The following is a 72089-nucleotide window of genomic DNA, read 5'->3' on the forward strand; positions in this document are numbered from 1 at the left end:
AATAGCTCATGTAAATTAATAGGCCAATACTGACCTCTGGTGTATAAAGAAGAAATTGCTTACTGGGTGAACTAGTGGACGCTTGGGAAAAGTTTTATATTTAAGGTAAGAACATCTTTGTCCAAACAAAGAAATTTCCTAAGTTATAATTACAAATGTAAAATTTGGGGAATGTAAAACTATTTGAATGGAGATAATTTCTCTATTTTAGTCCCTTGTGGTAGGAAGTGAAAAGGGAAAGAGACCTGCTGAATAGAACAGCCCCACTGCATCATGTTTTTGCCCGATTTGGTCCACGTTTAAGCGGCTCTAACCATAGTGAGTGGAGAAATGATCTACACTCCCAACTTGGCTCCATACAAACTGATTTTTCTCAGAGGCCTGTGAATTTGTTTGAGTTTTCTCCTTAGATGGTTGTGTATTCCTTGTCTGCTATGCCCCCAAATGCCTGCCTACTTATTTCAGACACGAGGTTCCAAAGTCATCTTTTTCTTTTTTTTTTTTAAATTTTCTTTTAATGTTTTATTTATTTTTGATACAGAGAGAGACAGAGCATGAGAGGGGGAGAGGCAGAGAGAAAAGGAGACAGAACCGGAAGCAGGCTCCAGGCTCTGAGCTAGCTGTCAGCACAGAGCCTGACGCGGGGTTCAAACCCACGAACGTGAGATCTGACCTGAGCCGAAGCCGGAGACTTAACCGACTGAGCCACCCAGGCGCCCTCAAAGTCATCTTTTTCTATTCTTATTTGCTCTTATTCATTCTCCTGGAATTTTCCAAAGCTCTGCCATATGTCTGTGATATGCTTGGTTTGTAATTTAAAGATCTAGCATTTGTTAGAGTGGTTCTCCTTTCAGATGGCCCATTCTCCTCTCTGTTTTCTGTGTACTCTTCTTGTTCACTCCATGCTGAAGCCAAATTATGTATCCACCTCTCCCTCCTCGGTCCCTTTTTGCAGAGCCACTTGGGAGTGCAGAGCCAGGGCTGCAGGCTGAGTCAGTTACACTGCAGACAGATGTGTTGTTATGCCTAAGTTTCCAATATCACCCCAAAAGGAACCAGAGACTACCAGGAAGACCAAGTCACACATGCAAAAGCAAAGGGCTTTATTACGGGCTTAAGCTTGGACTCACAGACTCCACCAACCCACTGGCCACGGGAAGAGAGAGCCCCGAACATGGCAGTGTAGGGGCTTTTTTAGGAAAGGGGCGTTATAGGAAATGACACAGGCACAGCAATCCATTCCCTACCCCCTATCAATACTGGCAGTAGTAGGGGCCAATCACAACATTTAGAGTATCAACCAATCACAAAGTGGGCCCAGGACCCTCACGTAGGGCATGATTAAGACCCTGATGTAGGGCGGGGCGTGACTAGCCTCCATCTTTAGGCCCGCCCCTAGAAAGGTCAAAGGTGTTAGCTGGCCTCTCCTGATTGGGTGCCACAAGAGTTGTTCCTCCTTCCCTGGGCAATGTGCGCCCTTCCATTGGCCAATGATACGGAGAAGCCAGCACCTTGGCCTTTAAGTACAGGAGAAGCCTGAATCAGACCTGCATCCTTACAGTGTCAGCCCTGCAGCTTCAGACCTTACTGCCACCAGCAGCTCTTGCTGGTCTACCCTCTCTAGTAGCAGGGCCTGCAGGAGCTTAGAAACATACCTGTTGGGAGAGCATCACTGGGCCCATAGCCAGTGGACCCAGATTGCAATTTAATCCTGACCCTGCCACTGACTTGTTATGGGACCTTCTGCAATGTAGTTCATTTCCTAGACAGCTGACTTCTATTTCCTAATCCATAAAAGGGCCGGTTAGACCAGGTGACCACTAACACCCCTTGCGATGCTCTAATTCTACAGTTCTGTCCATCTGGAATTGGGAAGCCAGCTTGCAACCCAGGGCTCTTACTGCCTGCAGCTCCTTCACCTCCCTTCCCCTCCCCTCCTACTAGTTTAGGTGTTTCTACTGTGTGCATCCCATGTTTACTAAACCATTGTACTGATTACACTGCACTGGATCACTTTGTCTTTTTTCCTTCATTGGCCAAACATATGGCGGACTGTTAGTAACTACTGAGTGAATGAAAAAAGAAACAATATCTTAGGTTCATCCTGCAAATCTGTATGACCTGTCTTCCTTAGAAGCTCCTGGGCCCTGGAAGCTTTGGGATCTGCATCAACCTTTTGTCCTGATTCTACAAACCAGATAATATGCAAGAAAAATGCTTCTCAAAGACTCTCAAAGGTGATGAATAGCTATAGTTCATGCTCCAAGAAAAGTGGAGGACACCAGACTGTTAGGGGCTGAATCACACTGCATAAGAATGAGAAGTTTTAGTTCCCCTTGTCTGCCAGACTAGGAAGAAGTCGGTAAGAAGACGACTCTGGGGTAGAAGGGTAAAGTGGAGCTGATTGAAAATGATGCTGGGTGAAGACCCAGTGAATCTTTCCAGTTTGTGGGGTGGCTGTAGGACATTTTTTAAACTCAGAATTAAATTTGATTTGACTAAATTTGCTTGCTTATTCAACTCAGAGTTTAGAATCTCCAGTAAATTCTATTATGCTCGCAAATGACTTGTCTTAGTCGTTTATCTGTGGCAAGCACTGAAGAGGATGAGTGGTACCTCTGGGTCTGTGGTTCTCCACCTTCAGGCACATGAGAATCACTTCGGAAGCTTTTAAATACTAGATGCTGACACCAGACTCCAGAAGGGTGACAACAGACTCTCTGGGAGTGGGTCCAGCAGGCACGACTTTAGGTACGTGGTCAAGGTAAATACCATCAGTAACAAGACATACTGTCACTCTCATATCATCCCTGCTTTCTTGTACTGAGAAAGGAGCATCACTTCTGATTTTTCCTGCAAAAAATAAATATCCTCAATCCAATCAGGAGAGAACACCAAAAAACCCAAATGAGGAACATTCTGGAAAATAACTAATGAGTACACCTCAAAGGTGGCTAAGTTCTAGAAAACAAAGATTAAGAAACTGCCATAGACTGGAGGAGACTAACGAGACATGACAGCTATTTGCACAGTAGGATCCTACATGGAATCCTGAAATAGAGAAAGGATGTTAGTGGAAAAACAGCTGAAATTTGAATGAGGCCCCTACTTGGTTAATACTGTGGAACCAATGTCAGTGTTAGTTTCCTAGCTTTGATGATTCTCTTATGGTTATGTAAGATAAAACCATTCAGAAAGTTCTGTTTGGGAGCACCAGGGTGGCTCAGTTGGTTGAGCATTGGACTTGCCAGGTCATGATCTCAGGGTTCGTGGGTTTGAGCCCTGTGTCAGGCTCTGTTCTGACTGCTAGCTCAGAGTGAGGAGCCTGCTTCGGATTCTGTGTCTTCCTCTCTCTCTGTCCCTCCCCTGTTCACACTGTGTCTCTCTCTGACTCTCAAAAATAAATAAATGAAAAAAAAATTAAAAAAATAAATTAAAAAAAAGGAAAGTTCTGTTTGGTTATACAGAAACTTTCTAGGGTTGGGAGGGGATCAGAGCCACAGTAAAATGAGAAAGCTGACTACACACAGAGGTAGCTTACTGTGAATGTGAGGATCTTGAAAGCGGTCTGAGAATTAGATAGTAGCAATGTATGAAATGACAGTGAAAACAATGCTGATAGTTTGTTGTGGATATGTAGGAGAAATCTTTTTTGTAAGATACATAACCCAAAGTATTGGACCTATAGGTCAGCAACTTATTCTTAAATTATTCAAAGAAAGATTATTTTGTATTATACTTGCAAATTTTGTCTAAGATTGAAGTTATTTCAAAATTTAAAAAAAATTGGAAAAGCTACAACTGGATAATGAGAAAAAGAAAAAAGACTGTACCAGTAATGGGGGGGAAAATGAAGAAAAAAATTGGGACATTAATGCCCTGCTGGTAAAAGTGTAAATTAGTACAATCATTTGGAAACCTTAGCAGTGTCTTCCAAAATTCAATATTTGTATACCTTATGAACTAGCAAATTCATTCCTAAATATATACATAGAGCTATATCTATATTGCAAAATTTCACAAAGTTTGGATATTTGAAGGGAATGACATTCCATAAAGCATACGCCTATATGGTATTATTTTAAATGCTAAGACTCTGGTGCACCAAATAAGAGATGGTACAGGCAAAACCTGAGGCTCTGAAAGACATCCTACACGCAGGCTCCCCGACTCTCTTCTTATTCACACACACAGACTGTATTCTGTCCTCAGCTTAAACCACCAAGATCTTTGCCCGGCATCTTGCTTTCAGGAGGCCTCCAAGGAGAAACCTTAGTGCCTTTTAGATTCTCTTGACCTTGCAATCAGGCTAGGTTGTCAAGCAAGTTAGGCTAGTTGCAAACCATCAGTAAAAACAAGAACAAAAACAAAACAAAATATCTTGACCCTGCAGGTCACCAGTTGTTTGTCAGCTTTATGCTCTACGTTATAAACCCCATTGCTGTTATCTTGGCCAAGAGCCAAAAATCTAGATATCCAGGTTTCCCCAGAGATAGAGAGCTTCTCCTGTCCATCTGTAAATCTATATGTATTTGTAATGCCCAGAACGCAGTATCCTCAACGACCAGAGACCACCAGGGAGACCGAGGCAAGCATGCAAAGTGCAAAGGGCTTTATTATGGGCTTATAAGCTCAGGCTCACAGACTTCACCAACGCAGTGGATCCGTGCTGAGAGCCCCGAACAAGGGCTGAGCAGGGTTTTTTATGGGGTTTGGGAAGGGGGAGTTACAAGAAATTGTGACATAGGTACAGTGATCCAATCATTACCATATAGCAATATTGGCAGCAACTTTAACCATGCATTTTGTTCGAAGCGTTTGTTACTTTTGGCGGGACCCAATCACAACATTTAGGGTATCTTTGAGATTAACCAATTACAGAGTGAGTTCAGGGTCTTATTCAGTGACTATCAGGTTAACTTTAACATTAGGTAACAGGGTCCTATCTAAAGTTTCTATCTGTAGGCCTCACCTTTAGGAATGTGGGGAGAGGTAGCTGGCCTTTCCTGATTGGATACTGCAAGGTGGTCTCTCCTGCCTCGGGTAATGTGTAACCACCTAATAGTTCCAGAGAAACTGAACCTTAGACCTTCTAGTTTAGAGGGGGATCTTGAGGCCTGTCATGGAGTCTGTTAGGTTCAGACCTATGTCCTTACATATTCACTTTAAAAAAAGGACAAGAACATTTAAAACATCATATTCATAACTACCAAACCTGAAATGAACCCACATGTACATCAGGAGGAGTAAAGATAAACTGTCATCTCTTTGCATATGGGATAGTATAGAATAATGATGAAATATGCATTACCGCTATTACAGCACAGGTTATTATCACAAATAATGTCCTAAATAAAGTTAGCTGACAGAGCTGCTGGGTAAGTGTTATTTTCTGACTTGATGGATAATTAAATGTATGTAATCACTTTGTAAAAATCCATCAAGCTCAAAATTTGTCCCTATATGAACATATGTGATATTTGAATAAAAAGTATTTAAAATAAATGTTTCACATACATGTGCACAGACACATACTCAAAAGCTGTACCTGCTTTTAGTGTCTTTTCAAAAAATTTCATTTAACTTAGCACCTTATGAGTAATGACTTCACAGGATGTGATTGGTTACTCCACATTTTAAAGTTTTCTTCTATTATTTCTTTGAGTGTTTATTTTCATTTTCTCTGTTCTATTCTTTCATAACTCCTTTAGGTGGGCATTATTATTTATGGATTTAATTTCTATGTCATTTAACATTTGTTTCATATTTTTTATCTTTTTATATATTTTAAATTTATTTTGGAGTAATAACTCACTGAGATTGATCTTCTAGATTACTAATTCAATACAAAGGCATGGTAAAAAAAATACAAAGGCATTATATATTCATGCATAGAATACTAAGTGGGTATTTTTTTGTAATAAGACAGATATTGGTCCTATAGTATACAGATGCTATAGTGTATAGGGATGTCATTTTGCCCTTTTAAATAAAAAATAGTACAATTGATATAGTATGATGCTTTAAGTTTTAAAAATCTCTTTAGTTAAAAAAATATGGTCTGTGTTTCTTGGTATATTGCTAGAAATAATGCTGTTGGGTGCATTGGTTGCACATAAAAGAAGAGTCACTAACAGTGACTTAAGCAATATCGTAACTCAGTTTTCCTGAAAATTCCAGCTACCAGATTTTCCACAGCAGTTCAACAATGCCATTAAGCACCCAGCTTTTCTATGGCTTTCTGCTACCTTTATCATATGTGGTTTTCATCCTGTGTAATTCTTCACAGTTAAAAGGTCAGTACCACATTCCAGTAATTATGTCTTTAAACAACAAAGCCAAAGAAAATTTAAAAGCACAATTTTTGTCTTTTTTTTTCATCATAGATCAAAATCCTACTCCTAAGCTCCCTCCCGTTAGAAAACTTTCTAATATATCTGATTAGCTACACCAGGGTCAAATGTTCATCTCTAAACCAATCACAAGCAAAAAAATAATAAAATCAACATTTGTATTAATTAGATTTGACCACAATAATACAGCTAATCAAACACACTAACATGTCAACAAACATATGTTTATTGTTTCTGTCTCATGAGTTTTTGGATCTGTTGCAGGGTTTCTGCATTAGACCATGAGGAAGGTTTAGGCATGCTCCAAGAGCCCTCCATTTCCAGAAGGCTGATGGACAGATGGGGCACAAGGTTTTCACACTTCAGGGCAGGTGTGCAAAAGGAGAAGCTGAAACACATGATGCTTCCTAGTAGTTTTGCTTAAAGTAGGCACTCTGTCACTTCCATCCACATTCCACTGGTAAAGCAATCTTAGAGCCAAGCCAACGTCCATGCAGCAAGGAAGTACTCTTTTCCTTTATCGAAGCATGGCAGGGTGGGGAGGGAACAAAGAATAATGAACAAATAATACAGTCCATCACAACATTCATGACTTAGGCCAATCATGGTCCATCCCTCGGACTGAGAAAGGAATCCATGTTCTGTGAACTTGGTTGTAACACACATCAAGTATTATTAGTATAAATTAAGGGAATAAAGGATTGTACCTAGTAAGAAACAAGTCAACACTATCTGGCATAGTTCACATCAACATCATAATGGGTAGGCCTGGGCTGGAGAAGAGAGTTGAATAGGCAGAGACTACTGTGAGGCAAGAATAAAATAGTTCCCTGTTGACTTCCACTATTTAAACAAATTAATTAGAAGCCTCCTCTGATTGGGAGAAAACACCCAAGTTGGAAAGGCAACTCGAATATTGATGAAAATAGAACTGGCTTATATTTTAATAAAAAATATTAAACTAACCATTTTAATTCAATAATTTGGACAGAGACTCACTGCCTTCTGGAAACCACTCTGCCTTTTTTGAAAAAAGCTGAAATTCATGTATATGGAATATTAAGTTCACAATAAATCCAAGAACTTGCTGATGCCTTGGGTGAAGAACTCCCAACAATCTTACTTGCAGGACCACACGATATTTATACTGTTTAAATTCTGGCCCACCCACTGACACAGGCTGTTCACTTCTGTCCCTGTCATGGCAAGTGATGCAGAAGAGAAGCGTTGCTCATCTGTGAGATTAGACAATACATTAAATCTGTCTTGGTGTTTAAGCCACAGTAAGTACCATGTTTAATTGGGTTTATGAAACGACATCTTGTTCAGGGCAAGGATCAGTATGGAAGAGAAGTTATAATGGATAATAAATTAAATGCCTAAGTTAAAGCTAAACTGTTAGATGCCCGAGTCAGTAATCTCAGAACTGTGACCACCAACTGAATAACAAATTGACGTTCATGTGACTTTATCTGTCATTAATTTTAAAGGCCTAATCTGATGTCTTTCCAATTATATATCCTCCAAAAAACATAACTGGGAACTTTCTCTTTCTCTGCATTTCCTGACATAATTTCCCCTAGCACTAAGCTAATAGATGGCTTCAAATCTACAATCATGGGAAATGCAAGAGTTTGCCCAATTGTTAATACCTGTATCTAAGGATTTATCAACTATGGCATATCTGAAGATACAAACCCCACCTTTTCTCATTTTCTGGAACCTCTAGATGTAGAAACAAAGACCTCATTGCATGCGGAAGTACCCTATCGGGCACAATTTTCATAAAGGAAATGTAAATAGCTGTTTTAATTTGTAGACCAGACCATGTGTGTCTAGAATCTAAGACTAATGGGCCACTTTCTCAGAGAATTACCTCTTAGAAATAAACAAGGCCTTTTGCATTGACCCAAGAATCTGAGTTGCTGCCAAAAGACTAATTATACCAATATTATAATGGACACATCCACAACAATATTCTCTCCATCTTCAAAGTTAGACGAGTATTCAAATGAAGTTCCATTTTGTTATCTGGATGGTCTTTAATGTTTTCCTTTGCACTTCTACAGGAACTGAAAAAAAAAATTTTTCCTTTTAAGAAAGAGCTTGAAAATCTGTCATTTTTACTTTTTTTCAATATATATAAAGTCTCCCCTACAAATGAATTCAAAACTGATTTTCCCCCCTTGGTAATTTGATTTGAAAGGGAATTAGAACAAATCATTATGAACAGAATGATTTCAATTAAGACATAATTAATTAAATGTGCAAATGTAGCATACATTTGGATGTGCAATTAGATGACTGATTACACCGGAAATCTAATTTCACACTTAACTTGCTAACCACACCCCTATCTTGAGCTATTGACCCACCACAAATGACCACAAATTTAGACCTTGCCTCTGGAGGAAGTGAGCTCGGTGGAGTAGTGTTTTTGAGTGATTCTATAATCATCTGATAGAATCTTCTTTAATAGTAGTCAGTGGCAGCATGCGTGAAAGAGCTTCCTTCTTGCCTTCTTTCTTATTTTTCAACCAGAATGTTATTTGATTTTAAATAATTAACATGAATCTTGGCAAATTGTGTAAGGCCTCATATCTTTGTACTTAGTAACTCTTTCCTACTCCGTTACTCTCTAAAAGAAAGTTGGTAATCAAAATGTTAAATGTGTAAGAAACTATTGAGCTTTGAATAATTTAGAAATCATTTACTTGTGCATTTTAAGTTATCTTTAAGTTTTAGATACAAGTGTCTGAAATCCATACTTTGCTGTTTGCGATTATGGGTTAGGAAGGCAATGAATTTTATTGCCATAGGAGCAGAAGGGGTGATTTAACAAGGTTTGCAACTGATATATATCACTACTGCTCTAAAAATTGAAGAGATTCCCATCACATACTAAAAACAATTTGCATTTCCAGAAATTGTCTTATGCTGTGTTTCTGTGTATCAGTAAGTAATGTATCATCTCTCAGCTCCAAGTCCATACCTCCATATTTTTTCCTGGGATGCTGGGTCTGGAAATCAGAAAATTCTTTTCCAAAGGCAGCACACTTTTCCCCAGAGCATCATGGGAGGTCTCTTGGATCAAAGATAAACCTGTAACCTGAAATGCAGCCATTTAGCATTGGGTAAGTACGTTCTCAAATCCTGTGAGTTTGATGTTTTTCTCTTCTGGTAACTTGAAAATACAATGTCTACCAAAAACAATAGCAGTTACCTTTTGGGTCACTAAAGCTTTATTATTAGCAAGTTTTTCAGATAGTTTTCTTCAACAGTGGTGGGTACTTTGTCATAAAGGCAGAATAGGGGTCCTGAGTAGACAAGAAAAAAAACACAGATGCAAAAAAGAGAGACAGTATCAAAGCTTATTGATCTTTTGTGTAATTCTAATTGTGTCTTATTTGGATCTTAGAGCTATTGACTGATTCTTTGGTTCATTGTGGTCTGACCTCTGGGAGCTCACTGTAGGAAAAGAAACGTTAAGGAATAGGCAGACACCTCATTGTTAATGATCTTTAGGAAATCCAAAACAGATTTTCAATCTTAGCTGCTCATTGGAATCACCTGGGAAATTTAAGCACTACCAATGCCTAGGTCCCATGCCAGAGATTAAAAACAAAATACCTCCCCCCAGATGGTTTGAACATCCGTGTCAAAATGGAGAGTCACTGGTCCAAAGAGCTAACAAAGGAACACTTACCATGTGCTCCCGAGAGTTATGATTTAGGAAGCCCTAGCGCAAAGAAAAAAATAGAACAGTTCAGTGCTCTCTTATCAATTGGCATCCCAATCCAAGCCCATGCTTTTTCTTATGTCCAGCTCCTAGTTTTGCCCCAAGCACCCCCTCCCTACTGCAGCTGCTGGGAGCTACCAGTGAAGGGATGCTCCATTGGACATCCACAAACCGTGGGCTGCTGCAGAAAATGTGAGATCTCAGAAAGCCCCACGTATAGTGAAGTGCAAAGGGAAACAGGTTTTGCTCTGTTTGCTCACATTCTGTGACTGACTCCAGATTCCCTAGAAATTTCGCAGTTTTGCAGCAATTGCTGGAAGCAATTGTCTGGAAGACATCAACTCTGAAATACAAATAAGGGACAGGAAGCTAAAGAAGGTTTTTCTAAGGACCTGTATGTGACCCTGCAGAAGACAACGAGGGGAGTCAGAGAGGTATGTGGAATCACACAGCGGGGATGAGACAAGGTGAAAAAACAAATGTGAAATGAAAAAGTATGTTTTATTTCTTTTTGAAGACTCCGCTCCCTCTGTGGGCCAAAAATTCCTAGTGCATCCTCTGTGTCTTTTCCGTTTTCTGCCTAGAATTGGTGGGCTCCCTTAATTTTAATTACAGCTTGAAAGGAAGGAGTAGCAGAGTCAAACTAACAGGGATTTATTGAGACACCGCCCTCAGTAGGCAGTAGTCAAATTTGCCAAATTTGAGGTTGTGATCCGAAATCCCTGGAAGGCCTGACAAACCAGGCTTCTGGGCTCCATCCCCAGTAGGTCTGAACTGGGGCTTGGGAATCCCCATTTCTGAGAAATTCCCAGGTGATGATCCTGGTGTTATCTGTAGACCACCCTATAAGGAACACCGTCTCTAGCGATGAAAAAGAAATGAGTTATCAGCCATCTGTCTTTGATTCAGGATTCTTAAGGAGATGTATAAGGGGTGTGTTTTGTCACCTGACAGAATTAGAATGCTGGCAAGTAGCGTATTTTTTAAAGCAAAATCTAGTTCAGTACGCTCCAGAGGGTCTGAGACAGTACCTAAGTAAATAGCAGGGAGGCAGACGAGGTTAGAGACGACTAAGAATAACACAAGGCCCTGACATACAGGGTTGAGGGTGGCCTGTGGAGCCTAGTTTATAAGAAAGCACACACTAGAGAGGATAGCCACTGAATATTTGGGCCTAAAAGACAGAGCTCAGGGTCTTAAATGCTAGAAGTGGAGGGCCATGGTCCTTATGCTAACCAAGCACTGAACACTCACATTCTCCTAAGACTGAGGTCAGTGCGTGAGATCTGTAAAGTAGCCCCCTTGTTGTTCACTGGTCATGAACAAATTCAGTTAGATACAGAAAGTGTCTGGTGTCACGGCCGGGCGGGCAGGGTGTGACTCCTAGTCCCTAGTGGTTAATCACCTGCAGCTGGTTAAGACCTGTGCGATGAAACACAACATTTAATTTTGTCATCTCTTAGGCAAGTGCTGCTGCAAATGAAAAATTTTCCTTTTCCTTTTTTTTTTTTTTTTCCCAGAAAAGACTGTCTAGAGAGGTCATTCAGAATCAGGTCTGAAAAGCAATGCTGCACAGGACTGACAAAGGGTTGAAGAAAGTTATCTGGCCGGGGTAACTGTGAACTAAATAGTGTCCTGAAGCTGGAGAGAGCAAGACCTTGGACCATTGTTGAGCCTATTGGGTTGGCTTCAGTGAACAGACCATGTGGGTCTAAATGGAGAAATGAAGATATTTACGCATCTGTGCAGCATTTAAAAGGTGTGACCCTGAGATAGCAAATATAATCCCCCCTAAATTATGGCTGTATCTCAAGTGAGTGGTGGCATTTAATGTAGTCACCCAGAAATAGTAAATACTTAGAAGTATGTTGAGACAAATATGAGACATCTAAGAAACTGTTACATATGTATGTGGGCACTCACACATAGTAGTATTTCAGGGAGTTTCCCCAACTATATTCTAGATAACTATATATGGGTTTTTTTCAGCCTTGTTCTATATGGCTACCCACGTTTTACTCTATATAATTTTGGCCATATTCACATTGTACATATAGTTTCAAAAAATTATTGAGGAGATTCAAAGAATCTTTGACAGACTCTAAGGACAATTCTGAGAAAAGAGAAACACATCTATTAGTGATAGGAATGGCAATGTATGGGGATACTTTGGAGAAGTAGCATTTATTTGGATATATATGTAAATTCTGGTGTGTTTAAAAAGAAGAAATCTTAATAAAGTAATTCTGAGCCTCGACATTTACACCATTGTAAAATGTTCATAGGTGTTTAGGTATGAGAAAAAATCCTATTCAAAGCCTGCATGTGTATCCAGTATGGATACAATGTGTGGTCAAGGTCAGTGTAATTTCTCACAAGCTGTTCTGCTGGGTTAGCCAATATACGTGAAGCCAATTTACCATAGAGATTTTCTAATTACCAGAATTAATTTTTAGACCAATTAAACAGCTTAAGATATTGAATACTTTCAATTGGAAAGTCAAAGAGAAAATCTATCTCTATAAATAAGAAAAACGAAAAGCAAAGTAACCACTTTTTTTGTCCTTGAGTCGTCATGAAGCTAGAATTTTGTGATAGATTCTCAACTCAAAGTTGTCTCCAAGCCCCCTGATGCTTCAGGTTCCAGTGAAGGTGTCATGAATGGTGCTGCATGAAAGGCGCTACACAAAAATGATCATTCTAGGCTCCTATTTCCCTTCTCTGTGTGCCCAAAGCCTCTGATGGAAGAGCAGAAGGGAATGGTGAGAAGTTCTAGGTAACTGAATGGAACAGGATGCTGTTGGAGGTATTCTGAGGGCCTGAGAAGGATAAAGGATAAGAGGAAGAATTCAGAAGACTGCCAGAGGAAAACACAGAAAGGAAACTGAATAGCAGCCCTGGTGAAGAAGGTCCCATTGGGGTGCCTGGGGGGCTTAGTCGGTTAAGGGATGGACTCTTGATCTTGGCTCAGGTTATAATCTCACAGTTTGTGGGATCAAGCCCCACATCAGGCTCTGTGCTGACAGTGTGAAGCCTGCTTGGGATTCTCTCTTTCCCTCTCTTTCTCTGCTCCTCCCCCATGCATGCAGCTCTCTCTGTCTCTCTCAAAATAAATAAATTAACATTAAAAAAAGAAGGTCCCATTGATCCCAATTTTTAACATGAAGTCTCCTTAAAAGTCTATATATGTATATGTATAAATGCATTGATTATTTTACTGTACATTTCAATTAATAAACAATTCTGAGTTTGCTAGTAAACAGGGGAGGGCAGCCCACTTTTACTTTCTTCCAGGTGTACCACCAGTTGTATCAGTACTATTTATTAAACAATCCATCATTTTCTCATGTGACTGAACCACGGAGGTCATCTGTTACTTCTCATACATATTGGATGCCATTTCTGTATTCTCTAATCTGCATCACTGATCTATTTGTCCTGCTTTGTATAATGATGAATTCATAATATTTTCTAATAACAAGTATATCATGATCTTTTTTCTTGGCTATTATTTGGTGATGGTAATCATCTTTAATTTTTTTAAATATTTATTTATTTTGAGAGAGAGAGAGAGAGAGTGGGAGGAAAGGGCAGACAGAAGGGGAGGGAGAGAATCCCAAGCAGGCTTCCCACTGTCAGTGTAGAGTCCAACTTGGAGTCTATTCTAACAAATCATGAGATCATGACCTGAACTGAAACCAAGAGTTGGATGTTTAACGGACTGTGCCACCCCAGTGCCCCAGTAGTAGTGATCATCTGTAATACAAACTTTAAATCAGTTTTTCCAATTGAAAAGAGCTGTTGAGTTTCTGATTGAAATTTCATTAAATTTATACATTAATTCAGGAGAATGAACAATGCCATGAAATTAAGCTTTCTCATCAAAGGTATGCTCCATTCAGATTTTGTTTTTTACCTTTTAATATAATTTTATAATTATTTTCATATAGACTAGTGACTCTTGAACTCAATACCGCCATTGAAATTACTTAAAAGCTTTAAAAGGTGCCGATCCTTGGGGTTTGCCCCTAGAAATCCTGATTTGTTTTTTCTGAGGACATCAGGATATTTTAAAGTTCTCTAAGATTATTTTAATGTAAATCCAAGGTTGAAAATCATAAATATAGATACTATGTCATTCATGTTAAATCTATTAAGTATTTTATAGTTTACGTGGAGCCTTTTCCAATAACATATCTTTAATCATATTTGGAATCTTTTCTATTGGGTTTGGTCCATCCCAGTTTCCTGCTACTTAATTTGGCAATGAGTACATTGTTAGGAATTCATTCATTTGCTCTATGTTTTCAAATATATTTCGATAGAGTTCCATATTCTCTTTTCATCATCATTATGTTTTTGGTGTTCCATTTGAGTCTCCTTATGTACATTTTAGGTTTTCTTCTTTTCCTCTAGCAATTTCACTTTACTGGGCGTATATTATGGTTGTTCTGCCTCATCTTCCTCTCTCTTGCTGCTGCCCCCTCATTTTCTTTGACATCTCACTGAGACCTATTTCTGATTACTGGAAAAAAATAGATGGTGGAAAAAAGGAGGTTTGTTTCTATAGGCTTGCTTTCTCAGGACCCTGTCAATGTACCTGGAGGAAGCCTCTTTCTACTCCAAATATTCTATTTACTGCAGTTGCACAATCTACCACTTATCTATTTGTCTTCTTCAATTTGGGGAGATCAGGAAAGCCAGCACCTTGTAGGAAACCCAGGTTGTCATTTTCCCAGATATGTGTTCAGATCTTTGAAAGCCAACCTCTTCCCTGGAGAGGTCACTTTTCTGTCACTTCTCATCCCTAGGCTCTGTCACTGTTCTCTTGCCTTTGGTCCCTTGTGTACCATGAGGGAGAAATCCCCACACTGGTGCTCTTTGTTGAAGCCTGAACAGAGGCTCAGTTGAGCCTGATCCCTTCCTCTGGAATGGAAAAGAAGCTAGTTATATTTTTGATGTCACGTTCCCTGCAAAGGTAGAATAAGAGATCACTTAGATCATACTCCACAGCATTTCATGGAGTCTTTCAACTTATTTGTCTTTGGGAAACATTCACCTTCACCCTCCCTTGTACTATTATGTCCAAACTCATACTGCAAAGATATTCTTCCCAAATTTATAGGTATCTCTAGTTGGCTTCTCACATGCCCTTGGCTAGTGTTGTGTAAGGAGAGGAAGGAAAAAAATCAGGCATGCAAAAAAGTAGGTATTAGGAAAAATAGCATTTAATGGGCATGGAATGGATGCATCCAAAATCTTTTGTATATTAATTATAAGGGCACTGCATAAAATTTTATTCCTTTTGGTGTTGATGACAAACAAATATCCCATGTCAGGAAAAGTGTTTTATAGTTATTTGAAATATTAAAGTGACATCATTACGTTAATTAGGGAGCCTCATATAAATAGCCATTGTACTGCATTGAATTTATTTTGGCAGTGGTGATACGGTCATGTGTAAATTATGTTTTCTGTGATTGCATGAATTTCTGATCTGGTATTGGATTTCTTGATGGAATTTCAGCACCCCAGGGCAGCGACCAACAAAAGCCAGGATGAATGAAACATGGGAGCAGAGGGTAGAAGCATAATACTACTTTTCTTCTCTTAATATTCTGATATTCCTATTCTTTCTCCTCATATTCTTATCCTAGTACTACTTTCATTTATGGACAGGTGAAGTTTTGCTTTTCTTCCAGTTCAGGGAGTGGGAAGAGAACTATTCTAGTCTCATTTTATCCCCACACCGAATGGTCAACCGTTTTGTGAGGCTTGTGTTCACACACTTGAGAAACATTGGATCACATTATCAGTGGTCAAAAACAAGTTGATTTTATGAAAGCTGCTAACAAGATTAAATTCAACATGCATTACCACTAATAAGGGACTCTTCTGCTAGATGGGAGAGATAAAGCCACATAGCCCAGATCTACCGTTTAGTGAGGATTTTGACATGTACACCTGTCTTACTCAGTTTGAATTCCTGTAACAGGATACTGTAGACTAGTGTCTTAAACAACAGTTTATTTCTCACAATTCTGGAGGCTAAGAAATCCATGATCGGGATGCCAGCAGATTCCGTGTTGGATGAGAGCCCACTTCCTGGTTCATTGATGGCCGATCTTCTTGAATCCTCTCTCTCTTTCTCTCTCATGTGCCTTCTTATAAGAGCACTAATACCATTCACGAGGGTCCACCCCATCACCTAACCACCTCCCAAAGGCCCCATGTCCTATTACCATCACTTTGGGGGATGAGGCTTCCACCTATGAACTTTAGGGGAGACACAAACATCCAGTTCATAGCATCGGTGAGCACTACTGATGTTCCAGCAGACATCCAGAATCCCTTTGGCTCTTTCTGTGAACCCTTTGCCACCTGCTTTGTGCTGCTTCTGAAGGCCTGCACCTACAGCTCTCTCCTCAGAGGCCTCTGCCGAGAGCAAGGGGTGGTAGGGAAGTTAGGGCCCTCCAAGCAACAATTTGGCAATGACTGACTTTTAGGTTTAAGTGTCTGAAAGTCCGTCCCCTTGGCCTCCCGTTAGATAAGGCTGAAGCTGGACTTTTTCTGAAATCACTGTCTTACTTGTCTTCTCTCTTCCCTACCTTCCCTCCCCTACTTCTCACATCACTTTCTTAATAAAGTACTTCCATAAAATCCTCTCCTCAAGGTATTCTTGAAGAGAACCTGACCTGAGACAACTTACAGCGCTTTACAACCAAATAAGAGGATAACTTTTGTAACAGGACATGAGCAGAGCCCTTCATACCACAGACTGTGAAGATTTCATACTTCACCCAGCAGCCGTGCCGTTCTCTCCAGCAATCCCTCAGCAATATGTGGGAACGGTCACAGAGGGAAATGACCAGCGTGAGGCTGAGAACACAAATCAGGGAAGGCAGATTTATGACAACGACCCCATTTCTACTCACAGGTTGCTGAGGTCCAAGGAGATGAGGGCTGAACATTGAGTAAGATAACATGAGACCAGCCCTACACGTGAAGGAAGTTGGAGGCCCCTTATATATATCTAGATTTGGAATGCAACCCCAGAAATTTGTTATATATGTAAATTTGGAATACAATACCAGAGTGTATTTATCTCCTTTACAGGTTTTCCACAGAACCTGAACTACGGGAACTTATTGAATCTAAGATACAGTTTTGTCTGGGAAACTGAGGCAGTAAAGCATGGGAAAGATAGGTCTTGGAGAGGCCCAGGGATGGCAGAAGACTTCTGGAATCCGGAAAAATTTAACTAACGTGTGACAAGTGATTACCTTGGGAAGAAAAAACATGGAGATAAATTTGTTTTTAATTTGCTATAATTTTCTTTATTCCCCAAATTTTCCACAATAGCCCATAATAGTTCTGTAATCTAAAAAGGTAAATTAAATTTTGATTACCTAATAATTTTATGGTTTTAAGAAATTTAAAAATAAAAGTAAACTTTCACTATTAGGGAATTGTTAGTAATTATGAACATTCATACAAGGACATATTACTGTACAATCAATAAAAAGTATTTTGAAGGACAGTGAAAAATATCATGGGTTCATATTAAATAACAAAGACAGGATTCAAAACTTTATGTACTATTTGATATCGTTTATGTTAAAATGCATAGAAAATCTACTAAAAGGAATGACACTCTATTATGGGTTAATTTTCACTAGATAATGAGATTATGGACTTTTTCTTATATTATTTACATTTTACAAATATTCTGTACTGAATTTTAGGATCAGACCAAAGTAAACTTAGAAAATTTAGAGGTGTGTACTTACACACTCCAGGGTGTGAGATGTAGTACTCCCTAACCGGCCTAGGAGTAATTAGTTCTATCTGAAACATTTGAACTAATTTATGCTTTTAAATAGCTCACATTTTTCTCTGCTACACTTCCTCCATTTTCCTCTAAGTATCTATCTTCCTTTGAATGCCTGCCACTTCTTTGTCTGGGGGAAGCTTAAATTTATTTCCAGCGCTTTCCTCACATTCACATGAAAAATACACATCTGTGTGTGTGTGTGTGTGTGTGTGTGTGTGTGTGTGTGTTTTCTTTTTTCCTCATATCTCCCTGAGAGTGTGCTAGCATTTTTCTGATGATTTATGGAAAAGTAAATATAGTTTTCCAGTGCTTTTCACCCCATGTAAATTTCCAATGATCCCGAATGTGAGGGTGTGTATGACAATGATGCCTTGGTAAAAAGCCAGCTGCTCTTTTCATTTGAGCAATAGTTTGATATTATTCAACTCAGTAAGTGAGCTGGTTTGTTGCAACAGCTGTTGACTTCATCTCACAATGGATAAAAAGAACAAGAAAAAAAGGAAAAGCTTCCTTCTACAGTCCTTGTCTGGCTACCTTTGAGCAGAGCTCCTTACTCGGTGGTAGATTTCTTATCCGTGATTAGAATTGGGGGCATTTGGAGCTAGAAAGAATCTAATAGATTATAATTGTCACCACCCTCTCTGTGAAGTAGTTTTACATCGAATACATTATGGTAAGTGTCATTAACCACTCTTTGTCAGATAAGAACATTGAGGTTCAAATCCATTATGTACGGTGCCTGTGGTTGCAAACCTTGTGGAGTGAGAATTTGAATTACCACCTTCTTTCTCCCACAGATGGAACTACAAGGTCCAATAAACTTATTTATCTTAAGTTCTATTGATGGGTATAAGCCATAAAATAAATCTCTTGTTAGGCTTTTGTGCTTACTTTTGCACACTTGGCTATAGTCTTCGAGTAAGGATGACCTCCAGCAAAAGGACTCAAGGGGTCAAGTCTCTGCGGCTCAAGGTCCCCCGGTTCACGTCTCACAAGCCCATCTATTCTCATGTTGTGAGACCAAGTCTTGAGGTCCCCTTCCTTTCATATCAAGGCCCTGACTGTTGCCTGGGAGATTTGTGGAGATCACGAGCTGGCTTTTCTTTAGGTCTGTGGTAGAAAAGCAGGTCTGTGGCCTGATCTTCAGCATGGTCCATCTCTGTCTGCAGGAGGTCTGTTTAAAAGGGATGAAGGGGTTTTCTGACTTTCTCACCGTGCCTGAAATTGCCCGACTTGAGCCTGTTATTCCTGCTTCCTCGTGGAAACTGTCCACAGTCTTTGTAACTACCCTTTGCTTTGTTTCTCTCAAAAGCCAAGGCAAATTGCACATTTCAGTATGTCTCCTGCCGTCGGTATTTCATCTCTATTCATTTCCTAGGGCTGCCATTGGAAAGCACCGCATACTGGATGCCTTGAAATACCAGAAATACTCTTACAGTTCTGGAGCCTTAAAGCCCCACATCAAATGGTCAATAGGGCTGTTTCTGAGAGGAATGAACAACTTGGAGTTTCTGGCACCTTTAGGTCCTCTTTGACTTGTAGGTGGCATTCTTGCTGTGCCTTCACATCATCTTCCCTCCATGTGTATCTGTCTCTGGATCCAACTCTCCCCTTTTTATAAGAACACCAGTTATATTGGATTAGGGCCTCACCCTAATGACCTCATCATAACCTGATCGGTGTAAAGATTCTATTTCCAAATAAGATGACATTCACAGATACTGAGGTCAGGACCTCAACATCAATTTGGGTGTGGTGGGGGGGGGAGTACAATTCAACCCAGAGCATCATTCTAATTCATCACAGATGATCATCGTGTTCTAACATGTCAGGGCCCTCAGGCCTCCACGTGCTACCTGTGAGAGGATCCTTCCTGCTCTGTGGCTGGTGAAGTAACTAGCACACTGTCCAGAGAGTGGGGCTTCAGAAACCACCGCTGCATACCTAGTACCGTGTATCTTATGCAGGCTTTCCAGAAGCAGACCCTGAGATACAGTTTCATGAGTAAGGGGCTTATTATGGGTCAGGAGATGCATGTAAAAGAGAAGAGAATGCAGAACAGAGAAAGGCATAATTTTAGACAACACCCCAGCTTTAGCCTGATCTCTTGGAGAGCTCTAAACCACATAATTGTCAGAATTCACCCCATTTTGGAGCAAGGGAGCCAGGCTTTCAGACTCTTGTAATAGTCAGTCATTGGTTACCAGCTGCTCCGGACAGACCTAAGCTACTGAGTCATGTCTGACTCTCTCTGTGTGGGGCTGAACCGATTCATGGCCAGCCCTCTGAACAAGGCCACAGGCGCAAGGCTTTTGGAACAAAGCAGAGCAACTAAAGGATGTGCGCATGCAGCTGGGAAAGCAGACTAGAGGGGCTGGGGACGCGCATGGACAGGGTCCACTACAGTGTAACTCACCTCTTTCCCTCTTGTATGTGAAACTTACTGTGGCTTCCGCACAGGAACGCTTCAATAAAACAGGGTTGCTTTGGAACACTGGGGGTTCCAGGAGGATCAGGAGTGCCTCCTCAAAGGACTCCGCGCGTCCTAGACGCTGGGTGTGGGAGGGAGGTGCTTGGCAGAGGTCATCCTGAGATCACTAGCAGCTAAAATAGCAAGTGGGGGCGGGATGGGGGGTGGGGAGGGGGAGGGGCAGCTCAACGGTGGGCTGGAAACCTGCGAGAACCAGCCCACCAGGGTTAGCACGACAGAGCAGCAGCAGTAGGTGGGTCCTGCCTGAGACCCTGCTTGTGAGGTTCCCCCAGAAACTTCCAAAGACCATGCAGGAGAGGCTGCAGTGGAGAGGCACTGGGGACTTCCCAGTAACAGGCCAGTAGCACATCCTGCGGAGTTCACGCTTACTGTTTTTGACATCTCACACTTTTCTTTGTAATGGGAGACAGGGCTGGCATTCCTTTGTTAAGGGCAAAATTTATTCCTTTTTCCCCACAATGGTACAGAAAATTCACACGGCCCATTATAAAAACTTAGTGGAAGGCAAGGTAAATTGAAGAAATAGGTTAAGTTGAAAGTAATAATTAAAATAAATCAGAAATGGACAGAAAAAAGTAGAAATGTATTTGAAGGCAGGTAGATTTCAAACCAGGGATTTATGAGGGAAGACATTCCATAAACTCTCTGAAGTGGGAGCGGCCAGGAAGGGAAAAAACAACTGTTCAAATACTCTATGCCAAAGATTGAGGAATTCTCTTGAGATGAGGTCTGGGGAGTGCAGATTAAAATGTATTTGAGGAAACTGAGGTTCTGAGGGGTTAAATGATTTTGCTCAAAATTATATAGCTGAGGGCTTTGCAGCTTAAAAAAAAAGAAAAAACACTAATAAGAATTATAACTGAGAAATAGCTCTTTTTTGGTAACAGAATGATACTCTGGCCAATCCTCGATTTAGGCTTATATAATCACAGCCCCAAACCGTGCCCACCGTCTACTACTCATTTTCCCATTCTCACCAGCAGATCTCCTCAGCTGCCTTCATGTATGATGTCTCCCAGAAACCTAGCCAACGTCAGCACTCAGTTGCCATTTATTAAGTTGCTTAGGCAAATTGACATCTGGGCAAACGACTCTCCCATATTTGACCCTTTAGCTTCCATGTACTTGTTGGAGCACTTTTTGCAGCACTGCGGTCCCTTGTGCCTTGTCAGGAGAGACTGGTAACTAAGGGAAGCTTTCAGGAGCGGCCAGAGTCCGCTTGCTTTTGGGATTGCTCCAAGCCTCTGACATAAAGCTTGCAACGGCTTTTTGGACGCGTGGGAATTTAACAGCCCCAGAGTTAAGTCTGATACGTTCCAAGTGTAATGCTGAAACCACTTTGAACAGAGCAAGTTCGGTCAGGTTGTGCTTCACCTTTGCGAGTACTTTGTTTGATGTGACTCTTTCGAGTTCTTGTCTCGCTGGGTGCGGGCGCCCTCTGGTGGCCGAAGAGCCCACCGGTTCAGCAGCGGCCGAATCATGGTGAAGGTCGCAGGGAGACCCTGCTCCAAGCTCTGGGGAAACTGCTCTTGAGCCAAAAGTCCTAACGCGCTCCCTACCTCTCCACACTCCAACTGCCCCAGCAGCCAACCTTGCGTTTCAACTTAAGCAAGACTGTGATTGTCACAGAATTATTTTTATTCTGAGGATAAATTTCATTCTATTTTGACAAAGCAGCATTGGAAAAACTTGGAAATGTTTGCTTTGGAATGTTTCCTGTCATAGGTAGGGCTTCCAAAGCTGACCTTTATACTTCCTGAGACCCTGGACCTCACTTCATTACAAGGAGGCCTGGGGGCTCATATTCTGTAAAAGGCAACTTTTTTCATCTTTTAATGAGTTTTGTTCTCAAACTGGATCCCTGTGTTTTGAAGGATCAGCATTGAGCACACTGTGTTGTGCCCGTTTGTAATATCACCCCAAAACAAGCACCAGAGACTACTAGGGAGACCGAGTCACGCCTGCAAAAGCAAAGGGCTTTTTTAGGTCTTAAGCTCAGGCTCACAGACTCCACCAACCGCTAGTCAGGTGGAAAGAGCCCTGAACAAAGGCAGGGCAGGACTTTTATGAGTTTGGGAAGGGGAGTTACAGGAAATGATGACACAAGTACAGTGATCCAATCCCTACGCCCCCATCAATACTGGCAGTTGTGGGAGCCAATCACAACATTCAGAGTATTGACCAATCAGAGTGGGCCCAGGACCCCCACGTAGGGCGTGACTAGGCCTGCCCCCTTGAAAGGTCCAAGATATCAGCCGGCCTCTCCCAATTGGGCGCCGCAGGAGTTGTCCCTCCTTAATGTGCGCCCTTTTGTAGGAGAAGCTGGCACCTTCCCCTTTAAGTACAGGGGAAGGCTGAATCAGACCTGCGTCCTTACAACTGCAAGTACATACTTCTGCAAGTTTTACTCCCCACTAATGTTGTTTCCAAACAAGAGGTTATTTTATAACCTTCTGAAGCCATAGTTCAAGATATTGGAATATAGACAAAGTTAAACCACCACAATCCCACCAACCACTGGCACTCTTATCATTGTAATGTATTTTTTCTTCCTTTTATATGCAAATTTACTCTTTCTTATATGTATGCATGAAAATATGCTTTAACCTATAATACTCAGAATTTTGTCTCTTAAAGTTACTATATCATATATGCTGCATTATAATTATATATTGTTTTATTATTCATAGCTCTTTAGGTAATGTTGATCAATTATTACCTTGAGTGAATTATATTCAGAAAATATGCTAGTCAAAGCTTAATAACAAAAGATCTAGACTTAAGTGCACCTGGGCTGAGCCTATATCCAAAGTATGGAAAACATATATATATATGTATGTGTGTGTGTGTGTGTGTGTGTATATATATATATATATATATATATATATATATATATATATGTATTCCGCCTTTCTCCTGTAGGTAATGAGGTTATTCAAATGTAACTCGTATTCCTATGTTTACCATGCTTTGCATGTCCCTTTCCCCACAGATAAACTACAGGGAGGAAGAAGAAATTTTACACCTGAAAGATCGGCGACTGTTTGGTTTGCAGAGAATATTCTTACAGACTAGCACCAGCTCTGCCTCACATTGTCCCTAATGAGTTATCCAAGAATTTAAGTTCATGCTGCCTCAAGCTATTCAGGCCATTCTCCCGTTAAGACACGTTTGCCCAATAAACTTCATATACATTGAACCCCTGAGAATATATACCTTCTTTGGTCACATTCCATTATGGTTTTGCTTTCAGTTAGCCAATCATGTATACAATTCACACTAAGGGTATCAAGGTCTGTTTTTGGCCTTTGAGGTGATGCCTGACAGTTTGGAAACCACAAGGTGTTCAGAATCTCTGAAATTGCTCTGAGGTCCGCAGGCAGGACCTCCTCCAGGGTGGGCTGGTCTCTTATGAAAGCCCCTCAGAGCACAAAGCAGGTGTTGTGTATCTCTTCTTTTCGTAAGTCAGAGAAGGTAATGTCATACACCCATCTTCCCATGAGAGCACCCATTCTGAAATATTGACATCAACCATAAACAAAGATCATCTTGAACAAAATGGACTGGGACTTCCAATCAGCAGCTGAAATTCCAGGAATTTGCCGATTACTTGGCACTCCCCAAGGATATGGGGAGTCTAGATTTGAGTTGGGGAGCATGGAGTCTAGAATTGAGGATTGGGGAGCATGGAGAGCCCCTGTTTAGACTCTCTGCTTTCAGAGAAGGGACTGCCTGCCAATTTCCCCAGGACCAGTGGCCTGGTCCTTCTGACCTCCTTCCCAGGAAGTAAAAGCTTGCGCTCCCCTCTGCTGGGGACAGGCAGATGTGGGGAAAAGCGAGGTAGATGATCGTAGCCTGTTGCTTCTCATATTCCACTCTAGTTTGCATTAGCCCTCAGCTTCACATCGCCATCTTTAGATATGTAATTTTTTTATATTTATTTTTGAGAGACAGGGACAGTGTGAGCAGGGGATGGTCAGAGAGAGAGAGAGGGAGACACAGCATCCGAAGCAGGCTCCAGGCTCTGAGCTGTCAGCACAGAGCCCGACGCGGGGCTCGAACCCACGAACCGTGAGATCATGACCTGAACTGAAGCCAGAAGCCGGATACTTAACCAACTGAGCCATCCAGGTGCCCCTAGATATGTAATTTTTAAGTAAAAAAGAAAAATTCCCTCTCTCTTCAGTTTTGTGCCTGAAGTTATTATGAACAATTTGGTTGCTATTTGTTAGTCACAATAGATTTCTCTCAAGTATACTCACATACTGTCATGTATCTGGCAGACATACACGAGTGCATGTTGTTGTAAAATATACTTATGGGTATTTAATGCCAGAGATGATGACTGTATTTCCTTTCTTCCAACTTCAGTCCACAGCATGGGCTCTCTTCCGAAGGTGCATATATAAAAGTGATTATGTCCAGTGTGGCCCAAAGCATTATCTTCCTTTCTTCTTATTCCTGGAAGTATTATTGTTTTCCTCCCTCCAGAATTTTATAATTACCGTGGGGGGAAGAAAAAATAAATGATGCTAAGTTTGCTGAGTGCAAATTTTCCAAAACTTCACAGGTAGAAGTTGCCACAAAAACATTTTTTCCCAAAATAGTTCTTACCGCTGTTCTAATGAACGAATTAGCTAAAGATGCTGTTGGATATGAAATGATGCTCTTCTCACACCACCTTTCTCTCTGTGATTAAAATTTATAATCGTTGTATCCTCATTTAGTTTTTATTACCTACTCTCTAGAACATATACTTAAGCTGATGTGAATTTTCTTTCCCTACCCCATTTTCCTCTTAAGATCTTAAAACTGCTTTCATTTACTGAAACAAGTTTAAAAGTCTAACACATGAGGGAAGATTACGGAAATGTAACAGAGTTGTCATCAGATCACAGCCACTCATTTATTGAGTGCTTACTAAGTACCAAGTATAGTTTTAAGTGCTTGATGGCCTTTCCTTCATTTCTTGTAACTGTCTCTGAACTAGAAACGATGAGATGCCCATTTTGCTGATGGGTAAATAGACTAGGTCGTACAATTTCCAAGTATCATTGGCCTGAATGTAGTGACCTATTATTAAGCATGCAATTCTGTCTGACTTCACATCCTGAGAGTTTAATTGTTAGCCTTTATTGTCTTATGTGTTCCACGGGGAAGAGAGAGACAGCTCACTTGGGCTCACTCCTTCCTTCTCCTCGGGACTGAATGCCTATGTGGACTCCTGTTTGTCTCCTCGGCAAACCTTCATTTGTCCTGGACCACTCTCAATAGCTTTGCTTTCCTGAATACTGAGAGCCCTCCAAGTCCATGTTCTCTCCAGATTACTTCATCCAATGTCTTAGCTTTTAATATTACCCCAGTGATGATTATTTCCAAACTAAAACCTCCAGCTGTGACTGCTCCTGAAACTTCAGGTGTCTCTCTGCTGAATTAGCACCTGCACTGGGATGTCTGAGAGACGTCTGGAGTCTATGTCCAGACAGAAGACGAGATTGCTCCCGGTCCCAAATCTGATGCTTCCCTTCCCTTCCAATCATAATAGAAATGTCATCTCTGATCACCCAGTTGCCCGGGCCCCGGAGATAGGAGGCAGCCTAGATTCCTTATTTCTCACACAGCCCACATCTATTCATTCCGTTGGCAAAGGCTGTCCGCTTCACCTCACAATCCGTCCTAAAGCCGGTTGGCTACCACACCAGTCCCCCATCCATGATATCGTTCCTAAAACACTGCAACACCTTCCCACTGATCTCCCTACACCCATTATTGTTTCTTTACCACCCAAATTCCAGCCTATTTCCCAAAGAGGAGCCACACTGACTTTTTCAAAAATATCTTTCAATCACCTCATTTTCTGCTCCAGTTTTTACAACGGATTTTCCTCACAATGCAGAACAAATCCAGAACTGTCACTGGGTGGACCAGCCCTGGGTACTTCCAGTCCTGGCTGACTTTAGGATTAACTACCTACCACTTCTTCTTCACTCACTTGATCACTTTTGTGCTACTTTTCTTGCTATTTATTGAACTCTTCTAACTCATACTGTTTTAGAGTCTTTGATTGGCTCTTACCTCTTCCCCAGATGCTGGTGTGGTGTTTTGTTATCTCTTAAATTTCTAAGGCATCTCTGTGACTTGGATCCTCCCTGCCACATACTCACCTGTCTTCATCCAGGACTTATTTTGCGCTCAGAGCCCTGACACAACTGAACCCTGTACCATATGTTGCTTTTCAAACCTCCCCTATTGGCCACACTAGCATGGATGTCCATTCTACTCCATCATCGTAGAGATTTGCCTGTTTACTCACTCTTGTATCCCAGATGTTTTAAAGCATGCCTGGCACACAGTAGGTTTTCAAAATAAATATTGAATAAAAAGTTGTTTATTTTACTAAAATAAGGTTTTATTCATACTGCCTGTATTGTGGGATTATGCTGTGCACAATACACTTTTCTTTAAGATTTTTAGCAGTTTTTAGAAATGCAGGTTGTGCCTTCTGTTAGAAAATAATGGAGAAGTATGATAAGAACATGGAAGGCTGGAGTTGACCATGGCCTTAATTAAAATAAAAAAATAAACAGGGGCGCCTGGGTGGCTCAGTCGGTTAAGCCTCCAGCTTCGCCTCAGGTCAGATCTCACGTTCGTGGGTTCGAGCCCCGCGTCAGGCTCTGTGCTGACAGCTAGCTCAGAGCCTGGAGCCTGCTTCTGGTTCTGTGTCTCCTTCTCTCTCTGCCCCTCCCCCTGTCGTGCTCTGTCTCTCTCTGTATCAAAAATAAATAAAATATTAAAAAAATAAATAAACAACAGATATTTATTTCTTACAGTTCTGGAGTCTGCAAATCTGAGATGTGAGTGTCCGCGCGGTTGGGTGAGGACTATCTCTTGCTTGTGTAGACATGGCTGTGTCCTCACATGGTGCAACGGACAAGTGAGCTCTCTGGGGCTTGCCTCTCTCTCTCTCTCTCTCTCTCTCTCTCTCTCTCTCTCTCCTCTCTCTTTCTTTCTTTTTCTTTTTTTTCTTTGTTTTAAAATCTGAAGTAACGTTGACCGACAACATTACATTAGTCTCAGGTATATAGCACAGTGATTCCGTAACTCTACGCCTTGTGTTATGCTGACCGCAAGTACAGGTACCACATGCCCCCGCCCAGCCTTACTACTGTACCACTGGCTCTATTATTTATGCTGCATCTTTCATCCCAGCGACTTATTCTTTCCATAGCTGGAAGCACATACTTCCCACCCCTCTTCACCCATTTCACCCACCCTGCCGTCCCCTCTGGCAACCATCAGTTTGTTCTCTGTGTTTATGGGTTTCTTTCTGCTTTTGTTTGCTTGTCTTTTAAGTGAAATCAGATGGCATTTGTCTTTCTCTCTCTTATTTCATTAGCATAATATCCTAAAAATGTTGTTGTGAATGGCAGGATCTCATTGATTTTTATGGCTAAATAATATTCTGCCATATACATACACCACACCGTCTCTATCTGTTCATCCAGTGGACACTTAGGCTGCGTCCGTATCCTGGCTATTGTAAACAATGCTGCAGTAAACATAGGGGTACATATATCTTTTGGAATAATGTTTTCATGTTCTTTGGGTAAATACCCAGTAGTGGAATTAAAAGAGCATATAAGTATTTCTACTTTAAAATTTTTGAAGAACCCCCACACTGTTTTCCACAGCAGCTGTATCAGTCCTCATCCCCACAGCAGTGCTGCAGCCTTCTTCCCCACAGTCACACTTGTTTCTTGTGTTTTTGATGTAAGCCATTCTGACTGATGTGAGGTGATATTTCATTGTGGTTTTTATTTACATTTCCCTGATGATCAGTGATATTGAGCATCTTTTCTTGTGTCTGTTATCTTTCTGTCTTCTTTGGGGAAATGTCTATTGAAGTCCTTTTCCATTTTTAAGTGTATTATTATTATTATTGTTAGTGTTGAGGTGCCTGAGTTCTTTATGTATTTTGGATATTAACTCCTTATCGGCTATATAATTTGCAGGTATTTTCTCTCATTCACTTGATTGCTCTTTTGTTTTATTGATGGTTCTATTTCACTGTGTAAAACTTTTTTTTTTTAGTGCCTATAGTTTTTGTTTTGTTTCCCTTACCTGAGGAGACATATTTTTAAGAATTTTAAATGTTTTATTTATTTTTGAGAGAGAGAGAGAGAGTGAGCAGGGGAGGGTCAGAGAGAAAGGGAGACACAGAATCAGAAGACAGGCTCTCCAGGCTCTGAGGTGTCAGCACAGAGCCTGATGCGGGGCTCGAACCCATGAACTGTGAGATCATGACCTGAGCTGAAGCCGGATGATTAACCGACTGAGTCACCCAGGTGCCCCCGAGGTGACATATTTAAAAAAATGTTGCTAAGGCTGATGACAAAGAGATTACTGCCTATATTTCCTGTTATAAGTTTTAGGAAATTAGGCCTCAAATTTAGGTATTTAATCCATTTTGAGTTTCTTTTTGTGTATGGCAACAGAAAGTGGTCGTTTCATTTTTTTGTATGTGGATGTCCAGTTTTCCCAACAGCATTTATTGAACAGACTGTCTTTTTATCATTTTATGTTCTTGCCTTTTTTGTTGTAGATTAATTGACCATGTAAGTCTGGGTTTATTTCTGGGCTCTCTATTCTGTGCTCTTGATTTGTGTGTCCATTTTTGTGTCAGCACCGTACTGTTCACATTATTATAGCTCTGCAGTCGATCCTGAAATCCATGACCGCAATGCCTTCAAATCTGTTCTTCTTTCTCAAGATTGCTCTTTGGGGTCTTTTGTTGTTCCACATTAATTTTAGGATTATTTGTTTCAGTTTTGTAAAAAAAAAATACCGTTGGAATTTTGATAAAGATTGTATTAAACGTGTAGATGGCTTTGGTTAGTTATGGACATTTTTAACAATATTATTTCTCTCAATCCATAAGTATGGAATGTCTTTACATTTGTGTCATTTTCAGTTTCTTCTATCAATGTTCTATAGTTCTCAGAGTATAGGTCTTTCATTTCCTTAGTTAAGTTTACTCCTAGGCATTTTATTATTATTATTTTTTTGGTGCACTTGTATGTATAGAAATGTAACAGATTTCTGTATATTAATTTTGGATCTTGCAACATTATTGAATTGGTTATTACTTCTGATAGTTTTTTGGTGGATGTCATCTTCCAGTGACAGTTTTATTTCTCCTTTACCAATTTGGATTTCTTTTAAAGTTCTTTATCTTTAATCTTTGACATTTAAAAAAAAGTTTTTATTTCTTTTTGACAGAGAGATAGAGAAAGAATATGAGCAGGGGAGGGACAGAGAGACAAGAAGAAAGAGAGAATCCTAAGCAGGCTCCACACTGTCAGCACAGAGCCCAATGAGGGGGTCAAACTCACAAACCACAAGATCATGACATGAGCCAAAAATCAAGGATAGGATGCCTAACAGAGCCATCCAGGCGCCCCATGTTTTAATGCTTGTATGTCATGGTGTGGACCTCCTGGGACTCATCTTTGAAACTCTGTGATCCCTGAACCTGGGTGTCTATTTCCTTGCCCAGGTTAGTGAAGCTTTCAGCTATTATTTTACCTAATGTCCAAAAGATCTCTTTTTTCTTTAATGTTTACTTATTTTTGAGAGAGAGAGAGAGAGAGAGAGAGAAGGAGGGAGAGAGAGAATCCAAAGTGGGCTCTACACAGACAGCAGAGAGCCCCATGCAGGGCTCGAACTCATGAGCCATTAGATCATGACCTGAGCTGAGTTGGATGCTTACTGAGTGAGCCACCCAGGTGCCCCAGGATCTCTTTTTTTAAAGATTTTATTTTTAAGTGATCCCTAAACATGGGGCTCAAACTTGCAACCCCCAAGTCAAGAGTCTCTTGCTCTACCAGCTGAGCCACTAGGCATAGAGATCCAAAAGATCTCTTAATCCATAATATTTTAAAAATTATTTTCTTTTTCCTGCTCAGCTTGGGTCCTTTTCATTGCCCTGTCTTTCAGATTGCTACTATTTTTCTGCATCCTCAAATCTATTGTTGATTGCCTCTAGTGTCTTTTTTTATTTTAGTTATTGTATTCTTCAACTCTGATTATTTTCTTAAGTATTTTCTCTCCTTTTTGAAGTTCTCTCCAAGTTTATTTATACTTATCTCCAGTGCAGCAAGCATTTTTATGACCATTACTTTTTTTCATTAAAAAAATTTTTAATGCCTTTTTTATTTGAGAGAGAGAGAGAGTAAAAGGCAGAGTACAAGCAGGGGAGGGGCAGAGAGAGAGAGAGACGGAGACACAGAGTCCAAAGCAGGCTCCAGCCCCTGAGCTGTCAGCACAGAGCCCAATACTGTACTTGAACCTACAAATTATGAGATCATTACTTAAGCCGAAGTCAGAAGCATAACCAACTGAGCCACCCAGGAGCCCCTAGGACCGTTACTTTGAACTGTTTATCAGGTAGATTGGTTATCTTTATTTTATTTAATTCTTTTTCTGAGGTTTTGTGCTGTCTCCAATATGTGTGGAGTGTATTCTTCTGTTTCTTCATTTTGCTCAACCGTGTTATTTCTATAAATTAGGCAGAATGGCTCTTTCTCCTAAACTGAAGAAGTGGTCTTGTGTTGAGTGTCTCCTCTGTAGACAGTGCCTGCCTGGGGATTTGGGCTGGTTCATTGGATCGTGGCTGGTGTGGGCTGGCTGGAGCTGCAGTGGGCCTTCGCTGGAGTGGTCTTGGCATCTCTGCATGGAGAGTGCCCCAGGAGGACCGCTGAAGCTAAAGTACGTGCAAGCTGGGGGTCCTGGGCTGCTCCACATAGAAGGCACCCTGACAAGACCCCTGAACCCGAGGAGGGCGCACGTTGTGGTGTGCTGGGATGCTCAGTGCAGGCAGCCTGCAGGGGGGTTGGAATCAAGCCAGCAAGGCCTGGAGGGTCCAGGAGCACCCCCCCGGAGGTGCTCTGGTGGGGCAGCTAGAGCCAGAGCAGCATCCAGGCTGGGGTGCCCAGCGCGCTTCACTCTGGGGGTTCCCTGGCAGTTGTTGAAGCCCAGGTGGGCATGTGCCAGGGCTTCCTAAGTGCTCCACACAGGGGCCATTCTGCTAGGGCAGCTGGAGCCAAAGTGGTGTGGGCCTGCAGTGTGCTCTGCCCCTGTGTCCCCTGGGTGGGATGGTTGGAGATGTAGGAGGCATTAACAACCATGACAAAGTACCACTGATACACACAACATCCTGGATGGCCCTAACAGGCATGTGATCGAAGGAAAGAAGGCCTTATACAAAAGATTTTATACTGTAGGATTCCATTTGTGTAAAGTCAAGAAGAGTTAACCAGCTGAAAATGAAAGAGGTTAGTTTAATAGCTATTTACTCAGCAGATCTGAGTGGGGGTTACGTAAGAGTAGAGATACAGAAAAAGCCTTCTAGCTGTACACTCAGCATTGTTCAGTTGATGTGAATAATTTCTTCACAGGAAGAAGAAAAGCCTGTCTGGGCTAATGTAAAACTACATTTCCAAATCCCTGTTTCACCCCAGGATTGATGGTGGAGGGAAGGAGGTACTTGCATTTCCTTTCTCTCTTTGTTTTTCCTTCTTGCCCACACACTAGTTGCACTCCAAGGTCAGGCACTGGAGTGGGGGAGGGTTTGCAGAAAAGGCCACATCTCTCTGGCCTGGCACTTGTGTGACAGATGTCCCAATTCTGCCCCTTTAATCCCTGGGATATGTAGCAGATCAAAAATGTTCCTCCGTCCTCCTAAATTCAGTGGGTAGAGCCCTGCCAGTTAAATTGGCCACAGACAGAGTTACAGGAGAAAAGGAAACCACTTATGCAGGCAGCACCAACACACCCAGGAGAAACTCAGTGGTCAGTAACCCCAAGGGGCGGTTTGCCGGAGCCCCGTCCCATCAGTCCAGGGGTCCCTGAAAGGACGGATGGAGTCGGGGAAAAGGAGTGAGAGAACCTCGAGTTTCTTGATCACCAGAACTGTTCTGTCTGCCTTGGTGTCCTTTGTTTTTATTGGTCAAGCAATAACATGACATCAGAAAACAGAAATTTTTTACAGTGGCTAATTCTTTGTGATAAGATGCTTTAATCATCAAAAGTGTACAGAAACAAGCTTTACAGAAGTATTTTTGTAGAACCATCCCAATTTATTCTTGGCATCAGTCTCTAAGATTAAAAGAGTAACAAACCTATCTTGTTTTGTACGAGTTGGTTTTTTGCTGGTAATTATGACTTTGTTTTTAATTAACAAGTTATAACCAAGTCTTGTAACTGCACTTAGAGTGAGGTTGAGCAAATTTTATAACCAAGAGAATAACAGGATGTTTTTAGTAAAAAAAAAAAAAAAAAGAGAGATAATATACATATTATTTAAGTTAGTAACACTAAAGTTAAAACATAGGATAAATTGTATACAGATAGACTAGGAGTTATTTTATCTAGCTCATTAACCACAAGAGAAAGAATGCTTATTAACAAGTTGCTAGAGCCCTTTCTTGATGTAAGCATAATGGGGGCCCTATGTGTGTTGACCTTGCACCTGGGTTTCTAGTTTTTTGTCCATCCTCATAACTGAAGTCAGTACAAGGGAGGGTATTTGTGGCTCCGATTAGCAATGGTATAGGTAGCAACTTATGTCCAGTCCTTGTCAGTTTCTTATCTCTAAGTTAGGCTCTTCTTCTCCGGGCCGGAGTTAATTGTAACTCTTGTGTTCTTAGCCCCCTTATGTCTTGGGTCTGCAAGGCTCATTAGAAGAGCCTTTTGGCAAACATCTGCAGCACTTTGATCTAAAATCCCTTGCGCCTGGGTGGCTCAGTCAGTTGGGCGTCCGGCTTCAGCTCAGGTCATGATCTCACAGTTCGTGGGTTCGAGCCCCGCGTCAGGCTCTGTGCTGACAGCTAGCTCAGAGCCTGGAGCCTGCTTTGTATTCTGTGTCTCCCTCTCTCTCTGACTCTACCCTGTTCGTGCTGTCTCTCTCTATCAAAAATATAAATAAATAAAATCCCTTAGGCAGGGGCAGGAACATGCTTTTTCTTATGGGGTAACAGTGTGGGGAATATCAATCTGATTTGGAACATTGTGAGGCCTATTCAATAACAGTGGTACCGGTCATTCACGATATGAGCCAATAATAGAAGGAGATACCAGTTTTGCTTCATGGCAGGAGCTGTGCAAACCTCTGCCATTTCTTCGCTGTGACTGTGACTCCCAGCAATGGTTAGAACTTGGGGTTTATATACCTAACAGTATATGATGGGAAAACAAATGTGACAATGTTTGTCTACATCGGTATAAGTGGTCTTTCCATCTCCTCTGGCTCTAAAAAATCCTCTGGAAAAGGGATTTGGAGTAGGTCTGATTCATGTACTCCCTTCTGGGGGTATATATGCCCTGAAGAAGAATTAGTGACAACCCTATTTCCCAGAAATTGCTGCTTTTAATCAGGTAATGGATGCTCCAAAGAAAGCTCTTATTAATTTTTTTGCATCTGTCTTCAGTTGAAAATAATCTTTATTCCACAGTGGCATATTTTGGATCTTTGGATAAATAATCTTTATTCCAAAGTGGCACAGTCTGAATCCCTTCAGATGTTATTTCCTGTTCTTTGCGGAATCCTCCTTCCGCAAGCACCTCCCACGGCAAAGGTTGTTGGCAGGAGCAGTGCGCCCCCTGGTGGAATTCTGGAGTCACCTCACCCCTTCAGGTCCCTCCTTTGGCACTGGGGTTTTTTAAGGTGACTGTAGTTTGTTCTGTTTTCTCCCACCAGCACTTTGCCCACACAAAAATCTCACTCCCTTTGTCTTTCTAAACTCTAGAATTACAGACTGTTTTTCTGTTATGTCGTTCTCTCTTTGCTCTGCAACCAGCAAGCAGCCAGCTGCTAACAGCCAGCATCAGCCAGCTTCTCACAGAGGTGGTTTTGGCAAGAATCAGCTCTGTTTCTTGGCCCATCAGAATCCTGGTGTCTTGTGGAGGTCCAGCTGGCCTTCGAGAGCTGCTTTCACTTGACCTGTGGGGCGTGAGGCGGTTCAGGGAAAGGGAAGCAGCACAATGTTCCAGCAGTTCTCTTCCAGTCTCCTCTCCTCAGTGTCTGACTTCCTCTTTACAAAGACTCTTGTTTGGAGGTGCAGGATGGGCTCCCATTTGCAGAGGCGGCTTGGGGACTGCCTATTGGGAAAACCTGTTAGATGGATTTTCCCTTTCACCTATCACCCATTGTCCTTCCTGTTGAATCTCAGGAAAATATGAGACCTTTGGGAAAAATGCATTTAATATAATACTTTAAATATATATTTTGATTTACTTTTTTGTAAGCATACCTACTTCCCTCCCCCATATTATCCACACATGGGAACAGAGACTGGAATATAGTTCTCTGTATCCGAAGTCTCTATGGCTCAAGTCCGACATGGCCTGACTAACCACGTTTGCTGGGGGAAAAGGTATGAGAGTCATATTTGTTTAGGAACAACACACAAGTCTCATGGATTTATTATAATTTAAACATTTATAGAAGTGCAATCTCAGTGCCTTTGCATCTGTCGGAATAAGCTAGGTTTTATTACAATAGTAAATCAATGTCTCAGTGACTTAAACACAAAAGTTCTCTTTCTCCAACTCCTGCTACATTTCCGTTGTAGATTTGCAAGGGTTGTTTGTTTATCTGTTTGTTTCTTTGTTTTTACTTCATAGTAACTCTGGGTTGATGGAGGCTCCATCTCCACCTGTTTCCATGATTATAGACTAGGAGAAAAGGGGGGAAAATGTGAATCACATACTGGTTTTATTTATTGTGCTCAGAAGATATGTGTTAATTTCCCTTACATTTCATTGAGGAAGCAAATTGCAAGTTGCAGACAGATGACAAAGAGAGAGAGAGAAGTCTAATCCTTTTCTAGTAAAAGGGCAATGAATGTTTGTGAACAATACTTCAAACCGGTACACAATCGTATTTCACAATTCAGAATTAACCACAAGTCATATGTACTATATTTGCCTCCAGTGCTTTTTTTTTGTTTGTAAAATGATAATTGTATTTAATCCTTGTGGACTGCCATATTCCAGTCACTCTTCTAAAGATTTAAATATATAAATTAGTTAAATCCTCACAATAAGCCTGTGAGGTTAGTGCTAATATCATCAGAAGTTTAAAATGAGGAAATAGAAGCTCAGAGTCATTAGGTAACTTGACCAAAATCATACAGCTATAGGCAGAGGGATTTGAGCAAGTCTGGTGGCAGAGATTAAAACTTTAGTCATATCTATTTCCCCGTCCAACCTCTAACAGCTATACTATACTGTGGCAGGATTCCTGCCCAGAGAGTCGTGACACTGAGGCTTTTCTTTCCAGGAAGCAACTGTATTCCTTCTGGCACTGCTCACTTGGGTTCCTACCCAAAGAACTGAGCCCCAAATGCCACGTGGCGTAGTTTCTTAAATATATTTTCTTCTTCTTTATCTCCCATATGTGGTAACACACAAACATGCAGTCTGATTAAGCGGTCTCGTGTTACAAGGTCATGAGGAATGTGGTCACATATTTGTATAGCCGGGTTGTCTTGAGGCATTTTTTTTCCTTAGGGAAGAGACCCAACCACATTCCCGCCTTTGATGCTCCGGCCCCGCTGTTTAGGGCCAAAGAGCATCATCTTGATTTAGAGGTTTATATAGGCTGTCCTTCCACATACCTAGTATAGTCCCCCTGGGGCCTGCATTTGATGGCTGTGTTGGCGTTGTCCCTGTCCTCTTGGAGATGAGTGAAGTTAGACAAGGGTGGGGATCTGGCTCAGGGTGATCCGGGGTCCCCCAATATTGGTTTTTTCTGGGAAGTTGAGTTATAAAATGATTGGCCTAGGCATGCTAAGTTTTTAACAGAGATGACAATGAACTTTTTTCCCACTAGGCAGCACAGTTTTTCCCAATAATTGAGCTTTTGAGAAGTCCAACCCTGGTAGTAGGAAGAGTTTTGTTTTACTATAAAGTTTGAGGGGGTCTAATTTTCTAGTTTCTTGTGGCCATTGTTTTCCCACGTTGGTACCAATAACGTATCCTATCCACAAAAAGGAAGGTGAGTGTTAACGGAAACCTCTCACCACATTTCCAGCTCGCTGAGTGGCCTTGGACAATCTTATGGTGAAAAGTAGAGCAAGAATCACAGTAATAGTGAGAAATAAGGCGTGACAGTGTATCATAGTAAGGAAACAGAAAGCAAGGACAATCATTTGTTTCACTGGACCATCGATTCCTCAGGGCTCTGCCGTGCATAGGTTAGTCAGCTCCTGGAGTGACTAACACAGGGCTGCAGTCTCCCGAAGCGTCTGGAGTTGCAGATTGCTTCTTCCGTATGGTCAGCTTGCACAGTGTTGTTGCATCAGGAATGCACTCCCAGTTTCAAGATGCCAGATCTACTCTGCTGTTGTGAATCCGGGGACCCGCTTTGGCTACCTTTGCTGCAGTGGGGGTGGACAAAATGACAGTGAATGGGCCGCTCTAGGAAGGTTTTAGGGGTTAGACATTTCATTCCTTTATTCATAGTGCAACTCCTGGTTTAAAGGGGTGAGTGTCAGTGGTCAGATTCACAGATAGTCATTCCCTGACCTGGTGGTGTGAGGTGGTTGGGGTGAAGCCGAGGGTCTGCATCTGTTGTCTTAGGGTTAGATTGTCCATCTCATTTAGATCCCCCAACCCGTATGCCCTTGGGAATGGGGGGAGGGTGCCCATAAAGGATTTTAGGAAGGGAGAACCCCATCTGTTTCTTTAGCCTCCCACTTGGAGCTGCAGTCTGCCTTCCTGAAGGTTCCTTATCTCTCCCTGCCTAGTGTTAACCCTTGCCCGATTTATTTCTGCCCTTGGAACAGGGCCTGTAGCTGCTGTTAGGGAACAGGGACAATGATCGTTCTGGCTTCTTCAAGCTGATAAGGGGGTAGGGGTCCCGCTTTTAGAGTTTACCCCAGGATTGGTCGAGTGGCACACAGTATGGTTTTACAGGAAGGCGGGCAGGCATGAGGCGGTATAAACATTAGCAGACAGTGTAAGGACACGAGTCTAAACCAAACAGACGCCATGACAGGCTTTAAGTTTCCCCTCTGAAGTTTCCCCTCTAGAAGGCCTAGGTTTCAGTTCCCCGAAACTAACGGGCAGTTACACATTGCCTAGAGCAAGAGAGACCGCCTTCGCAACACCCAATCAGGGAAGGCCAGCTACCACTCCCCACATTCCTAAGGGTGAGGCCTGCAGATGGGAACTTTAGATAGGACCCTGTTACCTAATGTTAAAGTTAACCCAATGGTCACCAAAAAAGACCCTAGGCTCGCCCTGTAATTGGTTGATTTTAAAGGTACTCTAAATGTTGTGATTGGGTCCCGCCAAAAGTAATGAATACTCTAGACAATGTGAATGGATAAATCTGCCGTCAATAATATTGTATAATAATGGTTGGATCACTGTGCCTATGTCACAATTTCTTGTAACTCCCCCTTCCAAAACCCCATAAAAACCCTACTCAGCCCTTGTTTGGGGCTCTCAGCACGGATCCACTGCGTTGGTGAAGTCTGTGAGCCCGAGCCCAAGCGCGTAATAAAGCCCTTTGCCTTTGCATGCATCCTTGGTCTCCCTGGTGGTCTCTGGCCATTGAGGATATTGCGACTTAGGCATAAAAACACAAAGAGAAAAACAGGAAGTAAAGATTATACTGACCAATAAGATGGCATCTTAAGATATTGTCTAGAGTTTCCAAACCTGTCAAGCAATGTAGGAAAGACCTGACTTTGTAAACAACATATGCCATGAAATCTCTCATACCCCAGGTGATGGAGAAGCAGGAGCAGTAAGTAATCAATGTGCTTCTATTTCCAAGAGTTTGGCCCTAATTTAATTTTTAAAAATGTTTTTAAAACATCTAATGCTTGTGAGGTGTTATTTAGAGTTTTGCTGAGTGTAAGCAGAAAGTTTGCTTTATTTTGAGGTGTAAAACTTTTCCAAGAGCCAAGAGTTCTACTAGAGAAAGAGTCAAAGCAGCCATTTACCATTATGAATTTGTAAATATTTAGGTAAGCCGAACCTGAGTATTATTTTATAAAGCAGAATTTTTATTACTTTTTGTGCCTTTTCTGTCTTGTAGGTGCAGGCCTTTACTCAATTAGTAGAAGTATTAACCCATACCAACAGATGTTGGAATTTTTTTTTTAATTGGAATTGTTTTTGACCTCGGCATCTGAGTGAAACTTAATGGTGGTCTCATGTCACAAGGTCATGAGGGATGTTGTCATGTATGCATATCACCAGGTTGCCTTGAGGTTTCTTTTTTTATTCCTTAGGGAGGGGACACTACCACAATATAATTACTCTATATAATTCTATATAGTATAGATATATAGATATAAATACCTGTGATGTATTCCCTTTTTAATTTAGAATATTATAAAATGTTGCAAAACCCTTTTCTAGATTTCTGTCTTTATCTGGACCCCACTTTGTCTGAGGATTATGAATTCAAAGACACTTAAAGTTATAAAATATTCTGAGTTTAATTTGGCTATTCAAAGTTTTAGTAAGAATAATTTTGTTGGGGCACCTGGATGGCCCAGTTGCTTGAGCGTCTGACTCTTGATTCTTGGCTCAGGTCGTGGTCCCAGAGTCGTGGGATCAAGCCCTGTGGAGGGCTCTGTGCCGAGCCTAGAGACTGCTTGGGATTCTCTCTCTCAGCCTGTGCCCTTCTCCCCTCCTTGTGCTCTCTTCTTCTGTCTAAAATGACAACAAAAAAGAATACTTTCGTTACTATTTTCATTTTCAAAGTAGTAAAGTAGTGTACTATTGCAGATTATATTTCTTACTTGAGGTGAGTTATTTGAGATTTTTAAAACTTTCCAGCAAGGTATCTTGGGGAATTTTTTGTTCATTTGTTATTATTGCTCAGTTTTAGTAAAATGTTGACAGGGACTATGAACACTAAAATTTCATGATTCAGATTTTTCTTTATAACTTACTATTTTGATTTGTATGAAAGTTTCATAGGTATTAGAAAATAATATTTGTACTTTTTTTTTTCTTTTGAGAGAGAGCATGCACGAGCAGGAAGAGATAGAGGGAGAGAAAGAGAAAATCTTAAACAGGCTCCATGCCCAGTGAAACCCAACGCAGGGTTTGATCTCATGACCATGAGATCATGACCAGAGCTGAAATCAAGTTGGACGCTTAACCAGTTGAGTCACCCAGAAGCCTAATGTACATTTTATAAGGTTTCATATAAAATATACATTATTGATTATATCATTCACATATAAAATTTATCTTTTGGTTTAAATTTTTTGCAAATGATTAAACAATATGTGTTAAAATTCTTTCCTAAGGATGTCTTTTTGCTTTACATTATAAATAATGTATTCATCCATAAAAAACTTTTTATCTAATTTAATTATTTTGATTTTAAATTTTCTTTGTCATACATTAATATTGATGCTCTTTTGTTCATAATAGATACATATATATGCCTATCCTTCCTTTTCCACACTAGCTCATAAAATCAGAGGAACAAAGTATTGCTTTATGATGAAATGTCAAACTAAACATGTGCATGGATGTGGGTAGCTACTTTTTTCACGATAAGCATAGCTACATGCTTATGTACATGATGAGAAGTTTGATTGTGAGTAAGGAATCAAATGTAGTTAACTAGTATGACCGGACGCCTAATGGTATTCTTAAGAAGGGCAATACATTGGCCTTTGTATTGAATGTCTCAAAAGGGGAGAATCTTTATAGTTTATGGGCTACACTTCTCTTTCTTCTTTTAAAGTGCCTTTGTATTTAATTTTCTATTTTATCATGTTAGAAGTTTGAGTTTATAAATAACATACTATAAGTTTCTGACCCAATGAAAAATAAGCTCTAATGGAGTGAACTGAAGACACTGCTCTGCATATGGCTGAGGTCTCATCTCTCGAAGTAGAAGGCTGGGTTCTAGCTTTCATTGGCCATAAAATATGACAGACCGCAATGCCTTCTCTGACTGGGGCCACTCACATTCTTCTGTCTTAATATAGGCTTTTACTATGTTTTGGTAATTTTTATTTTCAATTTTTACAAAATAAGTTTGCAGCTATACAGAGTATAAGTTTCTTACTTTGAATGACACAATATCTTCATGTTTATGGTTATGACACAGTTTCCAACAGATTATTCTTGGTCTCTATTCAAACATTTGGGTCTCCAAAAAAAGAGAGAGAGAGAGAGAATGAAAACATTTAGATTATATCATTATGCTGCCAGATAAGATGTCAATTTGTGTGTATGTGTAATTAGTAAAGCATGGGACTTGGTCAGAGGAAGCATTGTGATGTTGTTCTGAAGCTGTTCTCTCCATGTTGGTTGTTAAAAACCAAATTATCTGAAATCGTGCTCTTTTCCTCTAAGACCGAGGATGACAGTGGCTGACCTTTCACTCCAACTACTAATACACACCTCCATACCCACCCAGGGTCCTGCATCCCACAATGAGGGCAAACTGGGAGTGAGTGTGTTGCCTGGAATTCTGTGTGCCAGCCCTGGAATGCTCCCCTGAGAAGAACTGGACAGATTGATGCTTGCTTCTCATCTGCCCTTGTCCCAGAACCCGGCTTCTGAACTTGGTGGCATTAGGTTCTCCTGGTTATCTACTGGACTTTGACCTTCACAGTCACAGTCATGACCCTCCCTCATTCTTCTCTCACCTGCGCTATATCTTGCAAGATTCTACAAAATTTCTGGCATGTGGTCGGCACTTGTCCTCTATGTCCAATGTAGTACAAATATTTCCCTGTGGATTGAGGGAGTTGGAGGGATGGTGGGGAAAGAAGTCAAATGAGAAGGCCAGTTTGCCCTGTTATAGTGAAATACATCATTACATTAATTTAGACTGTTTAATCAACCTTTTAGTGAATTGCTATGATAGTTAAAGGCATACTGGGCTGAGATGGAGGACAAATAGACCCGTTAGAAGTCTATTACATGAACTTACCCAGCCACCCATTCAACCAAAGCTTCAGATGTGTTACCTGAAATATGAGATAAAAAGGGTTTTTTGTTTTTTGTTTTTATTTTCTTAATATTTATTTAATTTTTAGAGAGAGAGAGACAGAGACAGAGCACGAGTTGGGGAAGGGCAAAGAGAGAGGGAGACACAGAATCCAAAGCAGGCTCTAGACCCTGAGCTGTCAGCACAGAGCCAGATGTGAGGCTTGACCTTATGAACTGCGAGATCATGACCTGAGCTGAAGTCGGCCATTTAACCGACTGAGCCACCCAGGAGCCCCAAAACGGTTTGATCTCTAAAGTTCCTCTCACCTATCTTACTTAATTCTGTGGGGGGTTTTGTTTGTTTTGTCTTGTTCTTAATTTTTATTTATTTATTTTGAGAGAGATAGAGACAGGGCAAGCAGGGGAGGGGCAGAGAGAGAGGAAGAGAGAATTCCACGCAGAGAGAATCCCAATGTGGGGCTCAATCCCATGAACCATGAGATCATGACCTAAGCCGAAACCGAGTCAGACATGTAACCAACTGAGCCAGCCAGGTGCCCCATTGACTCTACGTTTTTTAACAGTGCATTTAACTGAAGCATTTCACTAGGACTACATTTCATTGCAGTTGAGTATTATGAGTTAACCCTGCTTGTATGTAAAAGTCTATTCCTAAATAAGGAGTGTCATTCCCTCTGAATTTTGAGCAGGCTGCAGTAATAACAATCTCTGTGCACCCAATTTATGTACCTATCACATAGTAATTATTCATTTATATTATTTGATACTGCGGCTATTTTCAGGGCCATTTCTCCTGGGTGTTCTTGATAAAAAATGTTATGCTCCATTACTCAACATTTAGAACTAATGACGGCTTCTCAGCTTGCTGTCAGCTAGCTCCCACTTTTATCTCCAGGACGCTTATGATGGCAAAGGGCATCTTTTGAAAGATTTTAAAATCAAGAGGTCATGTTCATGAAGTCCCTGGTCCCTGTCAATTCTTCAGCAAAATATTTAGTCACATGGCAGCTGATAGGGAGGCAGATGCCCATTGGGAAGCTCCGATTCACTAAGGAAGTAGCAAACAAAACTGCTCTTTGTAAAAGGGGGTAGTACCTAATGCTCTCCTAGCAGTGTAATCTATTTCATTGCTTCATGCCATGGTAAGTCCCGCAAAATTGTCAGATGTAGAAAATTTCTTGGGATTGGTAAATAAGATGACAAAATTAATTATATTAACTAACTTGACCAAACACATTTTTCAAGCATCTTAGTTACCTTCTTCTTCTTTGTTTTTAAATTGTGGTTGGAAATACATTCATCTCTTGGAAAAGATCATAGGTGTTACCTTGTACTCCGTCCCAACCAGTTCAGTGAATCCGTCTATACAGCATGACAGGCGGCCATCACCCTTTATTAAGCATGTCTCATTATAAAGAAGTCTCTATTACCTACATAGATATTTCTGTTTTTGAACACATTTTTAAAACTTAGGTTTACTAATTTCCCCTTCATTCTACCAGTTGTTCCTGATTTTTCACCCACGCCCTCACCCCAGTCTTATCCTCCACCTCTATATCTGCGTTGAGAAAGGAAGGCCTCTTTCATTCAAGCATGTAGTCTTCTGATGAGTCAGTTATATGCATAATGTGTGTGTATTTAATACCGACTATATACTCTGCCTCATGCCAGTCACTAGAGTAAAATAGTGATTATGGTAACAATTGTAGCTGTCCTCAGTGTAAATGGCAAGCAGGTCCAACAGAGGAATAATTTAGAAAGGACTTAATTGTATATGCATATTTAAAATATGAATCTTTAGAACAAAAATTGTTTTAATTGATGCTCAAGGAATAATGATATGGTTGTTAGAAACACACATCACAATTTTAGATGTCAATAATTTGAAAAAAGTTTATAAGAAACAAAGACACTTCATTAAATAGCTCTGGAAGTAAGTATTGAGGATATTTACATTTAGTATTCCAATGGACTTCAGGTTTCATGCAGTCAGATAAGCCCACTGAAAACAAATTGCAAGAGTAGCTATAAAATAAGTACCAAACAACTTCACAGAACATTTGAACTTCATGACTCTTAGAGTATTGTCTTTACTCATTTGAGAGTGAGTGGTGTCTGGTGGCTATAGATTGTCCTGAAAATGTTAATCTATGACAGAAGAGACAGAGTTCGCTAGTCCTGTTATTCTTCTGTACAGAGCTGTCATTCAACTTATGCTGTTAATGAACACGTGATCAAGAAATTAAAACACACACACACACACACACACACACACACACACACACACACACACACACCTATATAGGCATATAGATTATTCTCCTGCCATGGGAACATTTGTTTAGAACCTCAGGAATTAAGGCATTTAAGCTTCTCTTTCTTAGATAGGCTTAACAATAACAGATATACTTAATTGGGATGGTTTAATCATCACAATTTCTAGCTAATTTCAATTTCACAGAATTTGTAAAACACATACATGCATACTTTAAATGACTTTCTCATTCCAAAAGTGAGACAGAAAGTCCAAAACTCAACATTTTCATGGATGTGTTGATTCTTTAAAGTTCATGTTTCCAAGTACATTTCAATTTACAAGTGACTGTAAAATAGTCATAAAAAGCAAGTATACTATTTATCCTCAAAGTCTTATTTTAAATATGTTCCACATTAGATAATAGTATGATACTTAAGGCAAGACAATTTTAGAAAACTTGAGAGAAATAATATCACTTTTTGAATAAAAAACATAATTGGAAATTATAGAAACAATACTTAGATACATAATTCATTCTCTTTATATAACTCAACAAAGAATATTTAAAATCCAATTTCTTTCCTCATAGGTTAAGCAAATGTATCCATTTCCTTTTGCTCATCGTTAACCTAATGCTGCCTCCAAAACTGAGGGTATGTGGTACTTCTTTTTTTAAGTTTATTATTTATTTTGAGAGAGAGAGAGCGAGCGAGCACATAAGCAGGGGAGGGGCAAAGAGAGAGGGTGAGAGAGAATCCCAAGCAGGCTCTGTGCTGTCAGTGCAGGCTTGGACCCACAGACCATGAGATCATGACCTGAGATGAAATCAAGAGTTGGATGCTTACCCAACGGACCCACCTATATGCCCCTACTTCTTCTTTTTTAAAGTTTTGATTTTTAATTCTAGTATAGTTAACACAGTGTTATCTTCGTTTTAGATATACAACATGGTGACTCAATAATCCTATGCATTACTTAGGGGTCATAGTGATGAGTTTATTCTTTCATACCCGTCATCTATTTCACCCATCCCCCCCCACCTCCCCTCTGGCAACCATTAGTATGTTTTCTATAGTTGTTTGTTTCTTGGTTTCTCTCTCTCTCTCTCTCTCTCTCTCTCTCTCTTCTTTCCTTTGATCATTTATTTTCTTTCTTAACTTACAATTAGGAGTTAAATCACATGGTATTTGTCCTTTTCTGACTATCTCACTTACCCTTATACTTCATAAATCTATCCATGTTGTTGCAAATGCAAAATTTCTTTCTTTTAATTGTGGCTGAATAATATTCCTCTGTGTGTGTGTGTGTGTGTGTGTGTGTGTGCAACATTTTATTTATCTATTTGTCTATCAGTGGAGGCTTGGGCTATTTCCATAATTTGGCTCTTCTAAATAATGCTGCAATAAATATAGGGGTGCATGGGTCCCTTTGAATTGATGTTTTTGTATTTTTGGTTAAATACCCAGTAGTACAATTACTAGATCATAAGGTAGTTCTATTAACTTTTAAGAAGCCTCTGTACTGTTTTCTACAGTAGCTGCATCCGTTTGCATTCCCACCAACAGTGTAAAAGGGTTTCTTTTTCTCCACTTCCTCACCAATGCTTGTTTCTTTTGTTTTTGATTTTAGCCATTCTGATAGTTTAAGGTGATATCACATGGTATTTTGATCTGCATTTCCCTGAATCTGAGTGATGTTGAACATCTTTACATGTGTCTGTTAGCCATCTGGATGTCTTCTTGGAAAAGTGCCTATTCATGTCTTCTGCTTATTTCTTAACAGGGTTATTTGTTTTCTGGGTTTGAGTTGTATAAGTTCTTTATAAATTTTGAATTTTAACCCTTTTTTGTATATATCATTTGAAATCTGGAATTGTGATACTTCCAGTTTTCTTTTTCTTTTTCAGGATTCCTTCGGGCATTTGGGGTCTTTTGCAGTTCCATACGCAGTTTAGGATTGTTCTGGTCCTGTGAAAAATGCTGTTGGTATTTTGATAAGGATTGCATTAAATCTGAAGATTGCTCTGGGTAGTATGGACATTTTAACAATATTTGTTCTTCCAATCCATGAGCATGGAATGCCTTTCCATTTCTTTGTGTTGATTTCAATATCTTCCATCAGTGTTTTATAGTTTTTAGAGTACAGCTCTTTCACTTATTTGGTTAACTTTATTCCTAGTTGTTTATTATTTTTGGTGCAGTTGTAAATGGGATTTTTTAAAAATTTCTCCTTCTGTTGCCTCATTATTAGTATATAATAATGGAGCAATGGATTTATGTATATTGATTTGTATCCTGAGACTTTGCTGAATTCATTGATCAGTTCTAATAGTATTTCTGATGGAATCATAAGGGTTTTCTTATATAGTGTCATGTCTTCTGCAAACAGTGTAAGTTTTACTTCTTCCTTATCAATTTGGATGCCTTTTATTTTCTTTTTAAAATATGTTTTAAAGTTTATTTACTTATTTTGAAGGGGAGGAGAGGAAAGAAAGAGAGACGAGGGGAGAGGAAGAAAGAGAGGAAGAGAGAGACTCCCACGCAGGTTCTGCACTGGCAGTGGAGCTTGATCCTAGGGCCCAGAGATCATGCTCTGAGCCAAAATTAATAGTTGTGGAGGCTTACCTGACTGAGCCACCAAGGTGTCCTAACCTTTTGTTGTTGTGTTGTTGTTTGGTTGCTGTGGCTAGGACTTCCACTTCCACTACTATGCTGTACTTGCCAAATGCTTTTTCTGCATTGTCTTTCTCTGATTGATGGGATGTACCACGTGGACTGGTTTGTGAATATTGAATCATACTTGCATCCTGGGAATAAATCTCTCTTGATCATGGTGAATGATTTTTTTTAATGTTTTGTTGGAATTCAGTTTGCTAGTATTTTATCTTATCAGGGTAATGTTAGCCTCATAGAATGAATTTGGAACTTTTCTTTCCTCTTCTATTTATCTTTTAAATTTTTTAATGTTTACTTATTTTTGAGAGAGAGACAGAGTGTGAGCGAGGGAGGGGCAGAGAGAGAGGGAGACATAGAGTCCTTAGTAGGTTCCAGGCTCTTAGATTTCAGCACAGAGCCCAACATGTGGCTCTAACTTAAGAACTGTGAGATCACGACCTGAGCTGAAGTCAGAAGCTTAACTGACTGAGCCACCCAAATGCCCCTTTTCTTCTATTTTTATTTCTTTTTTTGGCATAGTGTGAGAAGAATAAACGTTAATTCTTCTCTAAATATTTGACTGAATTCACCTGTGAAGCCATCTGATCCTGGAATTTTGTTAGATTTTTTTGATTACCACTTTTTCTTTACCCATTTTTTAAGAACTGGGCACACGAGTTGCTTCCATATCTTAACTATTGTAAATAATGCCACAATGACCATAGAGGCACATATGTTTTTTCAAATTTGTGTTTTTGTTTTTTTCGGATGAGTACCCAGTAGTGAAATTACTGGATTATATGGTATTTCTACATTTAACTTTTTAAAAAGCCTCCATACATTTTCCCACAGTGGTTGTACTAATTTACATTCCCACCATTAGACTGTGAAGATTTCCTTTGCTCCACATCCTTGACAATACTTGATATTTCTTGTCTTTGATTCAGACTGGCATGGGGTGATATCTCATTGTGTTTGATTTGCATTTCCTTGATGTTGAGTACCTTTTCCTGTTTCGGTTAGACCTCTCTGTCTTCATTGAATAAAATGTCTATTTAGTTTCTCTGCCTATTTTTAGTTCAATATTTTGTTTTATTTGGTATTGGATTATATGAGTTCTTTATATATTTTGTATAATAACTGCTTTTCAGATACATGATTTGCAAATAGCTTCTCTCATTCACTAGGCTACTCTCTTGTTTTGTTCCTGGTAACCTTCGCTCTGCCAGAACCTTTTATTTTGGTGTTGTTCTAGCAGTTTATTTTTTATTTTGTTTGCCTTGCCTGAGGAGACATATACATAAAAATGTTGCTAAGGCCGATGTCCAAGAGACTACTGCCTATGTTTTCTTTTAGTAGTTCCATGGTTTCAGGTCTCACATGTAGGCCTTTAATCCATTCTGAATTTCGTTTTGTGTATGGTATAAGAAAATCATCCAGTTTCATTCTTTGGATGTACATATCCTGTTTTCCCAACACCGTTTATTGAAGAGGTTATCTTTCCCCCATTGTATATTCTTTATAGCATTTTAATTGACCATAACATGTGGGTTAATTTCTGGGATCTCTATCCTATTCTGTTGATGTATGTTTCTATTTCTGTTTCAGTACCATATGCTTTTTATAAAATTTTAATTTAAATTCTTTTAAAAATATTTTTACTGTTATTTATTTTTGAGAGAGAGAGAGAGACAGAGCGTGAATAGGGAAGGAGTAGAGAGAGGGAGACACAGCATCTGAGCTGTCAGCACAAAGCCCGACATGAGGCTCAAACTCACAAATTGTGAGATCATGACCTGAGCCGAAGTCAGATGCTTAACTGACTGAGCCCCCAGGCGCCCCTTGATTCTAACTAATTAACATATACTGTAATTTTGGTTTCAGGAGTAGAACTTAGTGATTCATCACTTACATGTAACATCCAATACTCAACTCAAGTGCCCTCCTTAATACTCATCATCCATTTAACTCATCTTCTGCCCTATAGTTTTACAGTATATCTTAAAATCTGAGATTGTGATATTTTAAGCTTTGTTCTTCTTTCTTCAAGGTTACTTTAGCTGTTTGAGCTCCCTGTGGTTCCAAAGAAATTTTAAAATTGTTTTCTGTGAAAAATACTGTTCGTCTTTGGATAGGGATTGTATTCAATCTGTAGATCACTTTGGTTATTATAGACAATGTAACAATATTACTTCTTTCAGTCCATGAGCATGATACATTTTTTTTCCATTTGTTTAACAGTCAGCATAAATTTCTTGAATCAACTTCTTATAGCTTTCATAGTATAGGTCTTTCACCTCCTTGGTCAAATCTATTCATTGGTATTTTATTCTTTTTGATGTAATTTTAAATTAGATTGTATTCTTAATTTCTCTTTCTGCTAATTTGTTATTAGTGCATAGAAATGCAATAGATTTCTGTATAATAATTTTGTATTTTGCTGCTTTATTGCATTTATTTATTATTTCTAATAGTTCCTTGTTGGAGTCTTCAGGGTTTTCTTTTCTTTTCTTTTCTTTTTTTTTTTTGAGAGAGACAGAGAGAGACAGTGTGAGCAGGGGAGGGTCAGAGAGAGAGGGAGACACAGAATCGGAAGCAGGCTCCAGGCTCTGAGCTAGCTGTCTGCACAGAGCCTAATGCGGGGCTCAAACCCACGAACTATGAGATCATGACCTGAGCCAAAGCCGGATGCCCAACTGACTGAGCCACCCAGGCGCCCCTAGGGTTTTCTATATATAATATCATATCATCTGCAAATAGTGACACTTTTACTGCTTCCTTACCAATGTGGATGTCTTTTATTTCTTTTTCTTGCCTCATTGCAACAACTGGAAAGTCTAGTACCATGTTGAATAAGAGTAGTGAGAGTGCACATCTTTGTTTTGTTGCTGATTTTAGAGCAAGAGCTCTCAGCTTTTTACCATTGAGTAGGATGTGAGCTATGAGTTTTTCATATAGTGCCTTTATTATGTGTAGGTATGTTCCTTCAAAAACTTTGTTGAAAGTTTTTATCATGAATGAATCTAAATCTAAATGTTTTTTGCATCTGTTGAGATGATCATACAGTTTTTGTTTTTCATTTTGTCAATGTGTAGTATCACATTGATTGGTTTGTATCCCTGGAATAAACCCCCCTTGATTTGGGTTAATGATTCTTTTAATGTATTGTTGAATGCTGTTAGCTAATATTTTGTTGAGAATTTTTGCATCTATGTTCTTCAGAGATATTGGCCTGTCGTTTTTACTTCGTTTTGTTTTGTTTTTCTCTGTAAGCCTTAATTGGGTTTTGGTATCATGATAAACTGGCCTTGTAAAATGAATTTGGGAGCATTCCTTCCTCTTCTATATTTGGAATAGTTTGAGAAGAATAGGTAATAACTGTTTATATTTGGTAAAATTCTCCTGTGAAGCCATCAGTTCCTGGACTTTTGTTTGAGAGTTTTTAAATTACCAGTTCAATTGGTCACTAGTAATCAGTCTGTTCACGTTTTTTTCTGATTCAGTATTGGAAATTGTATATTTCTAGGAATTTATCTATTTTTTATTAGTTGTTCAATTTGTTGGCATATAATTTTGTATGGTAGTCTCTTATAATCCTTTATATTTCTGTGGTACCCATTACTACCTCTTCTTTTTCATTTCTGATTTTATTTATTTGGGTCCTTTCTCTTTTTTTCTTGATGTGTCTGGTTAAAGCTTCATCAATTTAGTTTATCTTTTCAAGAAAAAAAATAAGGTCTTGGTTATACTGATCTTATTTATTTATTTTTCAGATTCTGTTTCATTTATTTCTGTTGTGATCTTTATTACTTCCTTCCTTCTCATAACTTTGAGCTTGTTTCTCCCCACCTCGTTCCCTTGGGTGTAAGGTTAGATGGTTTATTTGAAAAACTGTTTTGGAGGTAGATCTGTATCCCTATAAACTCTTCTCTTGGAACTGCCTTTGTTATTCCTCAAAGATATTGGACCATTGTGTTTCATTTTAATTTGTCTTAATGATTTATTTTTAATTTCCTCTTATTTCTTTGTTGGCCCGTTTGTTTTATGCCATGTTGTTTAGCCTATGTATGTTTGTGAGTTTCCTCTTATGTTTGATTTTGGACAGAAAGATACTTGATGTGATTTAAATCTTCTTAAATTTGTTGAGATTTGTATTTTGGCCTAATGTGTGGTCTATCCTGGATAATGTCCTACATGCACTTGAAAAGTATGTATATTCTGGTGCTTTGGGATGGAATGCTCTGTATATATATCTATTAAGTTCATTTGGTCTATGTGTTCTTTAAGACCACTCTCCTTCTTGGTTTTCTGTCTGGCTGATTTGCCCATTGATGTAAGTGGAGTATTAAAATCTCCTACTGTTGTTGTATTACAATCAAGTTCTGTTCTGTGTCTATTAATATTTGCTTTATGTACTTAGGTGCTCCTATGTTGGATGCATAGATGTTTACAATTGCTATCCTATTGTTGGGTTGATATTTTTATCATTATGTAATACCTTTCTTTGTCTCTTGTCTGTTTTATATACAATAAGTTTTGCTACCTCAGGCTTCTTTTTGTTTCGATTTGCATGGGATATCTTTTTCTATCTTTTTACTGTCAGTCTGTATGTACCTTTTGGTCTGAAGTGAGTCTTTTGTAGGCCTCATATACATGGGCCTTCTTTTTTTTATCCATTCAGTCACAATATATGATTTCATTGCAGCATCTAGATCATTTTCTTTTAAAATGATACTTGATAGGGCACCCTGGGTGGCTCAGTAGCATGAGCATCTGGCTTGATTTTTAGATCAGTTCAGATCATAATCCCAGGGTCATGGGATTGAGCCTGTGTCCAGCTCCATGATGAGGGTGGAGCCTACTTGGGAGTCTCTCTCTCTCTTTCTCTCTCTCTCTTTCTCTCTCTCTCCTTTCCCCTCTCTCCCACTCTCACTTTCTCTCTAAAGAAAAAAAGTTATTATTGATAGGTGTATACTTATTGTCATTTTGTTCATTGTTTTCTCATTGTTTTTGTGGTTCTTCTCTTTTTCTTATTGTTTGGTTCTCTTTCCTTATGCTTGGATTTCTTTCTCCTTATTTTTGTGTATCTAAGATACATTTTTGGTTTTTCATTGTTATGGATCTTATATATAACATTTGAAGTATACAGCAACCTATATAGAGTGATGGTTGCTTAAATGCTTTCTTAATTTAATCAAAAGCATAATCTTTTTCTTTTCAATAAGTACCAGCATATACTCCATCTGTGGTTATAATTTTTCTCTGGAACACAAGCTACTAAACTACTGTGCACAATTGAATTATAATTTATACATCTGTTGACAGCAAAACACCAAGATCCATATAGAAAAATCCATATAAGATCCATATAAACCATCATGAAATATTTATTTGGAATCATAGCATTAGGACCTAGAGCCCTTTTCTTTGTGGCTGATCAAATATTTCTATTGTCCAGTTTCTTCTGGCTCTTATTAAGTATCAAAATATGATTATATGTTTTCCAGTTTTGTAGTTAACTTCTTTCTTCTTTTGTGACATTAAAATTGTCTCTGAAATAGAGGTGTTATCTAATCAAAGACTATTTTTAAATTAAAAGGTTATGAGAGTGACATGTTTATTATTTGTGAGATACCATGAGTTCAAGAACCATGGAAAACATGTCAGTCTTAAGCACAGAAACAGCTTTTGTTTCCATGACGGTGTGCATGAGAACATAACACCATGGATGCATGGGCTTCGTGTTTCCATCTGTAAAAGTTTAATAAGCTTTTAGCCACAAGTAAATGAAAACTTGAGTTGGAGGAGTCATAATGAATATGGGTGTGTTTTCTCAAAGAATAATTTAAAAAAAGACTGAATAAAGCAGCTTCTGCTGCTGGTTTAACAGCTTGGTAGCAGGGACGTTGTCTCAGATTCCTTGGCCTTTTCTTCATCCTTGCCACCCTGTGGTCCAGAATATCTCCCCAAGTCTGGGTATCTTACCCATATTCAAAGCCAAAACAAACAGGAAGGAGACTGAAGCAGAGAGTATAATCTTTCAAGAAATCACAAGTGTTTCCATTTTAATTGGCAGTGTCATATGGTTTTAGCTTCCAAGAGTCACATAAAAAGGGGCATTTAGATTTTCCAGCTCCTAAATGTAGAGGTGAGCAAAAAACGGGTAACGTTTCACTGATTATTGGGTCGCAAACTCACAGTGCCTGCTCTAACTATGGATTTTCAATCTTTTCTAGTCAAAAAGCCACACCGAAGCTACCTACTAAAAGACTCTATAAACTGTCAATTCAGAGAAATAATAGCTTGAATTAACAATACTGAACAGGCGAATAAATTAATTGGTAATATTTCTAACATGTACACTGATTGAATTTATGTCACATAGATACTTCTTTATATATATTAATATATGATATTATAAATTGTGTGTGTTTAATTTTTTCCCCTCAGGTCTTTAATCAAAATTTACCTTCTCAGTGAGGTCTCCTATAGCCATTCTGTCTAAAAGTATGATATCCTTCTATCAGAAAATATAACCATTTATCTCTATTGCTTTAAATTTTTCCATAGTACTGACCATAACCATGTATTTTATATATTTACTCTATTTAATGTTGTCTCTCACACTAGAACATAAGTTTGGCAGAGGCAGATCTTCTGTCTGTCTGCTCCGTGTTTGTCTCCTACACTGGTGCAGTATCTGCTGCATTGCAAGTAGTCAGTAAGTGTTTGCTACAGAAACCAGTAAGTGAATGTCACCACTAAGTTCAGGGAACTTCCTCATTAATTAGCTTTATGCAAGCTGAGACTCTGATGCTACTCAAACTGTTAAAGATTAAATCGAGTTGTTTACTGTTATTGTAGCATAACATTCATCACACTAAACTCATCATTTCATATCTTCTTGTAACATAAGACACTTCTATTAAGACAAGGGTATAACTTTTTTTTAAGTTTTATTTTTATTTATTTTTGAGAGAGGAGCAGAGAGAGTGAGCAGGGGAGGGACAGAGAGAGGCGGGGGGCGGGGGGGGAGAGAATCTCAAGCAGGATCCACACTGTCAGCACAGAGCCAGATGTGGGGCTTGAACTCACAAACCATAAGATGAGGACCTGACCCAAAACCAAGAGTCATATGTTGAACCAACTGAGCCACTCAGGTGCCCTATAAGACCCTACTGTTTGGCCATCGTGAAGATAGGTAGATTTGATTTTCCTACTGACGGTATTGAAAGTTTCTGCTGTACTCTTTATCATTATAAAATGACAACTTTCTTCTTTTCTGCTCAGTGAGGCTAGCCAATCTGGACAGGGAGAAAAATAATTTGAATAAAGCTATATAGACCAGATTGATAAATAATATACAACTCATCAGAAATGTGGGGTATAGTGTAGAAAAAAACTTTTTATTCTCCTTCAGGATTTAGCTTCACTTTAAGGCATTTCATCCTAGTATATAACATTAGATTTAATGTACATAAACTTAACTTTTCAAAGCCCTAGCAAACTGTTACCCAATTTTATTAAGTTACTTTATATTATAAATTATACTATTAATAAGTTATTTTTGTAACTTGTATAGCTAAGATATTACCAGTATTCTTCTGTCATACCACTAACTTTGGGCCTTCCTTCCCTAAGGTCTCTGGTGCATTGAAGATAGAAATTGTGTCTTCATATTTGTGCCACTTAATTAAAATATTATTTTTAGTTTTATGTAATACACTTTATGTATAATTTTTATAGTGATATGTAATTTATATTACATTACATGTGTATATAAATATAAATACACTACTCCACCAAGTAATTATTAATATATTGCTTTCTGGACTGGAATTGGTAGATCAATTTTTCTATGTAGTTCCAGACATGAAAAGAGATATATTTTTTTACTTCATTCTGTTATATACATATTTGACATTGACAACCAAACAAATCTACTCAAGTAAAAATCGTTGATACAAGGGTACCAGAATGGCCTGGTCAACTAAGCGGCCAGCTCTTCTTGGTTTTGGCTCAGGTCATGATCTCACAGTCTGTGAATTTGAATCCTGTATTAGGCTTTGCACTGACAGTGCAGTGCCTGCTTGGTATTCTCTCTCTCTCTCTCTCTCTCTCTCTCTCTCTCTCTCTCTGCCCCTCCCCTGATAAAACACATACCCTCTCTCTCAAAATAAATAAATAAGCTTCAAAAATCAATGATACAGAGGTTTTAAAAGTTATGACCTATTCTAGTTTGTCAATCACAAGATCTTATTGAAAATCTAAAAGATCTTGGCACAATATTAGATAATTGGATGGCTTTTTTGGTAGTATATATTTTACATGCCTTAAGAAATATGCAGTTAGTAACTACTTATAATTTGACCAATGGGCTATTTCCCTAAAAAAATCAGAGACCTATCTACCAATACAGTAATTTATGCTGTTTGTATAGATATGCTTCCATTTTTTCTTTTTGATTAATATTGCTTCATAAGGTTAAATGCAACTCATCCTGCTAATATACATGGTATTAATTCTTTTGCTACAAAATTCATAATTTAAATTACTGTCACATAGAAACACAATTACTTTTTTTTTTAATTCTAATTTGAGCATAGTTGACACACAATGTTGCATTGGATCAGGCTTACAATATAGCGATTCAGCTTCTCTCTTTGTTAAGTATGCTGTGCTCACCACAAGTGAAGCTGCCATCTGTCACCACCTAACACTATTACAATATCATTGGCTGAATTCCTACACTCTGCTTTTTATTCCCGTGATTTATTCATTCCATAACCGGAAGCCTGTATCTCCCACTCCACCCACTTTGCCCATTTCCCCACTTCTTCCTCTCTGGCAACCATCAGTTTGTTCACTCTATTTAGAAGTCTGATTCTGAGTTGTGTTTGTGTATTGATTCATTATTTTATATTCCACATATGAGTCAAATCATGTAATGCTAACCGAAATAACTCAGACTGAGAAGGAAAAATGCAAGTACTCTAACATGTATTCCTCCAACCCAAATTTTATCATTAAAATTCCAGGAAGCTTCTTCAAAACCTACCGGTCATCTTAAAAACTAACTGCTTATCGCTGTTAGCTTCTTGGGAAGAAATCCAGTAGGGATTGTTGTTGAATTTTTTTCTGAGGTGTGTCATTGAAAAGCTTGGAAAATATGTCCAAACAGGGGCTTCAAGGGCAACTCTTTCCTTATTTTTCAAATTTATTTCAGTGACCACAGACTGCTCCCTGGTCAGATGATTGATTAGAGTTTCTTTCCACTCCGGCTTGTATACCTGGCAGGCTGCCACCAACATCCTCTTAAACACATATTGGAAAGGTTTAAAAGAGATAGTTCTGTCTTTGAGTCCTAGTTTTCAGGTTGGTGACCAGATCTTTGACTCCATAAGCTCTTGCCTACGTGGTCTCCTCATTCCACTTGTACAAATGCTGTTGAATTCTCTTACTGAAGACATTAGACCTCGCTATGCGGTGACATAGAGCAATGCTAAAAAAATTGTAAATTCTCATTGTGAGCTAGTATGTGTTCTATTTAGCATATTAAGGGATCCTAATAGGGAATGTTCAGTGGTCAGACCAGCCGGTGTCCAAGCTGACATAAATTGCTAGATATTTCACAGCTTCGTACATGTATTTGACCTATTTCTAAAGTTCTTTTACACAGGACTCTTATAATTGATGTGCAAAGAGCAGGAAATGTCTTTATAGTGAAGTTCTAGCTCAGCCAGTTAGACTAATCCAGACCCAATGACAAGAAATCCTTTGGAGATAGACCAGCTAAAAAGAGGCAGAAAACAATCTCATCCCACGGGAGGAGCTCAGCCTGAGTGACAAGGCCTCCCCATAGATGTGACACAGGGTGGCATGTTCATAGGCATATTGTAGCGTATAAGAAAATGTGTGCTTCTGCAATGCATGGATTTGCACAAATCAATTAGTAAAGGAAATAGACCTATCAAAACATAAAAGTTAAAATAATTGTATATTTGGAAAAAATGGGCATATGTACTAGATTTTACCATTGAATAACTATACAGAGAGGTACAAGGAACTTCTTATAATTTGCATAGCAGCTTTACTTTCAGGAAGCAACTCATTTACTCTGGGAAATAAAACCTGGATGTCAAAGAAGATGAAGACCAGGGATAGAGATGGACTGGCTTTCAATTTCATGCTTTCAATTCCACTACAATTCTTATAAATATTATGTTTAATTTGTTGAACATGTTTATATTCATGTAAATATACAGCAATCTATGTGTAGTATATTCAGTGTTTTGTGTAATTATCAAAAAAGTGTTTATTTTTTAAATTTATTTATTTTTAATTTTTAACATTTTATTTATTTTTGAGAGAGAGAGAGAGAGAGACAGTGTAACAGGGAGGGTCAGAGAAAGAGGGAGACACAGAATTGGAAGAGAGGTTCTAGGCTTTGAGCTACCTGTCAGCACAGAGCCCAACATGGGGCTCGAACCCACAAACCGCGAGATCATGGCCGGAGCCTAAGTGGGACACTTAACCTACTGAGCTACCCAGGCACCCCAATTATTTATTGATTTTGAGAGAGACAGCACAGGAGCCAGTGGGGAAGGAAGGGCAGAGAGAGAGGGAGAGAGAGAGGCCCAAGCAGCCTCCGCACTGTCAGCACAGAGCCTGACTGGGCCCATCTCACAAACTGTGAGATCACAGGTTGAGCCAAAATCCAGAATTGGACGCTGAAATGTCTGAGCCATCCAGACATCCCTATTAAAATTTTATTTTGGGTCGCCTGGGTGGCTTAGTTGGTTGAGCAGCCTACTTCAGCTCAGGTCATGATCTCATGGTTCATGAGTTCAAGCCCCTATCAGGCTAACTGCTGTCGGTGTGGAGCCTGCTTCGGATCCTCTGTCCCTTTCACTCTCTCTGTCCCCACTCCCCGAAATATAGACATTTTAAAAAGTTTATTATCTTACCGTTATAAAAAGCTAAGCTGTAGAACATTTCCCATTTTGCCCACTCTCCCACCCCCAACCTCTAACAACCACCAATCCCTTCTCTGTATCCATTATAGCTATACCAGCACCAATCACATTTCATTCAAAACAATTTATGTAAATCCCCCTTTCCTCTTTTAAAAACTAACCTCCTTTGTGTCTCTGGAGCATGCTTTCAATTTTGGCCAACACTGTTTCCTGGATTGCAATCCTTCAGAGTCTACGTAAATGCACACATTTTATTTTGCAGCTTGTAGGTTTGTGTTTCAGCAGTCACACAACTTCACTGAATAAATATTTGAAGAATGATTTTTAAATAACACTACAGAGGACATAGTATCTATTAGATACAAGAGTTCCAAAACACATTAATTTAGTGCTTTGCTTCAACATGACTCACTCTGCCACTGACTGAGCAACTATTCTCATATATCCAAATTTCTCTAACCATAAAGTATAGACACCAATAAATAATTGTTGAGAACCTGAATGGAAAATTCTATGGAGTGAATAGAAAACACATCTATCATATGTATATTTCAGATGCCTCCAATTTGAAAGCTAACTGCAATGTCACAAAAGTAGTTATTTCCTAATGGATAATGTTTATGAAACATAGTACTTTTCTTGTAACCTATATCCAAATTATTGGATATAACTGGGTACTGTTTCTGCTACACAGTGAGATTGGTGTTGAACACTTATTATCTTCCCTGAAAGGAACTGCAAAAGCGTGGATATATAACAGTTTACTTCTATTGTTTGAGATATAAATAAGGGTCTGTTGGTACCCTTTTTATATATAGATATGTGTATACCTTTCACATGAGAAGAAAAATGGTTATAAAATATCAGGTCTCATTTGGGTTTGTTCTGAGGGAACTAAAAATAATGCTAAAATTAGCAGGTCTTGATTCACTTGTATGCTATGATTGAGGATATCACTGAGAAAAAAATGAAAGCAGAAAATAAGAATATCATATGAAAGATCATCTACAATCATTGGTTAGCTTTGTAAAAACTTCTTTTCATTGATTACAACTATGGTAGCTTAAACTTTGAAAAATTAACCAATTCTGAAAGAGGGCTTTATCTTCTGAGACATGTTGGTTCATGTTATTGTGAAAAACAACCAATCAGCCACAAGGCAGATAGTAGCTGGAGACAGCAGTCATTTTACCAGTTATTAACTGTTAAGGTTTAAAATATTTCTGCTTGAAATATTGAAATAACACTACCTAAGAATTATTTTCAGGATCTATGCAACGCAACATAACTGAAAATAAGTACCTCACAAAAGTGAATCTGGGTGTGAATCGTGCAATTAGAAAATCAATAAGATGATCATTTTTTATGGAAAAATACAAACTTCATTTGAGAAAGTAAGGTGCCTTTAAAAATAAATATACTAAGCAAGTAAATATGTTTATGTTCAAAATAAGACAATACAGAAAAAAAAATCAAGTTACTCAGTTCCATTACATGAAAAGAACCATTATTTATTATTTGGTGTAGATCTCTTCAGGCATTTCTCCCCTCCCCTTCCCCCTGCCCCCCATGGAGGAAAAGAGGTAAAAACTGGCAAGTGAGAAGTTCCAAAGCAGTTGTGGAATTTGAGAAAATGATAGAAGAGAGAAAACTGGTTATCATAGTGTTTTAAATGGTGAATTTGATAGGCGTTACTACTCTTTGATAACTCTGGATTTTATATATGTTGTAATTAACTTGACCCTCAGATATATTTTTTTAATGAAATTCCATTCAGAATTTGGACCTCATGAAGCCTCTGGATTAATTTGGATTACAGTAATGCTTTAATCAATTTTCTTTTACAACAATGAATTTGAAAATATTTGTGTGTCAATATTAGATTTTTATAATATTTAATGGTTGAATTTTCTTTGAAATGTGACATTTTATTAATCAAGTCCATTTACAAGAAATTATTTATGTGGGTTTTCTTCTTTACCCTATTATACAAAGTACTATAACTAGTGTTAGATAAATATCTCTACACATTTATGGCTTTTTTTAGGATTAATGCCTAACAGTAGAAAAATATGGGTTAAAGATAGTAGACTACCCCTCCACCACTTCTCTCTCCTAAGCACCCATTAAAGTGATTATAGATAAATATTGAAAAGAATAGACTCTAACAATGAGTGTAAAGGAGAGAGGATCATTGGTTGAACATACAGTTTCAATAAATTCTGGGATATGGCTAGCATGGCTAATAGAGAGTAAGTAGTAGCCAAGAACAAGCAGAGTGGAGGAAGAAACAAATCTGACAGTAAGATGTCAGAAATCCTGGGCTTGCTGTTAGCCTATTGCAGATCAATGGAAAGAGGAGGGCAAAGCAAGGAATTGATTAAAATATCCATGGGTGGGGGGCGCCTAGGTGGCTCAGTCCTTTAAGCATCCTCATTAGGCTCAGGTTACCACCTCGCGGTTGGTGGGTTCGAGCCCCACGTCAGACTCTGTGCTGACAGCTAGCTCAGAGCCTGGAGCCTGTCTTCGGATTCTGCATCTCCCTCTCTCTTTAACCCTCCCCTGCTCACTCTATCTCTCTCAGTCTCTCAAAAATAAATTTAAAAAATTAAAAATAAGTAAGTAAATAAAATACGGAGCTAATATATTCCTTGCAAAAACATAATGTGAGTTGTAGAGGTGTGTGAATCCTATTACCTATTCATTGAGAATGATTTTGAATCCATAAATGTTAATCATTACCCATTTACCATAGAGCTTAATGACATTTAGTTAGAAAGAATCACTTAGTTGGTTTAAAAACAACCTTGAATATCTTCAGGAGACTGAAAGTCAACATGGTCAGATAACTAAGCTTACCATGTACTAAGCAGTATGTGCTATACATTGATAATTTATTTTAATTGAAAAGTTTATGTTGTCTTTTAAAAAGTGTACAATTCAAAGTTGTACCATATTGTACAACTATCATCTCTATGTAATTCCAGAATATGTTCATTAACACCAAAACAAACCAGGTACCGAGTAGTAGTCACTCCCTATTTCTCCCTTCTTCTAGTCCCTGGCAAGCATGAACGTACTTCCCGTCACTATGATCCGTTTTGGATATGTCATATGAAATGAATCATACACTATATGGCATTTTGTGTCTGGCTTGTTTGAGTATCTTCAAGGTTCATTCACACTGTAGAACATATTACTTCACTCCTAACCCCCTTTTGAAAAGCTTTATAGAAATACAATTTATATACCAGACAATTCACACATTTAAAGTGTAAAATTCTCTGGCTCTTAGCATCTATAGACAGTTACATCATCACCAAAATCAATTCTAAAACATTTTCATTGTTCCAAAAAGGACCCTGCTCCCCTTAACCATAACTACACAATCTCCCCTCCCCCTCTCCCCAACCAGTCCTAAACAACTAATATATTTTTGTCTCTATAAATTTGCTTATTCTGGATTTTTCATAAAAAGGAACCATATACTATGTGCTCCTTTATGACTAGTTTCTTTTATTTACCATATTATTTTCAAGATTCATCAATTTTATGGCAGTTTCATTCAATGATACATTCCTTTTTATTGGCAAATAATATTCCGTTGTCTGGATATACTGTATTCTGTTAATCTATTTATCAGTTGATGGACATTAGTTGTTTCCACTTTTTGACTGTTATGAATAATGCTGCAGTGAACATTTATGTACAAAAGAGTTTTTACATAAACATTTTTTTCATTTCTCTTGGGTATACATTTAGTAACAGAGTTGCTGAGTCATATAGCAACTCTATGTTTAATCGCATAATGAACTGCCCAACTTTTCTCAAGTGTCTGTATCATAAGCAATGAATAAATGTCCCAAATTTTCTACATACTTTTCAACACTTGTATGTCTTTTAACTTTTAATTAACTTAGTAGATATAAATTGGTATCTCATTGTGGTTTTCATTTACATTTCTGTAATAATTAATGTGTTGCATATTTCTAATATGATTATTGGTCATTCATATATCTTATTTGATGAAATATCCAAATCCTGTAGTTTTTTAAAAGTTGGTTTATATATCTCCTTATTTTGAATTATAAGTGTTCTTTAGGTATTCTTTTTTTCTTGTGTCCTTTATATATTTTGATAAAAGACTTACCAGATATATGATTTTAAAATATTTTGTTTGATTTGTGGGTTGTCTCTTCACCTTCCTCTTAGTGTCTTTTGAAAGACAAAAGGTTTCTTTTTAGAGGAAAAGGGCTCAGCTTTTCACCATTAAGTACAATAATGTTAGCTGTGGGTTCGTCATATACAGTCTTTATCAAGTTGAGATGTGTCCCTTCTAAATCCAATTTGTTGAGAGTTTTTAATCATGAATGGATGTTATTTTGTTTAATGCCTTTTTGTACCTAGTGAGGTACATATGGTTTTATCCTTCATTTTGTTAATATGCTGTATCACATTGATTAAATGGCAGATACTGAATTATCTTTACATCCTTGGAATAAATCCCATTTGATAGTGGTGAATGAATATTTTATTGTATTGCTGGATTTGGTTTGCTGACATTTTATTGAGAGTTTTTGCATCTATGTTTATTGGGAATATTGGTATATAATTTTCTTGTGTCTGGTCTGGTTTGGATATCATGATGATGCTGTTCTCATAGAATAAATTCAAAAGCATTCCTTCCTCTTCTATTTTTTGGAATAGTTTGAGAAGAATATGTATTAATTCTTTTTAAGTGTTTGGTAGATTATGATTCAATTCATGACTGGTAATTTGTCTATTCAGATTTTCTATTTCATCGTGATTCAGTGTTGAAAGATTGTGTTGTTGATTATAAAATCCCCCTTCCATTTCTTCCTTTATTTTTTTTTCTTCTCTCTTTTTTCTTAATAAGTCTGGTTAAAGGTTTATCAACTTTATTTACCCTAAAAAATAAGCTATCAATTTCCATTGATCTTTCTGGTGGATTTTTTTTCTCTGTTTCATTTGTTTCTACTCTGATCTTTTTTTTTTTTTTTTTTTTTTTACTTCTATTAACTTTAGGCTTTTTTGCTCTACTTTTTCTAGGTCCTCTAGGTGTCATTTTAGGTTGTTTGAGATTTTTCTTGTTGTTGTTGTTGTTGTTGTTGTTGTTGTTTGAGGTAAGTCTGAATTGCTATAAATGTCCCTTTTAAAAACTGCTGTTACTGTGTCTCAAAGATTTTAAACCATGGTGTTTCCATTTTCATTTGTCTCTTTAATTTCCTCTTTGTCATTTTAATTTCCTCTTTGATTTCTTTGTTGACCCATTGGTTGTTTAGTAGCTTATTGTGTAGTGTCCATGTGGTTTTTTTTCCAGTTTATTTTCTTGTTATTGATTTCTAGTTTCATACTGTTGTGGTTGGAAAAGATGCTTGATATGATTTTAGTCTTAAAATCAGTCTTGATAGATCCTGAAGAATGTTCCATGTGTACCTGAGAAGAATGTGTATTTTGCTATTTTTCAATAGAATGTTTTGTGAATATCTGTTAGGTTCATAAACATTCCTACTCCAACCTTTTTAGGTGTCCATTTGCATGGAATACATTTGTTCATCAGTTTCATTCTGTACGTGTCTTTACATCTGAGGTGAGTCTCTTATAGGCAGTGTTTAGGTGGGTCCTGTCTTTTTATCCATTAAGCCACTGTATGTGTTTTAATTACAAAATTGAGTCCATTTACATTGAAAGTAGTTAATGATAGAGAAGTGAATATTACCATTTTGTGTATTGTTTTTGTAGTTCCTCTCTGTTCCTTTCTTTTTCTCTTGTTTTTCTCCCTCCTCTGAGTTTTGATGACTTTCATAATGGCGTGCTAATAATTTTTTCTCTTTATCTTTTGTGTATCCACCATAGGTTTTTGCTTTGTGGTTATGATAGGGGTTACATATAACAACTTACATCTATAACAATCTATTTTAAGTTGATAAGAACTTAAGTTTGATCTCATTTTATGTTTATGATGTCACACATCACATTTGATGTATTTTAATCAGTGTATCCCTATACCTTAACTAATCAATGTAATCATATTTTTATTACTTTTGTCTTTTAACTTCCATGCTAGCTTTATAAGTGATTAATTTACTATCTGTATGGTATAGTTATGTTTCTATTAATATATATTGTTTCCTATGTGTTCTTTTTTAAAAATATTTATTTTGAGAGACAGATAGAGAGAGAGCAATTAGTGAAAGAGCAGAAAGAGAGGGAGACAGCAGGCTCCATACTGTCAGCACAGAGCCCAGTGCAAGGCTTGAACCCCTGAACTGTGAGATCAGAGCTAAAATCAAGAGTCAGATGCTTAACTGACTAAGCCACCCAGGCACTTCACTATGTGTTCTTGTTCCTAATTAGTACTCTTTATTCCCAATTTAAAGAAGTCCCTTTAAACATATCTTATAAGGATGAATCCCTTTAGCTTTTGCTTGTGTAGAAAACTCTTACTTTCCTGCAATCTGAATGGTAAGTTCGTCAGATAGAGTAATCTTGGTTGAAATGTTTTTTTTTTCTTTCTTTCTGTCAGCACTTCTAATATATCAAGCCACTCCTTTCTGGCTTGCAAAGTTTCTGCTGAAAAACCTACTGCTGTTTTTCTCTCACTTCTTTAAAGTTTTATCCTTTAACTTTTGATATTTTAATTCTAATGTGTCTTGATGCAGGTCTCTTTGGGTTCATCTTACTTGAAACTCTCCAGACTTCCTGGATCTGGATGTTTGTTTCCTTCTCCAAGTTAGGAAAGTTTATAGCCATTATTTCTTCAAATAATATTTCTACCCCTTTCTTTCTCTTTTCCTTCTGAAAGCTTATAATGTGAATGTTAAAAGAGTTGATATTGTTCCTTACATTCCTAAGCTACCTCACTTTTCCTCATTCTTTTTTTGTTTGTTTGTTTCTGCTCTGAGTGGTGCAGTTCACTGATTTGTCTTCAGGTCGACTGTTTCTTCTGCTTCTTCTAGTCTGATGTTGAACCTCTCTAGTGTATTTTTAATTTCAGTTATGTGTGACTGCAACTGTGTGACTTCTATTTGGTACTTTCTTATATTTTCCATCTTTTGCTAAAGTTATCACTGATGTCATCTATTCTTCTCCCCAATTTGGTGAGCATCTTTAGGACCATTACTTTGACCTCTTTGTTAGATAAATTACTTATCTACATTTCATTAAGATTCCCCACCCCCCCATCCCGGAGGCTTATTTTGTCCTTTGGCTAGGAACATATTTCCCTGTTTTATTTTATTTTATTTTTTAATTTGCTTGACTCTGTGTGTTGGTATTTATACAGTAGATGAAACAACTACCTCTCCGGTCTTGAAGGAGTGGCCTCATATAGGAGATGAATCTTGTTGTTCAACCCTTCTCACTTCTTGGCTATCTTTCAAACCTGTGTGCTTTTCAAAGCAGCCTATTACATTTTCAGTAGCTGCCAGTATTTGAGGATGTGCCAAGACCTGTCAGTGTCCCATAGGAGAAGATCTCAGAACATAAATTCAGGTTGATTGGAAGCCACATCCTCTGGCAGCAGATTTTAAAAGTATGCAGGTATACACAATCCTTTGGAACCATAAACATAAGCTGTGCTGGGCCACCAGAGCCAGGATTTCTGGATAAATCCCTACTAGGAAGCAGTCACAAAAGTCAGGGATCCAGAGAAGTATAGAAGCTCTTTTCTTGGGGATACCGGTGATCTGGAGTAAGGCAGAAGGAGAGCACCAGTATGCCACCCACAGCCTGTGTTTCTTGATAGCACTCAGTAGACCACTAAATGCTTGCCAGACTGAAGCCTACTCCTTAGAATGAAGCTCTAGGGTGAGCAGAGGCTTCCTTCACAAAAACAGTTGGGGGAGGGGTGCCTCAGTTTGGCATCTATGCAGTACCCTGCGGTGGTAGCCTGCCAAGAATCATCTCTCCAATTTCCACAGTACTCTGGAACCCAGAATCTAAGCCCTGTTTGCCACAGGTAATAAAGGGTCACCAGACAATGCGTTACATGTGTCTAGGAGACACTGGTACTCTTCAGCATGGCACAGGGTGTGCAAGAAAATAGCATTCACCCTCTGAGGTCTCTGGAAAGGATTACAGTCAGCCCCTCAATATGTTTTTAATCAGAAACCTGTCCCTCAGGCCACAGTCATGATGATGATTAGCTAATAGGTCTCTTTCACAGAAATACCTTATGGGTCTATTGCTTCTTGGTGTGGTAGCTGTTTAAGGACTCTTTTCTCCATTGATTACAGTTCTGTAAGACCCACAAGCAAAAACCTCAGAGCCAGATGTGAAGGTGTTCTCTGACAGCAGTCATAAAAATCAGGTTTGCCACACAGGGATATGAGCTCCTATCTTGGTGACACCAGATTTTACTGTCCCGTGGGACGAGGAACATAAGCTGTCTTGGCCTCCAGAGCCAGGCAGTCAAGAGGTGCCTTTTAGGCAGCAGCCACAAAAAGCAGGAGACCAGCCATGTGTAAATGTGGGAGATACTGGTATGTGGGAGCAAAGGGAGAGTGCAAAGATGGCAGCTGCCAGTTCCTGTCCCAGAGCGTGTTCCGGCAGGCTCTGAGATGTGTGTGTTAAATATACATTTAACCCTCAGGCCAACCCTTCAGTATAAGCAGGAGGACCTCCTTCAGTCTAAGTCTGAGCATCTTCAGCTGCCTCTGAGCTGGGCTCTGGGGCAAGTGAGTCCAGACACTTGAGCCCTTTAGGAGCCATTTCTCACACCATGAGTCTTGCAGGTCTTGGGACATGAGCCCCATAGGTTTTCAAAGTTGAATATTTTTGAGGGGAAGGTGGCTCTAATCTCTCACGGGCATATCTTAAAAGTTGGGATGGCTGATGTGGTGTTCAGATGCTTTACTCCTCATGGAGCACATACGGGTTTTAAGTTCTCTCCCAGGTGTAGATCCCTGAACCTGGGGTGGGTTCTGTGGCAAGACTGTGTCCCGGCCTCTCCTACCTCTTCAGTGTGGTTTTCTTCTCATTTTTCTGATATGTAGTCATCACTCAGCCAGGCTTTACAATTTTTTAAGAGGAAATATTTTGTATGTAGCTGTAGACTCATTGTGTCCATGGGAGGATCCTTCTACATCATCATCTTGAACTGGAACCTCTAAAAGTATTTTTTTTAAATTGAAGTATAGTTGACACACGATGTTACATGAATCTCAGGTGTACAGTCAGTGATTCCACAAGTCTATTCATTATCCCTAAAGGTTTAAATTTTGATGAATACATTTTATCCATTTTTTTCTTTATTACTTATGCTTTTGCTGTCATATCTGAGACAACATTGTCTAATCCAAGGTCACAAAGATTTACTCTGTTCACCTTTAAGAGACTATTGCTTTTGCTTTTACATTCAGGTCTCAATAATTCTGAAGTCATTTTCGTATAAGGTTTGAAGTTTATATATATCTATATACACCAATGGCTTTATTCTGCTCCTTTCTTATTTTTTTCCTATTCCTTTCATTTTTAAAACTTACATGTATCCTTTATGTTTGAGCATATTACATTTCCATTTTATTCTTCCTTGTTAACCTACCTTTGAGCCTTATATCCAAAATTAAATATTCAGTTCTTTCCACCAGTGATTTTCCCAGTTTCCTTTTAGAAGGAAAATGTTTATGGACTAATAACTTCTGCAAAAATCATGCCTGAAAAAATTCATAAATTCTTAATGGTTTGTAATCTTTTTAATCCCATAGCCTCATTTTGTAAGAAAAACTAAGTTGAATATAAACTAATTAGATGATTTTATTGAGTTTTTGAAAATATTTCTCTTTTGTATTGCTTTCTATATTTTTGTTGATAAGTCTAATTTCAACCTAATTTTCTTTCATTTGTAAATGATTTGATTTTTTTGGCTGAAGTTCAGAGGATTGTTTATTCATCTTTAAAGTCCAATAATTGAAATCTGAAACATCTAGGAGTTGATAATTCAGGTTTTTATGAGGAAACTTCTCTTGAATTATAGTTTTAAAATTGGTTCAGTTTAGGGGCACCTGGGTGGTTCAGTTCATTAAACGTCTGACTTCAGCTCAGGACATGAGCTCAAGGTTCATGAGTTCAAGCCCCACATTGGGCTCTGTGCTGACAGCTCAGAGCCCAGAGCCTGCTTCAGATTGTGTCTCCTTCTTTCTAGCCCCACCCCTTACACTTGTGTTCTGTCTCTCAAAACTGAACAAACATTAAAAATAAAGAAATAAATAAAAATAAAATTGGTTCAGTTTCTATATTTTCTTTTTCATAGACTCTCTCTCTACATATATTTTTTTATATTTATTTTTTTGAACATTTATTCATTTTTGAGAGACAGAGAGAGACAGAGCTTGAGTGGGGGAGGGACAGAGAGAGAGGGTGTGAGAGAATCCCAAGCAGGCTCCAGGCTCTGAGCCTGGACAAGGGGCCCCCTAATTTTTTATGCATTTTGATTTCAGTTTCTTTGCTCTTTTTAGTCCCCTTATTTATACTCCTACTGAACTTTCAGTTGTACTATTTTCCCTTGAGCATCTTGTAACTTTTTCTTTTTTTCTGGGATGAGTTTGTTTGTTTATCCATCTATTTTAGAGTTAGCCCTTATTTAATGTATCTTCTGGTTCTGAATTTTCAAGTTTATGATTTACAGCATTCACACTTCTTCTGATTGCTTGAAACAGTCATCCTTCAGGGTCCTCTCTTGAGCTGCTTCCAACCTTCCTTCCATCTTGTGATCAAAGGAAATTCCTCTTCCATGTTGCCTATTCCCATTCTCCAAAGCTTGGAAACAATTTTCCCCAGGGCTGTTTCCTTCTCCAGTAGAAATATGATATGCCAGATTTCAGATCTATTCTTCATGCTTATCCACTCATTGGGTTTCTTTTCTTATGAGGGTCAATCATAATTGATGTCATCTGTGTTCTCCTAGGAGAACTCCATGCATCTGCTGTCTTCTGTACAGTCCATATCTGATATGCCACAAATGCATGGAATCTGCATCCAACTCTAATGGTCTAGCTTATTTATTTGCCCACTAGGATACAACTGGAAGTTCTAGTATTTTCTGTCCTCTAGTTATCTGTGAACATTCACTCTGGGATATTTTATTTTCATAGTTAGTCTGTTTGAGATTTTTAATGATATGTAGTAAGATTTGAAATTAAGGGGCCATCATCCTTTCAAAATCCTTCTTCATGAGGAGTTTCTAAAATAATAAAAAAATTTATTTTAGTTACTTTATGGTTTTTATAGAAAATTCTAAATTGATGATTAATGAGTTAATAGGATAGGAAGACGAAGGAGAAAGAGAAGAAAAAGGTAGAGGAGGAGGAGGAGGAGGAGGAGAAAGAGAAAATATACAGAGCCTTATTTTTAAATTTACCACAGTGCTTTAAGAACTTAAAAAAAATCTTAAATGGTATTTAACAGGCTGTGACTAGTTATTATGACTTGATAAACTTCAGATAAAGTCAGCAGAATTATTGAAATGCTGTTTGATCTAACTTTATGTGGTCTACTAGGTTGTGTTAAACAGCACATTGTAGCTTGTCAGAGAAAATAAAAGGAGAAGGAAAAGTAAGCTATGTTAGTCCAGGGAAAATGTTCACTTTATAATGATTTTTTGATGTAATTGAATAGTCATTTGCTTGTCAGGTCAAATAGATAATTTATCATATTTTTGACCCTTCTCAGTCTATCCGTCAATACCATTTTACAAGATGTTTACATCTAGACATCTTGGCTAATGCATCCTTAATTCTTACTCCAAGGTTATCAAGGCATTTAGATGGTTAAGATTTAATTCGATGTACTGACCTTTCAACAAAAATTATTTAGCAAATATTTAATAAACACAAGTAAAATGTGGGTGTCATCAATGAAAATGTCTTGTCATTTTCTTTGGAGATTGACACTTCTAACAAAAGTGATAAGCTCATTTCACTTTGTCATTATGTGGACATGTGCTACTAATTTTAAATGTCTGAAAAAAGGTAGTAATCTGAAACTTCAAGGCAGATAGCACTTATCAAAGGCAAAGATATTTAAAGTCTACATTCTGTTGTGCTCTGAGACCAATGCAAAGTATTATATGTCAGCCATGTCTCAGTTCAGTGAGGCATAATTAGCTTGAATCCACTGATGTGGACTGGATATAAAGAACATTATATTTGGATTCTCTTTCAAAAGCTACACATTGAAGGAATCCAATTAGAATGTTTTCATTTGTTACCATTAATATTTAAAGGTAAAAAGTATCTGGACATACAAAAAAATTACAAGGAAAAATTTACCAAACTGAAATCTGTTTCTGAGAAAACTAATGATGGTTGACCAAGGTGGTATGTTCTTTATCCCTCGTTAGGCATGACATGATTGGAAAAGTTGTTCTTCTAACCTCAAGCTTCCTCTCTCATTTTCTATTAAATACGATAGTTTTAACCAGAAAACTGCATTATCATAACCTATGAAGCTTTTAAAAAAATACATGTGAAAAATTTGGACAACCTTTTGGAGAGCAATCTATCACTATCAAAATATGCATTATGTGTACCTGGAGCCCAGTAATTCTATGTTTACAAATTTGTATGACAGGTAGACATATAGATGCATATTTGCATATTTGTAGACAAATATTTAGAAACTAGAAAATAAATATCAATAAGAGACTGGTTAAATGCATAATGGTATAAATATTTAAAGAAATACTATGCAGCTTTTAGAAAGAATAGGAAAACTAACATAAAAAGTATGCTTTTGTGGTGACTGGTTGGCTCAGTCAGTTAAGCATGCAACTCTAGGTTTCGGCTAAGGTCATGATCTCACAACTTCATGGGTTTGAGTCCCACCTCAGACTCAGTACTGGCACAACAGAGCCTGCATGGGATTCTCTCTCCCTCTCTAGCTGCCCTTCCCCCACTCGTGCTGTCTCTCAAAGTAAATAAATTTTAAAATAATATGTTTTCAATTTATGTGATGAAACAGGATGCAGATCAATATATATGGTATAATGCCATTTATGTAACTATATATAACTATGTGTGTGACTATAAATATATTCACATTCATATATGCATATATATATACACACATGCATATATAAAAATATATAGTATATATACAAAACAGTAACAGAATGAGAAGATGAATTCAGGAGACTTATTTTATATTCTGTATGTTATTCATTTCTTAAAATGAACATATATTTCTTCTCTAATATTGATAACAATATTTAGTAATAGTACTTTGTTTAATACCCAGAGGTTCTTTTCTGGTTCAATAACTTAAGGCATGACTCATGCACTCTTATAATATTAGAATCTCACATCTAGGGGTGCCTGGGTGGCTCGGTTGGTTAACTGTCCAACTTTTGACTTCAGCTCAGGTCATGATTTCATGGTTCATGAGTTTGAGCTCAATGCTAACAGTGCGGAGCCTGTTTGGGTTTCTCTCTCTTGGCTCCTTTTCTGCCCCTCCTCTTCCCTGCTTGTGTACTCTGCCTCTGTCTCTCAAAAAAGGAAAAAGAAAAGGAATCTCACAGCTGGGTTTTTATGTGCACCACCCTTAGTTTCTGAGCACTTATTATTTGCTAGGAACCACTCCAGCAATGAGTATCCAAATGTTGATCAAAAACAGACATAATATACACAGATGAAGCTCATAGTCTAGGGGAGTATTATTATCCAGTTCACAATGTAACAATCCAACCCTCAAATATCTAGGATTTATAACCACAAGAGATTCCAGCAGTCAGTAGGACAGGTCTGAGACGCAGACTGAAGGAGCAGCAGCGATCTGTGGTCCACGCTTCTCATGAAGGATGCCAGGAGTATACGTTAAGACAAGCAGAAATAAGCAAGACCAGCTGGAGCCGCTGCTCCTTTTCACCCAGAATTAAAACCAAACTTCTTCCTTTGGCTAATAAGACTCTACGTGATTTGCTCATCAGATGCATTATTATCTATCTCCCCCTTCCTCTCACTGCTGTCGTTACCTTGGCCTTTGGCTGTTCCTTAGACACTGCAGACATGCTCATGTTGTCACACATCTGAAGCTACAGTTGTTTTTTTTCTACTTGAGGCAATTTACTCTTTATTTGCAAAGGAAATTCAAGTTGAGAGAAGAATCTTTGAATCTCTATTATTTAATATTAAGTTTTACATCTTTATTTGAAGTCATATAGAATGATTTGGTGGGTTACAATAGAATGGGTGCTTTATGGATTAATCAATAAAATGAATTACTTTGCAAAATTTCATTTACTCATGTCCAAAAGAAATTACATTCACATAATGTATTCCTGTCTGATGTTTAGGATTCCTGATGAGTGACTATTGGTTTATTGTACAGACATTGTTTGAATTTCAAATCAAGTAATGTCTTGCTAGCAAAAAAAAAAAAAAACACCCAAAAAACAAAAAACAACACCCCCCCCCCCAACTTTGCAAAGTATAACTATGGCATACATATTATCTTCTTTATCACAGGGAATAATGGGACAGCTGAAAATTGTTTCAGCCTCATGACAAAGATGGGAGAACCACTTTATGGTCTCTAATTATACTCTCTGGAACAGACATGTGTACTCTCCCTGAAATACTCTAGTTTCTGCAACGCCTTTGCTTGAGTCTTTTAAATACATTTCCAGTAGGGTTGAAGAGTTAAGTGCACCTCATTTTGCATTTTCTTGCCTGTGGCATTTACATGACAATGGTGAAGTAAGACACAAACAGCATAGTACCGCTTGTCCTATCAGTTCGTTTCAAAAACACAAGCACCTTATAGT

This window comes from Suricata suricatta, chromosome 3 (assembly GCF_006229205.1).
Source record: "Suricata suricatta isolate VVHF042 chromosome 3, meerkat_22Aug2017_6uvM2_HiC, whole genome shotgun sequence".
Taxonomy (NCBI): Eukaryota; Metazoa; Chordata; class Mammalia; order Carnivora; family Herpestidae; genus Suricata; species Suricata suricatta.